Source organism: Vulpes lagopus, chromosome 18, assembly GCF_018345385.1.
Source record: "Vulpes lagopus strain Blue_001 chromosome 18, ASM1834538v1, whole genome shotgun sequence".
Classification (NCBI taxonomy): Eukaryota; Metazoa; Chordata; class Mammalia; order Carnivora; family Canidae; genus Vulpes; species Vulpes lagopus.
This window is the reverse complement of record NC_054841.1, coordinates 26,670,110-26,741,158: the sequence shown is the minus strand read 5'-3', so window position 1 is coordinate 26,741,158 and position 71,049 is coordinate 26,670,110. Positions and strand designations below refer to the sequence as shown.

Here is a 71,049-nt window from a genome sequence, read left to right as displayed (position 1 = left end):
CACCCGGGCTGCCGCAATCTGTGTTTTAATGAGCTCTCCAAGTCATTCTGATCCCACTCAGCTTTAAGAAGCCCTGCTCTGGGAGAAGGGGAGAGGATGCTAGGAAATAGCTGGCAGGCTGTGCCCCAGCTCTTCACCTCTACTGGCCTCACCTTTCTTCTTCTGTAAGAGTGTCATGGGAATTCCTTTCTTGTGTGAGGATGAAATGAGGGAGCCTTTGGGAAAAATTCTAGTCTACCCCAGTGTTTGGTGCTGGCAGGTGCCATAAGGATCTTTTCCTTCTTTCCTATCCACCAAGATAGAAAGTGCCAGTGAGGAGGTCCGACAGGCTGAGTCAGCCTCAGGGACCAATGGACCAGGGAGCAAGGTATGAGCAGTGTGGGGAGCTCCACTGCCATGCCTTCCCTGACTCGCACATCAAGGCACCTAAAATGCCTCTTGAGGGCTTTCAGCCTTTTAGTTAAGTACAGCCCTCCCTAGATTTTTAAGGAGGCCTCCCTTCCTCACCTCCTACTTCCAACCCTCTTAGGAAGCAAAAAAAAAACTACCCATCCTGGGCGCTTCCCAGTCAGTGGTAGCAAACTTAGTAATTATAGTAGTTACCATATATTAGATACTTAATATCTGTCCCACATGGTACCAGTTGCTTTACACATATCAACCCACTCAATCCCTACAGCCCTAGTAGATAGGAATTGTTTTTGATGGGGAAGGAAACAGGCTCAGAGAGATGAAGTGACTTGTTCAAGGTCACACAGCAAGGGAGGGTGGAGATAGGATTTGGATCCAGGCCAACTTTGAATCAGTGCTCCTATTCCATTGGACTTTAATAGTAAGGAAGTGGGCTCAGAAAGGGGAAGGACCTTAGCCCAATTCCCACAGTGAGTCTAAGGCAGAGCCAGGACCATAATACAGAGATCTCTGTAGTGAAGCTTTAGCAGGAAGTCTGGTGTGGGAACAGATAGGGTGGATGGGGTGGAGCTCCTTGGTGCAGGATTTCCTAACCCTGTGCCTGGAGACCCTGGCTCAGGGGGACAGGGTGGAAGACTTTCAGGGTCCTGAGCCATCCTTGTCCCCACCCCTTGCCTTCCCTGCAGTGTTCCCAAAGAAGCCCATCACCCTGACGGATGAATGGAAGGCCCAGCAGCTCCAGCGCATCCTGGATATGAAGGGTAACCCTGTGCAAGGCCTGGCCTCTCAGTGGGACTATGAGAAGAAGGAGTGGAAGAAGTGACTGGGCATCCGGGTTGCCCTCCCTGTAGCTCCACCCTGGCCTAGAGCCTGTGGGGGGAATTTTTCTCTTCTTAACCCCAATAAAGCTGGTCTGAGCTCTTCTGTCTTCAGTTTCCACCTCACTCTTCACCTGCCACAAACCCTGCATGATACCTAAAATTGAGCAGTGTGGTGAAGGAAGGGCAAAAATAAGCCATTTTCCAGGGGTCCAGAGCCCAGCCAGTCAGGGAAGGCTTTCTGGAGGAGTAGGGGCTAGGGCTTAGTCTTAACGGATTTGTGGCATTAGGAAAGGGAGGACACTCCTTTATATAGTCAATTATTTTTCCATAATTAAGATTAAAGATTTTATTTATTTATTTGACAGAGAGAGAGCACAAGCAGATGAAGTAGCAGAGGGAGAGGGAGTAGCAGGCTCCCCGCTGAGAAGGGAGCCTGATGTGGGGTTCGATCCCAGCTCAGGCACCCCATATTCAGTCAATTATTAGCAAATATTTATTGAGCACCTAATGTATGCCAGGTACTAATCCAGGCCATAAGGGTGCAGCGGTGAATAAGACAAATTCTCTGGCTGCATAGAGCAGGCATTCTTTTACAGAGGGAGACAGGAAAATGAATATGTAAGTATAATGGTAATGAGCACTGTAAAGAAACAAAACAAAGCAGGATAAAGGGACAGTTAAGGGGCACCTGGGTGGCTCAGTTGGTTAAGCATCTAACTCTTGGTTTGGGCTCAGGTCATGATCTCAGGGTCATGAGATTGAAACCTCTGTCAGGCTCCACACGGAGTGTGGAGTCTGAGATTCTTTCTTTACTTTTGCTCCTCCCCCTGCTTCTGCCCTCAACAAACAAACAAACAAACAAACAAACAACTCTTTAAAAAGGAGAGGGACAGGGGATCCCTGGGTGGCTCAGCGGTTTGGTGCCTGCCTTCGGCCCGGGACATGATCCTGGAGACCCGGGATCGAGTCCCACATCAGGCTCCCTGCATGGAGCCTGCTTCTCCCTCTGCCTGTGACTCTGCCTCTCTCTCTGTCTCTCATGAATAAAGAAATAAAACCTTTAAAAAATAAAAATAAAAAGGAGAGGGACAGTCTACAGCCATACCACCCTGAATGCCCCCTCTCCTGTGATCTCAGAAAAAGGGGAGGGACAGAGTTCAAAGGAGATTGGGAGGTGGTAGGTGAAGGCCTTTTAGAGAAAGTGGCATTCTGAGAAGAGGTCTGAATGACACGAGGGAACAGCCTTGCATCAAAGACAGAAGAGCAAGTGCAAAGACACCAAGGTGGGATCCTGGTCCATATGTGTGTGAGACTTCAGGGAGGCCAGTGTGGCTGCAGTAGAATGACTTGGAGAGTGGCAGGAAGATGTGTGCTGGGGGACAGGGTTGGGCTGGCGCAGAGAACAGATTCTCTGGGGCCTGGTGTGGTTTATTCTAAGTGTGACGGAAGCTGTGTCAGTTTGGATCCTCCGAGAAGCGAATGGCAATAAAGCATTAAACATGGAGAGTTATGGGGGTGATGTCTGTGAAGGATAGAGAGGAGAAAGATGGGGAGAAGGTGGTGAGGACCTTCAGACTGTGCTTTGGGTCTGAGCACTGTGGGAGTTGGGAGGGTTAACCCAAGGAAGTATAATGTTGGAGGGGAAGTGCCTTCCCTAAGTTGGGGTTTAGACCTCATTGGAGAAGGTGTGGTTGAAGCCCACTGCAGGGCAAGGAACTTTGCTGGGTTGCCTGGACTGGAGCTGGTCACAGTCACTGGGCAAGCAGCAAGCAACTCTTAGAGGCCCAAGGGAGCTGAGGCTGGTGAGCAGGTGGGATTGGGGCACCTTTGCAGATGTAAGGCTTGGAGGGCATGGTATCTGCATTAGGAGGGTTGCAAGAAGAGAGCTCCCAGGCCTCAGAGTTGCAAGTTGCTGATAGACTGTGAACACTAAGCTCATGGCTGTGACAGATGAGCACCAGACGTCCTCATACACTGCTGAACACACACACACACACAACATATTTGCATCCACTATGAACATTCCAGAACCAGAAAGGGAAGACACCTTTCCTCCTGAAATGTCCCCCCCACCAGGTGGCATCTCACTGTAAACGAGGCAATGCTCAGAGTCCAGTTTATTATGATAGAACAGATACTGAATGGTGAGCCTGGAGCAGAGAAGCAAGAAATGCCAGCTAGTGCAAGATCTTTGTGAAAGTCTTGGCCAGGCCACTGGGGAGCCCCAGAGCAAAAAATGCCCAGTAGGGAGTCCCGTGTTGCCCAAAATATACTCATCCCTAATAACCCCACTGTGCTCAGTCCTTAGCAGGGAGCAGTCCAGGGGGACTGTGGCCTCAGCATGAGCACTGCAGCAGATCTGCAAGAAGAGTGGCCAGAACTGGTCATACCGCTACTCTCCTTACAGCAGGTTCTCTCAAAAAGAGAGATCTGACCAGCCATCTCTATGGGCACCTTAGATGCCAGTGGAGGGATTTAGCAGGGCCGTCAGGACAACAATGTTCATTCAATCAATAAATATTTGCATCCACTATGAACCAGGCTCGGGAGATAGAGTGAATGGGACCTCATTCAAGTGTCATCAGTTCCAATCCTGTGAATCTGAAATTCTGGGATGGGGAGACAGACATTAATCAGATGGTCACCCTAATAAATTATAGTACAAATGAGTGCTAAGTAGGGGGAGTACATGGTTGAACTGACCAACAGAGTGAAACTGATCTAATCTAGAGAAGTTGGAGAGGGCTGCCCTGAGGAACTGTCTTCAGCCTTGAGATATGAAAGGTGACTGAGTATAAACTAGGTAAAAGGAGTGGTAGAACAGCATTAGAGGCAGAGAAAAGCATGTGCAAAGGCCCTGTGGTAGTGAGGACCATGGCATGATAGAGGAAATAATGAAGCCAGTTGGGCTATCACACAGAAGAGAAGGAAGATCTGAACTAGGGCAGGTGGGGAAGTAAGAGACTCACACAGGGCTGTGTGGGCTCTGCTGCCCTTACTGAAGAGACAAGTCTGGGGAAAAGCAGGGAAAGATGGATCTGAGGGAGTATGTTGGGGCCAGTTTATGAGGAGTAGTGAACATCCATTTGATTTTTTAAAAGATTTTATTTATTTATTCATGAGACACACACACACACACACACACACACACACACAGAGAGAGAGAGAGAGAGAGAGAGAGGCAGACACACAGGCAGAGGGAGAAGCAGGCTCCATGCAGGGAGCCCTGTGTGGGACTTGATCCTGGGACCCCAGGATCACATCCTGGGCCAAAGGCAGGTGCCAAACTGCTGAGCCACCAGGGATCCCCCATTTGATTTTTATCTGAAAAGCAACTGCCTTGGTCCTGGGATCTACCTGGATCGAGGGATCCATTTATTAGTCACTGCTTTAGTATGAGAGATCAGATAGGAGCTGTAACCAATAGGTCTCCCAGCCAGTTGGGCAGGAACACTATGGACAGCCAGTCGAAGGTAATTGGGGTAAAAGCTACAGAAATGTTCAGTAGTACATTTGGACCCCATTGTTCTGACCCAAACTAGCAGCAGAAGAATTTTGAGAATAGTTGAAGATGTTGGAAGATGCAGCCAGTAATATTTGTTTATATTAATAAATTACTAGGGAATCACATTGTGAATAATAAGGAAAATTGCCAAAACTGGAGAAGGGAAAAATCAGGTGTTCTACTAGTCAGTTTTTTTCTCCTACAATAATGCTGCATAACAAACAACCCCAAAACTTGGTGGCTTACAACTTTGAGCATTTATTTCTACTTTCAGGGGCCTGTGGGTTGGCTGAGGCTCTGCTGGGATTAGCTACGTTTAGTTCTGGGCTCCGGGTTAGTATCTTGTTTTTTTAGGGTTGTCTTTTGGGTTTCTAGACCCAATTATACTAAACAATTCTCCACACCAGTTGGGTATATGAAAATTCAACTCAATTCTGATACTCAATTCAGAAATAGCATCAGCTTCTATTGGTTAAGGGTTCAGTCCTAGGAGAAGCCCCATCCCCTAGTTTTAGACACCAGTCCCCAGCCCAGGTTACCTGTACTTCTGACTGACTGGCTAGAAATCAGAGGATCCCACAACCCCCTCCTTGGGTTTGATTAATTTGCTAGCATGGCTCACAGAACTCAGGAAATCCGTTTACTCACTGGATTACCAGTTTCTTATAAAAGGACAGAACTCAGGAACAGCCAGATGGAAGAGATGCAGAGGGCAAGTCATGGAGAAAGGCACGGAGCTGTCATGTGCTGTCCAGGCACTGCTCCCCCTGTCCCCCATCTCTATGAGTTCATCAACCCAGCAGCTCTCCGAAAAATCTGTCCTTTGGGGGATTTTATGGAGGCTTCCTTACATTGCCAAGATTGATTCAATCATTGACCATTGGGTGATGATTCAACCTCCAGCTCCTCCTGCTTCCTGGAGGTTGGGTGGGGGTGACAGACTAAAAGTCCAACCCTCTAATCACATGGTTTGTTCTCTGGGCAATCCTTAGCTGGCATCGAAAAGTCGCCTTGCTAACATAAGAAGAGACACCTTCCTTGCTCTCATCACTTAGGGAATTTCAAGGGTTTTAGGAGCTCTGTGCCAGAAACTGGATTAAGATTAAATATATATATTTCTTATTATAAATCACACTATCATGGGCTGCCTCAACAGAATACCACAGGCTGAGTGGCTCAAACAACAGAAATGTATTTTCTCGTGGTTTTGGAGGCTAGAAGTCCAAGATTAAGGTGTTGGCAGGATTGGTTTCTTCTGATGTCTCTGACTTTGACTTGCAAATAGGCATCTTCTTGCTATGTCCTCACATGTACCTTCGCTTGTGCATGTGCATCCTCGGTGTCTCTTTGTCCAGATTTCCTCTGCTTATAAATACGCTAGTCATATTGGGCTAAGGCCTTTCCTAAGGACCTCATTTTATTTTATTTATTATTTTTTAAAAAGATTTATTTATTTATTCATGTGAGACACAGACTGAGAGAGAGAGGCAGAGACATAGGCAGAGGGAGAAGTAGGCTCCTGGCAGGGAACCCGATTCAGTACTCGATCCTGGATACCGGGATCGTGACATGAGCCAAAGGCAGGCGCCCAACCAGGCATTCCTAAGGACCTCATTTTAACTTCATCACCTCTTTCAAGACCCTATCTCCAAATACCTCCACATTTTGAGGTACTGGAAGTTAGAACTTCAACGGATGAATTTGCAGGAGATACGACTTGGCCTTGTAACAGTTTAGTTCAAAATTATTCCACATGTCTCCTTGTTCTGGGAGCAGCGGGCACCTAGGGCATTTTCTTCTCTTGGCAGAAGTCAGAGACTGCCGAGGGGGCAGGGGGATGGTTAGCCACATGTGATACTCTTAAAGCCCAGGCTCAGAACTAGCACACACAGAATCAGTACCATATTCCACCAGTCAAAGCAAGTCCTATGGTATTTCAGTTACTTCTGCTACACTACAAATGACCCCAAAACTTAGTGGCATAAAGCAGCCATTTTATTATGCTCGCCAGTTCTGTAGATCAGGAATTCAGGCAGGGCACAGTCGTTACTGTTTGCCTCTGTTCTAGAATGTTTGAGGTCTCAGCTGGAAACACTCAAAAGGCAGTGGCCAGAATCTTCTGGAGGTGTTTTCACTCTGGTGGTTGATGCTGGCTGTCAGCTGGCTGAGCTGGACAGCTCAGTTGGAGCTGTCAACTGGACATCCTTCTTTTGTGGCATCCCCAGGTGATCTCTCTGTGTGGGCTCGTTTGCATGGTGGGTTCCAAGAGTGAGAATTCCAAGAGAAGAAGAAGAAAGTGTCCTGCATTTTTATGATCTAGCCTCAGAAGACACATAGCATCACTTCTGCTGAATCCTTTTGGTCAAGGCACTCACAAACTTCCACCTACATTCAAGAGGGAGAGACTTCCCTACTTGATGGTCACAATGTAAGGTGTAAGATGGGTGTGAGATATTGTTGTAGTCATCTTTGGAAAATATAGTCTGTCCCACAGTCAAGCCCAACATCAGTGAGAAATATCCTCCATCAGAGTACACATGATGAGCGTGCGGTGGAGGGCAAGGCAGCATTGTGAGCAAATACTACATTCTATCACTGATGGGTGTAGAAATCACCAACACAAAATTATGCTGATAGAAACTAAAATTGACCACATTAAATTGGATATTGACTAAAATTCAAACAGACAATGTTGACATTTATTTTTTTATTTTCTTTAAATTTTATTTATTCATGAGAGACACACACACATACACAGAGGCAGAGCCACAGGCAGAGGGAGAAGCAGGCTCCATGCAGGAGCCTGACATGGGACTCGATCCCAGGTCTCCAGGATCAGGCCAAGGGCCGAAGGCGGCACTAAACCGCTGAGCCACCCAGGCTGCCTCAATTTTGACATTTAGATAATCAAATTTGACCTGAAGGATTGGACCAAATGGAAATAATGGACAATAGTAGACAATGCACAGTGGCAGAAAACCAGTGAAATGAGATGTGGATAAACATGACTGGGGGAAGAATCACATCTTCGTGGTGGCATTCACTCCACGAAGCCAAGTTGATTGCAATGAAAAATAATTTTGTAAAATTAAGTTTATAATAGCAAACATTAGAAAGAATTTAACTTTGGTCATAAAATAACTGATTGAGCTATAAAATTGACTTCATGTAGCTTGCTCAAGAAAGTGCTTTCTTGGGGATCCCTGGGTGGCTCAGTGGTTTAGTGCCTGCCTTTGGCCTAGGGCATGATTCTGGAGTCCTGGGATCAAGTCCCACATCAGGCTCCCTGCATGGAGCCTGCTTCTCTCTCTCTGCCTGTGTCTCTGCCTCTCTCTGTTTCTCTGTCTCTCTCATGAATAAATAAATAAAATCTTAAAAAAAAAAAAAAGAATGCGCTTTCTTAAAAAAGATAAAGCCCTTTATTGATACAGTAGAATTAGTGTAACTCTGGGGCACCTGGCCCAGTCCGTGGAGCATATGACTCCTGATCTCAGAGTTGTAAGTTCGAGCTCCACATTAGGTGTAGAGATTACTTAAAAATAAAATACATATTTTTTAGAATTATTTATTTAGAGACAGAGAGCATGAGTGTGGGGAGGAGCAGAGGAAGAGAGACTCCCAACCAGACTCCCTGCTGAGCATGGAGCCTGAAACAAAGCTCCATCTCAATCCTGAAATCATGACCTGAGCCGGAATCAAGAGTTGGATGCTTAACCAACTGAGCCACCTAGGTACCCCTGAAAATAAAATCTTAAAAAAAAATTAGTAATTCTGATAAAAATATTTGGATCCAAAACTCACAGTCAAAATAACCTTGGGATAAACACATTCACGAGGTCAAAACATTTGGGTCAAAACATCCTATAATAGTAAAATTCTCTGTAAAAAATAAAAAATAAAAAAACAACTAACCCCAATAACCTAACAAATCATTATGAAAATGATAAATGGGGTTGCCTGGGTGGCTCAGTGGTTGAGCATCTGCCTTTGGCATAGGTCGTGATCCCGGGATCCTGGCAATGAGTCCCACATCGGGCTCCCTGCCCAGAGCCTACTTCTCCCTCTGCCTATGTCTCTGCCTCTCTCTCTGTGTCTCTCATGAATAAATAAATAAAATCTTAAAAAAATAAAAAAGAAAGAGAACAAAATAGAAAGTGTTGCAAAAGTCACAACCAGGAATATCACAGAAAAGAAAATAAGTGGTCTCCAAAGTTCTTATGGAAAATTTCAAACATGCAGAAAAGACTAATCTAACAATCTCCACTTGTCTCCCCAGCGTCTACAATTATCACAATTATCTTTTTATCTGTTCATGCCCACTCACTTCCCCATCCCAACACCTGAATTATTTATTTTAAATTTGTTTTTATAAATTTATTTTTTAAGTCTTTTTTTTTTGTTGTTGTTTTTTTTAGAGAAGGAAAGTGACAGAGAGAGAGGGAGAGAGTGAGGCAGTGGTGGGGGAGACAAGGGAGAGGGAGAATGTAAAGCAGGCTCCATGCCCAGCATGGAGCCCTATGCAGGGCTTGGTCTCAAAGTCCCGATATCATAACCTGTGCTGAAATCAAGAGAGCCATGTATAACCGATTGTCACCCAGGTACCCCCTAAGATTTTATTTTTAAGTAATCTCTACATCCAGTGTGGAGCTTGAGCGTACAACCTAGAGATCAAGAGTCACATATTCTATCAACTGATCCAGCCAGGCATCCCACCCCAGAATTATTTTCAATAACTCATGTCACATCATTTCATCTGCAAATATTTTAGCGTATGTCTCTAAACAGTAAGGACTATTTAATGTATACAACTAAAACACTATTGATGTGTATATACATACAAGTTTTTTAAAAAAGATTTTATGTATTTATTCATGAGAGACACAAAGAGGCAGAGACATAGGCAAGGTTTTGTTTTTTTTTTAAAGATTTTATGTATTTATTCATGAGAGACACAAAGAGGCAGAGACATAGGCTTCGGGACTTGATCTCTGGATCCTGGGATCATGACCTGAGCCAAAGGCAGATGTTCAACCACTGAGCACCCAGGTGCCTGATATATATGAAAGTTTTAACAATATTTCCTTAATATCAAATACCCAGTCAGTATGCAAGTTTCTCTAGTTGCTTCAGAAAAATTATATTTATTTGAATTTTTGGAATGAGGATCCACTTTTTTTTAAGGTTTTATTTTTATTTATTTATTTATTTTTCATGAGAGACACACAGAGAGGCAGAAACATAGGCAGAGGGAGAAGCAGCACCTTTTTTTGAAAGAGTGGGGGATGGGCAGAGGCAGAGGGAGAGAATCTTAAGCAGGCTCTGTGCTGGGCTCCTGGAAGGGCTTGTCCAGGCACTTGATCTCATGAACCTGAGATCATGACCTGAGCTGAAATCAAGAGTCAGATGCTTAACCGATTGAGCCATCTAGTTGCCCCTGGAATGAGGATTCACCTTAAAGCCTAAGATTGCAGTTGGTTCATTTGCAATTTTGGTTTTGATATCAAGGTAATTCCCTTCCTTTTTCTTGAAGAGATTGTGTAGAAACAGCATTAATTCTTTAAACATTTGGTAGAATTCGTTAGTGAATCACGTGGTTGGTGGCCGGGTGTTTAAATTACTAAATCAATATCTTTGACTATTACAGGGTTATTCAAATGATCTATTTTACGTTGGGTGAATTGTGGTAGCTTGAACTCTTCAAGTAGTAAGTTATATCTACTGCAAAAAATTTCCCTCTAAGCACTGCTTTTACTGTATCCCTTAAATTTTGGTATTTTGTGTTTTCATTTGTCTCTAATTTTTTTTCTAATTTCCTTTGTGATATCTTCTTTTATTTATTGGTTATTAAACAGTGTACCCTGTTTAGTTTCCACATATTTGTGAGTTCCCAGTTTTCTGTGAGTGATTTCTTCATTCAACTGTGGTTGGAAAAGATACATTAAATGATTTCAATCTTGTAAGTTTATTGAGGGGCATCTGGCTGGCTCAGTCCTAAGAGCATGTGACTCATGATTTCAGGGTCATGAGTTCAAGCTCCATGTCGGGTATAGAGCCTATTTAAAAATAAATAAATAAAATGAATTAAATAAATTGAGACTTGTTTCTTGGTTTAACATATAGCCTATCCTGCAGAACATCTCATGTGTATTAAAGAATGTGTATTCTGCTTTTTGTTGGGTGGGGTGTCTGGTAGGGCTAGCTGGTTTATAGTGATGCTTAAATTCTCAACTCCTTATTTCCTTTTCTGTATATTTTAAAGATATTTTCTTAATGGTCACCATGGGGATTACAATCAATGTCTTTTTTTAAAATATTTTATTTATTTATTCATGAGACACACAGAGAGAAAGAGAGGCAGAAACACAGGCAGAGGGAGAAGCAGGCTCCATGCACCGGGAGCCCGATGTGGGATTCGATCCCGGGTCTCCAGGATCACACCCTGGGCCAAAGGCAGGCGCTAAACCACTGAGCCACCCAGGGATCCCCCACAATCAATGTCTTAAATTTACAACAATCTTGTACTGATATCAATTTGAGTAACATAAAAAACTGCTCCTCTATTGCTCCATGCTCCCCTTTTCTATTATTTTTGTCACAAATTGTATCTTTATACATTATGTGACCATTAACACAGATTACTAGTTTTTTTATGCATTTGTATTTAAAAAAATATTTATTTAAGTAATCTCTACATCCAGTGTGGGTCTCGAACTCATGACCCTGAGATCAAAAGTTGTGTGCTCCTCCAACAGAGCCAGCCAGGCACCACCTTTTTTTATGCATTTGTGGCTAAATCCTGTAGGAAACAGTTACAACCTCAAAATACAAGAATGCTTCTTTTATATTTTTCCTTGTAGTTACCTTTATCAGAGATCTTTAATTCTTTGCATGTCTTCAAATTTCACTGATTTCTGTCTACCCTTTTCCTAATTATTTCCTCCTTCTGCTTGCTTTGAGTTTACTTTGCTCTATTTTTCTTTTTTCTTTTTTCTTTTTTTACTTTGCTCTTCTTTTTCTAGTTTCTTGAGGTGGGAGTTTAGATTATTGAATTGAGACTTTTTCTCTTTCCTGATGTGTGCAGTTATTGTACACATTTTCCTCTCAGGACTGCTCTCACTGTGTCCTGCACATTTTGATATGTTGGGTTTTCATCGCATTTAACTAAATATGCTTTTTTTTTTTTTTTTTACTTCCCTAGGGTCTTCCTCTTTGACCAATGAATTATTTAGAAATGTGTCATTTAGGGGCGCTTGGGTGGCTTAGTTGGTTAAGCATCTGCCTTTGGCTCGAGTCATGATCCTAGGGGTCATAGGATCAAGCCCTGCATTGGACTCCCTGATTGTGGGGGTCTACTTCTCCCTCTCCTTCTGCTGCTTCCCCTTCTCAAATAAATAAATAAAACCTTAAAAAGAAAAAAAATGAAAATGTGTCGTTAGTTTCCAAGCATTTGGAGATTTTCATATTATCTTTCTGTTGCTGATTTCTAGTTTGATTCCATCGAGAACACACTGTGTGATTTCAATTCTTTTAAATTTGTTGAGGTATGGGGCAGCCCTGGTGGCGCAGCGGTTTGGCGCCCCCTGCAGCCTGGGCTGTGATCCTGGAGACCCCCATTCCCTGCATGGAGCCTGCTTCTCCCTCTGCCTGCCTCTCTGCCTCTCTCTCTGTGTGTCTATGAATAAATAAATAAAAGTTTTTAAAAAAATTTTGTTGAGGTATGTTTCATAGACCAGAGCATGGTCTGTGTTGAGTTGTATCCAGTGGGTACTTGGAAGGATTGTGTATTCTGCTGCTGTTGAATGCAGCATTCTAAAAATGTCCATTGCATTCTATTGTTTGATGGTGCTATTGAGTTCTTCTGTATTATTGGTGATTTTCTGTCTAGTTGTTCCATCAGTTGTTGAGAGAAGTGTATTATTAATTGTGGTTTGTCTGTTTCTCTTTTTAGACCCATCATTTTTTGCTGCTTGTGTGATATATCTTTTTTATCCCTTCCCCCTCCATCTTCTGCTATATTTGAAGTGAGCTTCTTATAGGCAGTACATAGCTGGTTTTTAAAATTCACTCTGCCAGTATCTTTTTATTTTTATTTTTTAAGTAAGCTCTACCCTCAACATGGGGCTTGAACTCCTAACCTGGTATCAAGAGTCGCATACACTACAGACTGAGCTAGCCAGGTGGCCCTCTGCCAATATCTTTTTTTTTTTTTTTTTAAGGTTTTACTTATTTCTTCATGATAGAGAGAGGGAGAGAGAGAGGCAGAGACACAGGCAGAGGGAGAAGCAGGCTCCATGCCGGGAGCCCGACGCAGGACTCAATCCCAGGACTCCAGGATCATGCCCTGGACCCAAGGCAGGCGCTAAACCGCTGAGCCACCCAGGGATCCCCACAATATCTTTTAATTGGTCTATTTAGACCATTACACTTAATTACTGCTATGCTAAGACATATCTCCCAATTTTTTTTTCCTGTGTGTTTTCTCTGTTATTCATTTCCTTATTTTCTTTTTCTGGCTTTCTGTAGAAAAATATGAGTTATTTTTATAATTCCATTTTATTTTTTTAATTTTTAAAAAGATTTTTATTCATGAGAGACACAGAGAATGGCAGACACAGGCAGAAGGAGAAGCAGGCTCCTTGTGGGGAGCCCGATGCAGGACTCAATCCCAGGACTCCGGGATCACACCCTGAGCCAAAGGCAGATTCCATTTTATTTTTTCCATGGTGTTTTTGAGTGTCTTTTTTGCATAGCTTTTTTATTTATTTAATTTATTTATTTTAAATATTTTATTCATTTATTCATGAGAGAGAGGGAGAGGCAGAGACACAGGCAGAGGGAGAAGCAGGCTCCGTGCAAGGAGCCTGACGTGGGACTCGATCCCGGGACTCCAGGATCATGCCCTGGGCTGAGGGCAGGCACCAAACCCCTGAGCCACCCAGGGATCCCATTTTTGCATAGCTTTTTAGTGGCATTACATTATGTGCACATACCCTACCACAGTCTACTGGTGCCATCGTTTCCCAATTTGAGTGAAGTATAGAAATATTACTCTCTCTACATTCCTTTACCCACTTTCATTGTTGCCAGTTAGGGGTGGGATTGTGGGCTCCCAGTGTGGCCTCCATCAACATTGTATGAGGAGGAGGAGGCAGGAGAGTGCTCATTACTGGCCAGCAGACATGAAGGTCCTGACCTTGGCCTCATCTCACAACATCCCACGTGGGTAGGGGTGTTGGGGTACCTTGACTCATGTGGATGGATGGGAGTTGCCAAATCCCCCCTTGGCCTTTGTTGATGTGGATAGAGCCATAGTGTTTTTCAGTGGTGTTTGGCTGGAGTAGAGCTCTTACAGTCTAAAAGTTTTCTGTCCTGCTGGGTTGCTCCTTTCCTAATCCTTTGACTAGTGAAAGCAGGCCCTGGGGGCTGTGTTGTCTTTTCTGTGTCCATTGGCTTTTTTGGGTAGTCAGCTCCAGCTTCTTTGGCTCCAAGTCTGGGATCTCTGGGGCAAAAAGAAAACCCATGGAACTTGCCATCGTGTCATTCCTGGGGTCCTGAGGTCCCTGGCTGGTTTGCCTTGTCTTCACCTTCCAGAGTTATCTTGCACTTGTTTTATATAGTGCCCAGGGTTTTATAGTTTAATTAGCAGGAGAAAAAGGGAAAAGTAGGTCTGTTCTGTCTTCCTGGGAGAGTGAGTATAGAAGCAGGGTCACTTGTCCCAGGGAGTTCCCCCCGGTCTGCATCTTACTGATTACATTCCCATGTAGTTTTTATTGTACCCCTACACCCCCTGCATTTTCCATCTATAGTGGTTACATTTAGAGGCTTTGGTCACATTTAGATCTGACTTTTTGACAATAATGTTTCATGGGTGTGCTGTGTTCCTTGGGCAGGAGGTACATGATGCTTACTTAGCGTCTTCATTTGCCATTTGCAGCCTTCGTTGGTCATTGTGTGGATTCATTAACTTATCAGGGATACAGATGGCCTTTAAATTATTAAAAAATGCCAACCTCAATTAGACTTTTGCAAATGAAATTTTAAAGTATGGGATACTATTTTTTCATCAACCAGATTGACAAAGATAAAAGAGTGTTAGCATGGATGTTGGCAAGGGTGCAGGAGACATGCAGTTCCACAGGATGACAGCTTTGGCTGTCTCCATCAAAACAACAAATACATACATTCTTTTGCCTGGTGATTCTACTTCTGTGAATGTCCTGTGGGTATACATTCACGTGTGCAAAATGATGGATACACCAGGTTGTTGAGTGCAGTATTGTCTGGATTAGCAGAAGTTGAGAACTACGAAATTGTTCCTCCCTTAAGGATGGTTCCCAGCTGGTGTGCTTAGTTTCACCAGTGGTGGCAGATGTGTTGTTGCCCCAGCCATGTGCCTTCAGCCCACCCTTGGAAGTCATGTGCAACTTTGGCAGATAGTTCTCATTCAAGAGAACAGTCACCTATGTCTTTTTGGCCATAGATTTATGCTTAGCCCAAGAATGGGTTTGGCAGGAAGTGCCAAATGCTGAGGAGAAGCCCTCAGCCAAAGAGGGACAGGGGTTGGTGGAGAAATAATACCTCAAAGTTCTTTTCCCTAGAATATTCCACAGGTCTATCAACGGATCCCTTGGGAATGAGCCCCATTGTCTGAAGTGGCAATTTACTTATCATTGCACCCTGTCTTGGCTTCCTGTCCTTTCCAGCCTCACTGTCCTGGCTGTTCTGGGATCACCACTTACACCTGAATCCTTACTTTTAGACTTTGCTTTCAGAGGATATGCATACTAAGACACAGAGCTTGGGGCAGTTGGAGCCTCAAGACTAGTCCCCTCAGGGGTCTGTGGAGCAGTGGTAGCAGGTGTGGGAGTGGTCTGACAGCATAGCGTATTAGTACTTACATTTATGGTGCCGGATGCCATTTTTAAGCACTTTACAAACATAAAACCTGCATTAAATCTGCATAAACACCTATTACTATCATCTCCATTTTACAGGTGAAGAAACTCTGGCACAGAGAGGTCGAGACACTTGTTCAAGGGCACCCAGCTATCCCAGGAAGTATGGTTTCAGAGCCCTGCTCCTAACCACTACACAGCTGTCCCTCCGCTGGCCCTCATTGCTTCACCAGGATGAGTTGAACATGGCCAAGGTTGGGCTCTTCCTTGACATCTACTGCAGGGGTCAACCACAGAGCATGAGGCCACCAATCTTCCAGGATGAGCCTCCACAAAGTCTGCGAAGCCACTGGAGAAATTTGTTTTCCAGGTGCCCAAGGAGCTTGGCATGAAGCCCAGGTGAGATTGATGTTCCTAAAAGGGATGGCCAACCAGCTGCGGAGTATTGTCCCACCACAAAAATTGTTTGCAAACAAGGGCTTTATTGTTCTTTTCATTTATTCCTGTTATTTTTACAAGGTCATAGGACAGGGAACATTTTTTTGTTTGTTTGTTTGTTTTGTCTTTCAGGGGTAAGGGACACTGTTTTTTACATCAGTGCAATTTGAGCCAAGCCTTTCTCACTTGGGGACTGGTCATTTCCCCACTCAGCAACAAATTTACAAACTATCTTGTTGGCTAACCACTAGGGTGTTTATATTCCTTTTTATGTAAGTACTCTACACCCAAAGTAGGGCTCAAATTCACAACCCCAAGATCAATAATCCCATGCTCTACTGAATGAGCCAGCCAGGCACCCCTTGGTATCTCAGTGTTTTAAGAGCACCCAGTTGTCAGTAGAGCACGCAACTCTTGATCTCAGGGTCAGGAGTTCAAACACTGCACTGGGTGTGGAGCTTACTTAAAAAAAGGACTTCCTCAAATTTTAAGATCGACAAATATGATCTCAATAAATTTGTCTTATCTGATTTTTAAATAAATGTCCATGCACTCATGTTAGAATTCTGGTCATATGAAGTATTAATTCCCTTCTAAATTATTTAAACCACCCCATTGCAGTAGGTTCACACATGAATCATTAGCTTGAATAATTTCATGTAAAAGACCTTGTGAATTCTTATGAAATTTAAGTGGTCTTACTACAAAGTCTGTCCCTTTCTTTCCTTCTTGTTCTTTCTCTCCTTCCTTTTCTCTCTCTCAGTGTGCTATTTGGCCTTGCCCAGGTTTAATAAGTTATAATTTTCTAAAAAAAGAAGAAAAGAAGAAGGAGAAGAAGGAGAAGGAGAAGGAGAAGGAGAAGGAGAAGGAGAAGAGAAGAAGAAGAAGAAGAAGAAGAAGAAGAAGAAGAAGAAGAAGAAGAAAGGACTCGAAAGCTTTATATCATTTCCTGTATTCTGGAACTTAATTTAGAATACCTGAAATGAAAAAGTTCATTTGGACTTGAAATCCACTTGAATACATTATATTTGTCAATTAAATAAAGGGAAGAACTTTTGGAACATTTAAATATAATTTCAATTGTAAGCTTTGGGATGGTTAAAATTTTTATCACCTACTTGTGACTATGAAGTCTCTTGTTGATGCTGACCACCAAAATTTGAAGAAATAATCATTAATAAGCCTTGATGGGGGATAAGCTTACTATATAAAAGCTTATATAAAATATGCATTGTTTCAAAGTTAATACTTCATTATGAAGTATGTTGTATTTCATTTTTCTCATCGTAAAAATAGTATATTGAAATGGAATGGATTTTCCCCCAGTACTCATGTAGGCAGTCTGAAAGCCCTTCCAAAAACTTTCCTTCAGTGTGCAATTCCAATATTTTATGCATGTGCATGTGTTAAGGTTGGAAATCACTGAGTTAAGAGTCTGGTTAGAATACTACACAGCTAGAAAAAATAATGAAGCTGCCATGAGTGTTGGTAACTGTTGAAGGTACCCGATGACTACACAGAGATTCATGTATGAGTAGGAAAAGTTCTAGAAGATACATTATTTAGGGGGAAAAGGCAAGGCAGAGTGGTGGTTACCATTTGTTTAAGAAAAGGCAGGGGGAGGCCACGAGGATCAAAATATACTTATATCTGTGTATTTGCCCGTATGTGAAAAGATGTTTCCAGAAGGATCAAAAATCTGAAGAGTGGCTCAAGTGGCTAAGGTTAAAGGGCAAGGGCAAGGGCAGCATCGTGGGGCTCGGGTGGAGGGAAAGGCTGGAGACTTTGGTGTTGAACTAAGAAGAATGATGACCCTAGTCCCAGGAGAGCAGAGGCAAGCTCTGAATCCACTACCCAAGGATTGGAAGTGTGGAGGTCCCTCTGGTGAGCCGGGCCAGACACCGGACTGGCCTGCGGGAGAGGCCAGCGACAGTGGCGTCGCTTCAGGTTCTCCCCTCCAGCCACCAGGGGGCAGTCAAGCCCGCTCTTAAAGGCGGGCAGGGCAGAGTGTCCGAGGCAGCCTCCCGCCTCCAGCCCCGCCTCTGAAATCCTCGCTCGCTTCCCCAGACCCCTCCCAGTCCTCTGGCTGCTCCAAGCGGGAATCTGTGGGGAGCCCCTCCTTCCACCTCCGGGGGAACCAGCCCGATGGTGCGGTCATTGCCGCCGTGCCTCCCCATCCAGCCCTCCCCCAAGCTCTGTTGGGTTATTTCATTCAATCTTGACCACAATCGCGTGAGATGGGCGCTGCCATCAATCCCATTTATAGGGGAAAGTTGGAGCTTAGAGGATAGGTAACTTGCCCAGTCACATGCCCAGGAATGGTGACCCACAAGAGACACCTGGCCTGCCCACCCTGAGAACCAGAGCCTTAACCAAACCATGATTTCTTCACTGGTCTTCAGGTTTCCACTTTGCTTCCCTCCAGAACTTTCTCCACACAGGGTGTTTTGTTTTGACGGCTCTCAGGGGGGCATAAAACTCCCTTACAACTTTTCTTTGGCTCTCAGTGCCCTCAGGATCAAGTTCAGTCCCCTCTCCCCACCTCTCTGACATTGTCTTGACCCAGGAGACCCTTCTCAACTCCACACACCAACTTTCCTTCTGTCTGAGGAAAATTCTTACTCATCCTGTGCACTTGCTTCTTGACCAGAACCACTCTTCTTGCCTCCCCCATTCTTTTAGCTAACTCATATGTTCTTCTGGCCATAGCTCTCATGATCACTTCTCAGGAGCCTAGACAATCTCAGGTCCCATATTAAATACTGTTGGGCACTTAACTATGAGCCTCTTGAGCTGCACTGGCCTCAGACATGTGCTTTTTACTTTTGTAATTATAATGGTGACACCATTCCAAAAACTCCAATCACCCTTGATTCCTTTTTTTTTTTTTTTAAGATTTTATTTATTTATTTATTCATGAGAGATATAGAGGCAGAGACATAGGCAGAAGGAGAAGCAGGCTCCTCGCAGGGAGCCCAGTGTGGGACTCAATCCTCAGACCCCAGAATCACACCCTGAGCCAAAGGCAGATGCTCAACCATTGAGCCACCCAGGAGTCCCTCCTCTTTCTTGAACTATCTCTAATCCATCAGTAAATCTTGCGGGATTCTACTTTTAAAATGTTACTTCAACTCTGGAGGCCTCTGGGTGGCACAATCAGTTGAGAGGTGACTTTTGGTTTCAACTCAGGTAATGATCTCAGAGTCATTAGACTGAGGCCTGCATCAGGGTCCCCACTTAGTGTGGAGTCTGCTTAAGATTCTTTCTCCTTCTCCCTCTGCCCCTCCTGCTCACGCTGTCTATAATCAATCAATCTTAAAAAAAAAAAAAAAAGTCTGACTCCTCCCTATCTCCTTCCCCACTAGGTCCTTCATAAATCTTGTCCTTCTTCCTTATAGTCCTTTAGCTTCTACCTTTGCCCTCCAACAGCCAGACTGTCTCATCCTTATATTTTGTCTGTCTCCCAAGAATGCGAGTTCCATAAAGGAAGGGCTTTGTTCACTGTAGAATCCCCAGTGCCTAGGAGTGTGCCTGGGCAGAGCAGGACTCAGTAAACACTTGCCAAGTGGCTGTTTGTTCTCCTAGAATGTCAGTTCCTGAGGGCAGAGACTGTGTCCATCCATCCATCCTGCTCACACATACCCATTGCTTAGCACACAGCAGGTGTTCAATAAAACCCCCATCAAAGAATAGGTGGAGAAATTCAGGCCCAGGTGGAAGAAGGGACTTGTCCAAGGCCCTCTCCTGAGGGCAGCAGAGCCAGCAGTGATGCGCAGCTCCCCTGCAGCCCTGTTCCCAACCGCACAGCCCTTCCTTCCCCAGCCCGGGGCACACAAGAGCCCAGGCCCTTTGCTCACTGAGTCAACACAGTTTATTACTGAACTGCACTTTCACCTTCACACAGACTATTTCAAAGAGCTGGAACAAGTGTGGGGGTGGGGTGGGGGTGGGGACAGGTGCCCCTTAGGAGCCAGGACCCCCAGCTGGCTTCCCCAGACCAGGGCAGGGGAGGGAGCATCAGGCCGTTCAGTCTCCGGGCACCAGCTCTCCACGTGCACACGCACAGCAAGCCAGCAGCTCCTCACACATAAATACAGACACGCTTAACAAAAATAGTATATCATCTTCACAAGGAATAAAAACTAGTCTCAAATATGTACAGCAGAGAGCCCGGGATGGCCAGGGATAGGCCGGGACCCCCAGGGATGAGACAGGCCATGGGTGGAGTAGAGGAGAGGGAGGCCTGAAGGACTCCTGGCCAGGCCACTCTGACCTTGGCAGCCTGGCACCCTAGGCTGAATGGGAGTGGGGCACATATTTGTTTGGCCAGGTAGGTCTGGCCCCTTTTGCCACCCCCACCTCCACCCTGTGCATCAGGGTCTCCTTCCTGCCCTTCCTGCCTGAGGTAGGGAAGACTCTAGGGCTCCCACAGCTGCTCCCTGTAGCTCCCCTTCACCTCTGGGCCAAGGCCCCCAAATCCCTAGGCTCCATGGGCAAGTAGCTCCAGGCAAAGATGCCACAGGCTGATCTTCTTGCAGGAAAGTCAGGCAGCTGAAGCTATCAACAGCTCTGGGGCACCTGCCTTGAGCCCAGTTGGTCCCTTAGTCATGGTCATGGGAGCCAAGGGAGGGGAAGGGGAAAGGAACTGGGGTGGTGCTAAACTGCAAGGGCCACCCCAGCTTTGGCACGGGGTGCTTCCTGCAGCTACAGCCCTCTTCCTCCTGGGTGGGGCTGGCCTCTATCCAGGGGCCTTTGGAGGACACTGGGATTGGGGTCAAGGACTTTGGCCAGGCCAGAGGTGGGGAGGAGGTCCTGGTCCTTGTTTCTTTATCCCAAGCAGCTTGAATCCCTAATTAGTCAGAAGTGGCCCCTAAGTGGCTCTTGAAAGGGATGAAAGGAAGGGGAGCCTAGGTTCTGGAAGGGATAGGAAATGATTAATTTTGAGGCCACAAACATCAAAACGAAGGCAATCTAGTCTCTCCTTCTGGGGAAAAAGGTCAGAAACTTTCCAGCTACCTGGCAGGAAAGCATTCTTGGGGAGGCTAAGGGGTTGGGGGTTCCACCAATTAGGCAGGGCCTCCAGCCCCCAGCCACAAACACCCCCACACCTGCCAGCTTCCATGGGGCAGATTTTGGGGAAACCTTGTGGGTTCTGAGGCCAGAGAACTGAGGTGTGGGGAAGGCGGCTCTCACAGAAGCGTGGTAGATTCTAAAAAACTAATTGCGGGAGACCTGGTCTATGCCCAACCCTGTGATGGGAAGGTGGCTGTAGGCTGCCTGTAGTGGTTCTCCTGGTGGCAATGGTGGCTGGACAAAGGGGCGTGGTAGGGGCAGGACAGGGGTGGGAGGGTAAGTGGGTGGTCAGTGTCTGGTCATTTCCGACTGAAGAGCGAGCCCAGCAGAACCACGCCAGCCACAGTCATGCCTGTCAGGAACCAGCGGTTGAAGCGCTCCTGGCCCTTCCGGCTCTCGGCTGCTGCATTGTTCCCGTAGAGTTCCACAAAAGTATCCTGCAGGAATAGAGAAGACAAAAGACGGTGTTGTTTGAGTTCTATGACAGTAATATGGGTGGGTGGGTGGGAGAAGGGGCCACCTGCATGCAATAGTGATTTGAAAAACTATAGCCATCCATGCCCACTCTGGGCCAAGTAAAGGGTTCATGGCCCTCCTTCTTGCCACCCAGCTGGGGATGACCAATACACTTTATAGCTGACATAAGGGTGCAAAGCTGGGAAGAGCTTTGTTCAAGGTGAACTGGCTAAAAAGTCATACTGGAGAACCTGCATCAGGAAAGAGATCAGCAGGGGCAGGGAAGTAACAGGAGGCTAGGTGGCTGGAGTGCAGGGCTGGAGAGAAAGGGATGGGGAGACACCGTGAGCCACAGCTGGCCCATGAGTGGTCTAGAAGCTGAGGAGGAGGGTGGAGTCTGTGCATAGTGCACACCCACTAGGCCTTAGCCTTCCTGCTGATGCACCAATGCAACTAAGAGAGGGAGGGAGGGAGAGGGGACAGGGCTAAATTCCCAGCGATTCAGGGGAAGGCCAGGTACTATTGGCCTGAGGCTCCTTCTCCCTCTGGAGAAGGGAGGGGAGGCTGGTGGGTAGACACTGAGGGCAGAGTAGAGGGATACCTTCTACATGCCGGCCTAGGATGGGATCTGTGAAGCCCTGTCGCTGTCCCCCACCCCCTGGTGTGTGTGTGTGTGTGTGTGAGAGAGAGAAAGAGAGAGAGAGAGAGAGAGAGAGAGAGAGAGAGAGAGAGAGAGAGAGACACTCTGGGCCCAGAAGGAGGTGAGCAACAGCCCTTAGCAGTCAGGAGGGAAGCACATGATATGGGGAAGGTGGGGCTGTGGGTTAAATTACCCACCCCAGGGCGGAGCCAGCGTGTGGGGCACCCTTTAATGAGTAAGCTTTGCACCCCATTTGTCCTGTAATGATGCTCAGTGATGCTGCAGTGCAGGCCCTCTCTCCCCATTTACAGACTGGAGCCTCTGGGCCTAGGGAGTATGCGTGTTTAGTGTGAATGGATTACCGATGAATGAACAGAGCCCATGATTTTCCTCTCCACTAAGAGCTCACAGCCTGGGCCCTCATTTCCACCTGGTCCCAACTGGCAGTGGTGGCTGCTCCCTCAGACAACACCTGCCATCTCCAGCTGGTTCGAAGTTCCACCAGGCCAGTTTGCTCACTGTGAGTGAGACCTGCCTGGCCTTACTTCTGGTCTTGATAACCTTGCTCAGGCCATGCTCCATATGGAGGATTTTTAAAAACATAGATCAGATCATGGCACTTAAAGTCCTCCAACAGCTTTCTCTTGAACTTAGAACGCTGGTGTCATTTCTGTTCACATCCCTGGTACCTAGCAGAGTGCCATGAGCATTGAACTGCCAAGATGACTCATATACTTCTCAATATTTATTAAGCCATTAAGGAGGTAGCAGTGACACATAAGCTAGAGCCCTTACCAGAATGTTTACCATGTAAAGGTGGAAAAAAACACTAGAAAAAGTCCCTCCATTCAGACCATGTCACTCCTTCCCATCTCATCCCAAGGTCTCAGCCTTCGCAAGGCTTCCCATTACACCTAGAATAAAGTCCCCATTCCTTACCATGGCCAGTGAGGTCTAGCGGGACCTGCCCTCTCCCCATTGCACACTCCCCTCATCACACCGGCCTCCTTGCCTTTCCTTGAACATCTGCTCAAGAGCTTGCAGTTTTCGCTGCCTGGAGCACTTGACCCCAGATCACCACCTGCCTCACTCCCTCCCTCATTTCACTCCTGAATCTGCTCAAATGTCATCTCCCCAGGGAGGCCTGTCTTGGTCACCTCTTCTAAAATGGCACCCATCCTCATCTCTATCTTGCTCTATTTTTCTTCCTAGCACTTTTCATAACCAGATTTGACACTTTGTTTTTGTTTTGTCTCCTGCACTAGGTGTGGCTTGACAAGGACAGAGATCCTGTCTTGTCTCTATATACTCTGTATCCGGAACAGCGTCTAGCACATGTTGGTGCTCAACAAATACATGAGTGGAATAAAGGTACTACAAGTCTGCTAAGTGTCAGGCAGTTACCCATTTCACCTTCTTCAGGTATATTTGAGCCCTGTTTCACACTGGATAGAAAAGACCTCTTCTGGGTCACTCAGTTAATAGGTGGCATAGCTAGGATCAGAACCAGGGTTCCTCAGCTCCAAAGAAGTAAAGCTATAGTGGGATACCTTCCTATGTGGGGGGCTGGGATGATCTGTCAGTAGTACTAAAATGGATTCTAAGAAAAGGGATGTGGGGGAGTCTTGGGTCTGGGGAGAGAAGGGCAGAGGTGTGGCATCAGCCAGCCCCCCTTTGGCTTTGCACCACTGGCGTGGATATGCTTCCCCATCTCTCCCCCTTCATCCTAGGTGTTGGCGGATAAGAAAATTCTTACAAGGGGATCCCTGGGTGGCTCAGCGGTTTAGCACCTGCCTTCGGCCCAGGGCATGATTCTGGGGTCCTGGGATCCAGTCCCATGTCAAGCTCCCTGCATGGGGCCTGCTTCTCCCTCTGCCTGTGTCTCTGCCTCTCTTTCATGAATAAATAAATAAAAATTTTTTTTAAAAAGAGAAAATTCTTACAAGAGTTATGATTTTTCTGGTCCCAAGCAAAGTAGGCCCAAGTGGAGTCACAAAAAAGATTGATCCAAGGGGTGCCTGGGTGGCTCAATGGTTGAACATCTGCCTTCAGCTGGGGTTGTGATCCTGGGGTCCTGGGATCAAGTCCCGCATTGAGCTGGGAACCTGCTTATCCCTCTGCCTACTACAGTCTCTGCCTCTCTCTGTGTTTCTAATGAATAAATTAAGAAAATTAAAAAAAAAGAAAAAAAAAAAAGATTGATCTGTGATGTGGGGAGAGCCTTGGACTGTAGGGAGCATGGGAGAAGTGAGACCAAGGCCAGAAGGATCTAGCTATCCCAAGGGGCCCGATGTCTCACAAGAAACCAGGGACACTGGGGTTGAAGCCAAAGTGGGAGAGGCCTGGCTCCCTCGATGGGAACTTTCCTAAAGTAGAGGGCTGGCAGCCACAGGAAACTTTCCTCTCTGGGGCTGAGTTGGAGTAAACAGGCCCTGTCCCTGCAAGGGCACAAAGCACTCACTGTCCAGGAACAGTCATTCCAGGGTAGAGGGAACATTATCATTTCACTGTTATAGAGAACAAGAAGACTCTGACCTGCCCAGCCCCCCGACTCATGTATTCCTGGCCAGGACAACCTTCATCTCCTTTTCAGGAACTCTTTCTCCTGAGGAAGGGGGAGGAGGATTTCCAGGGACTGTGGATTCTGGGGACTGCTTTTGCAGACAGAGCATGAGCAAAATGGGGTGTGCTATTCCGGGGCGGGTGCTGGGGAGGCAATGGTGTGGGTATATTTAGCTCAAGGTTCACACGACACACTTGGAAACAAACACAGCCATTTTCTCAGTGGGCGGTTGCCCTGGATAAATAAACAGCATTGCAGAGCAGCCTGGTTCTGGAAAAGCAGAGATAAGCCCCAGTGCTCCTCAGTGGGTCCCACTAGTTTCAGCTAGAGCTGGCATGGTGGCCATGGGGGTGGGGTGGGGAGGATGGGGGAGTGATGGTGGTGGTGAGACATAAGGGTGAGTTGGAAGTAAGTCTCTGATGTCACAGAAGCTTTCTGGAGACCCAGGCCTGAGGCTATCTGCATCCTCAGCTTGGGGGAGAGCAAAGTGGGGGAAGTTTCTCTTTGCAGCTGTGACCACTGACACGGGATCCATGCAGAGGTTTTCAGGGCCACTGGGGACAGGCAATGGCTGGCTAATGACCTCCACAGGAGGGTCATGGACTCTAAGCCAGGCAGACACCTTAAGTTAGGAAGGCCAACTCACCTGCCCATTCTATAGTTTCACAAAGCTGGCTTGTGGTAGAGCTTGGACTAGGAATTGGTGTCTTCTGACTTGGCCCCTCAGAGCGGTGAGCCAAGAACCAGGGTCCCCAGGAGAAGCCAAGACTAGGACCACTTTTAAGGTCTTGCCTGTGCCACAGCCCTGGAATGGCCCCACCTGACATACTCCAGAGGGTGTCTCACCCCTGTGTGTCCTCTAACTGGTCACTCTCCCCACATCATTTTCCTGTTAGCCAACTTCTACTCAGCTTATTAGACTCCATGAGTGTCTCTGTTGTGCTTCCAAGGTTTTGGACTCTCATTCACACCATAAATATTTCTTGAGTGCAAACCATGCTCCAAGCCCAGCACTAAAGACAGAGTAGTGAACAAGACAAACAAGATCTGCTTTTATGGAGCTTATGTTCTAGTCTCCACACACTCAACGGGAGGGCAATCACCTCCAATGGGACAAAGGAAAAAATTCTTGGATAGTGCAGTGGTTTGTGGTTTTCCACAAGGCCATAGCACATAAAGAGATACAGAGTACAGCTGTGGTATTCAAATATCCTGGGAAGGCAATTAGGACAGGAATGTATAAAAAGATGCCTTAAGGGGGTGGCGATAAGGAAAAAAGGTTGAAAAACACTGTTCCAGTGGGAAGTAGAGAGGATAATAAGAAACAAGACAATTTCAGAGATGACGGGGTTTTGAAGACAGCAAGTCATGGGGAGGTAATAAAGAGTACCTGATAGAGGTAGAATGCTTAGAGAAGGGCTCTCTGGGGAAGTGAGGTTTGAGCTGAGTGTTGAAAGACAAGGTGGCAGTGGTCAAGGGAGGATAAAAAATCTTGGGGTAAAAAAGAGCATGTTTCAGCGGTAGCAACAAGTACCTGGACCTGATGCGAGAATGTGAGGCAGGGTGTCCCTAATTCGAGGCCCGTTTGTGTGTCAGTCTCCTTGCCTCAGTCTGGGGTCTAAGTGTAGGCAGGGACCAAGTCTGACCCATGTCTGAAGCCAGGCCCATCCAGACAGGCACAGACTGACTACAGCTAGATCTCTGCCGAGAAGCCAACTGAACACTGTAGGCCAACCTGTGGCCATCTGCAACCCTGGTGAAGTCAGGAAAAAGGCAGGCACAACAATGTCCCAAAAGTAGCAGCCCATCCACCCTGCCAGGGTGTGAAGCACAGCGCCTGCTTAAGTCTGATCAATCCTCCTATGCCATTTCTCTCACCTCCCAGTTTCCATGCTTCTTCCTAGTGGTGTGACCTTGACTAGTCCAGTGTCCTCACTTGTTAAATAACAATAAGATAATTACAACTGTTATGGCAGCTGATCTTTATTATACATTTGAATGTTTTAGTTGTGCCAAGCACTGAGCTAAAGCACTTTACTATGACTAGGTCATATTCCCTGATTCCATGTACAATCACAATCATTTGAGTGATTGTTTTTTGTCCTGTCTCCCCCACTAGACTGTGTCTGGTTTTGTCCCTTTTATCTCCAGAACCTGATGCTGTACTTGGAGCACAGCAGGTGCCATTCTTAATGAATCTATTTTATAGTTTTTTTTTTTTAAAGACTTTATTTTTGGAGGCCTGGGTGGCTCAGTCTGCCTTCAGCTCAGGTCATGATCCAAGAACTTGCTTCTCTCTCCCTAGTGAACAGGGACCCTGATGTGGGGCTTGATCCCAGGACCCCGGGGTCATGACCTAAGCTAAAGGCAGATGCTGGGCTGACTGAGCCACCCAGGTGCCCCTAAGTTTTTTTTTTAAAGATTCATTTACTTGAGGGATCCCTGGGTGGCGCAGCGGTTTGGCGCCTGCCTTTGGCCCAGGGCGCGATCCTGGAGACCCGGGATCGAATCCCACGTCGGGCTCCCAGTGCATGGAACCTGCTTCTCCCTCTGCCTGTGTCTCTGCCTCTCTCTCTCTCTCTCTCTCTGTGTGACTATCATAAATAAATTTAAAAAAAAATTTAAAGATTCATTTACTTGAGAGAGAGCGTGCGCACGCACGCACACACACACGTACGTTATGAGGGCAAGTGGGGGGCAGAGGGAGAGAATCTCTAGCAGACCCCCTGATGAGTATGTAGCCCGATGCAGGGCTCGATCTCACAACCCATGAGATCATGACTCGAACTGAAATCAAAAGTTGGATGCTCAACCAATTGAGTCACCAGGAGGCCATAAATGAATCTATTTTAGATGGACAAATGAAGGACTACTCATTTAATCCTTGTATTTGTCAATGGCTTCATTCTACAGATGTGAAAACGGAGGCTTCAGAGTTCATCTACCCTCTTATCTAGGAAGTGGTGGGACTGGGATTTGTCTGAGTTCTGGCCTCTTGCACATTCTGATTGATGTCTGATCCTGCCATCTCAGTCCCTGCTGTCCCTACCCACAGAGAATCTAACCTACACAGTGGCAGTGACAGTAGATGCTTCCTGAGCACTTACCCTGCAAAGAAAGCCCTCTCCTTAATCCTGGTGGATTCGTTCACTGAACTGTCTCCATAATGTCAGGCAGTGGGTACTGTTAACTCATCATACAGCTGATGGACCTGCAGCCCTCAGATGATCTGTGACTTGCCCAAGGTCACACAGTGGCTGGGTTGCCTGCACCAATAGTCTGGCTCCAGTGTCTCTGCTCCCAATCTCCATATGGGACTGTGTTCACTTTCAAAAGGACAATACTTACCCCGCCCCCCTCCAAAAAAAAGGACAAAACTTTTCAAGGCCCCATCATGCGTCAGGTGAATATACTTCTAAAACTGAAGGATGACCTTATCTACACCCAGGTAAACTGAGGGTCAGAGATACCAAGAGACCTGGCCAAAGAGGGTATGTATGGAAGTCAGTTGCAAGGTCCAGTACATGCAGCAACGAACCTCATATTCCAGGCCAGGGCTATAGTCCTGAGTCCCTCTAGGAGGGGGAAGGTTGCCCGAGGCCACCAGCTGAATGAATGAGCTCTGGCCCCCAGCCAACTGAGGGGAACTGGGTGCCACAGGAAAAGGATGTGACGAAAACCAGGAGGGAAAGTGAAACCCTTCCGTCCTGGCTTCGGCAGGGGAACAAGTGCTTGTGCCAGACGGGCCCTTCCTTCCTCTAGGGTGACTCTGGATGGCTAAGCCCCACCACTTCCTTCCTGCTCGGTTATTTTGGGAAAGAGGTAGGTGGAGAAGAGGAAGGGGCTCCTAGCAGCTCAGAGAAAGTGCCAGAGACATCAGCACCATACCTTTCCTTGGCCTCATCACAGACCTGCATGGGCAGGCCATGAGTCACTTTCAGAGTCATTTTCTGCTGCTAGCCTCAGTTTCCCTAAGGGAGAGACTGATGCATGCCTGCTGCATAGATAAATGAGGCCTTGTTGGGAGATCCCTGGGAGATGACAGGAAGCGGGGGGGAATGGGGCAAGTGGAGGGGCCTTATCACTCTCTTGGTGGGGAGGTGCAGGCGGAGACTAGGAAGAAGTGAGGTTTGTGGTTGGAATCCACTTCCCTTAGCTTTCCCAGGGGACCTATTGGCCTCAGCAATGTGAAAGGAACACAGCCTCTTTCCTCTACTGGGACTGGGGTTGGATTTGGATGTAGGCAATTCAGAGAGCCAGCTCAGTCAGGGTAGAAGCAGAGATGGGTGACCACACTGTACTAGGGTAACACCAGTCTAGCCAACCCAGCTGTGGGCACTACACAGCAAGCTTCTCTACTTTGGAGCCTCTTTTTCTCCTACTTTGACCTCCTAAGACAGACAGTGGTGGTAAGATCAGAGGATGAAAGCACTTAGTAAAGCAAGGTGACCTCAGTGTTACTGGCTAAAGAGGGTGTCTTGTGGGGCTCAAGCCAACTGGGCTTTAGGGAATATTTGGATATCCTCACAGCAAACTTCATGTTAATCTTTATCCAACTCTGCCCCTGTCAGCTGCCAGCTTCTCCTCCCCTGCCTCCTCCCTCACCATTAGTTCTCAGAAGCTAAGCCTGACAGATGTGCTCATTTCTCAGAAAAGGAAGTGGTTGTGCCGGGAGGAGATAACACCTCCGCTGGGGAATTGAGAAAGCTATCAGGCTCAGCAGTGCGAGTGTGGGCGCTTCATCTTCTCAGCTCAGAACCAGGGTGCTAGTCTTAGAGGCTGAGAGAGACAATTCAGAAAGCATTTATTGGGGGGCACAGATGTTCATTTAGGGGCTCACAACCTCCTTCCTTGGGAGGGATGACTGATATTTACTGAGCACTTAACCATGTACCAGGCATGGTGCTAAGAGCTTAGTTCTGTATACGAATTCACTTAACCCTTGCAATAACCCCACAAAGTGCTATTGTTACTTTCCATGTTACAGATGAGTTAACAGGGACAGAAAGTTCGAGGGACAATCCCAAGGTCAATAAAGTTCATAAATGGGCAGCCCCGGTGGCTCAGCAGTTTAGCGCAGCCTTCAGCCCGGGCATGATCCTGGGTACCTGGGATCGAGTCCCACGTCAGACTCCCTGCATGGAGCCTGCTCCTCCCTCAGCCTGTGTCTGCGCCCCCCCCCCCCCCGTGTCTCTCATGAATAAATAAATAAAATCTTAAAAAATAAATAAAGTTCATAAATGGCAGAGATAGGATTTGTACACAGAAGTCTAGCTCTAGAGCCCAACACTTACTTAATGGCTCCTGGGAGGCTGCTTCATGCTCCTATGCATTCATTCTCTGGAATTCCGAGCCCTCCCTCATCTCAACTCTCTCATCCCATCCCTAGTGATTCTCTATTTTCTCAAGAATAGATGACGACAGCCATTCATTTTTCTCCCAGTGTCCTGGGTGAGAAGGACCAAGGCTCACCCTTGAAAAAAGTCAGAGACTCAAAAGTGATCTTATAACTATCCAATCTCCCACGTGATGTACAAAGCTTTTCCCTACATCCTCATTTTCCAGATGGGGTTCAGAAAGGTGGAGTGCCAAGGTCACATAGTAGGTCTAGTTCACTCCAGATGGTCCATACTCATGGGAATTCTCTATGGCATCTCATCTCTATGGCATTTCTGCTTACACTCTTGTGGGGTGCTTCACTTTTGAACAGCTTTCTTGGAAAACACTTGCCTCTTTCCCTCTACCTCCTCCCACTGGCTGGCATCAAGTTTGGTCCTTTTTCCTCCAACTCTGTCCCTAGGACTGCCCAAGAAGTCACTGAAGGCTGGCAGAGGAAGCTTTGCTGGCCTAGCTGTGGGCTGTGGACCAGGTTGTGCTTCTCTCTGAGTAGTTTCTTCATTGGTGGCCTGGCAGTGCTATTTGGATGAGGCCAAAGCTGGTGACAAATTACCTTCTATTTCTGTTTACCAAGCTGGGCTGCCAGAGTAAAGCAGGCAGGTACCCAGTAAGTCTTTCAACTAGACCTAAGATGTTTTGGCTTCAGATATCATCTATAATATGGAGATTAAGGATGTGCTTATTTCACAAGAACATGATGAGGATTCAGTAATACATGTAAGGCTCTTAGAACTATGCATGGCACAGAGCAGACTTTGAGTAAATGCCCGCTATTATTACTGTTCTTATTATTAGACTAGGGTTCAACTTGTGTCTTAGAGCTTTCTCTGGAGTCTGTAAGACGCTGCAGGATTTCCTTAGCTTTGTCTAGGTCCAAGCTGCTTCATTCCTCACATACCATGTTCTCTTCAACCTCAGGACCTTTGCCCATGCTAATCCCTCTGCCAAGGTCTCTCCTACTTAGCTTTTAAATCTTCACTTCCAGGTCACTTCTTCAAGGAGGACTCCTGCTTTCTGCCTCCAAGTCTTTTTCAGTTCTCTTGCCAGTTTGATGAGCTGTTCATTTTTTTAAAAGTTTTTATTTAAATACCAGTTAACATATAGTATAATATTAGTTTCAGGTGTACAATATAGTGCTTTAGGACTTCCATCACCCTGCGCTTCTCACGACAAGTGCACTCCTTAACGTACTTCGTTTCACCCATCTCCCCAACAACCTTCAGTTCTCTATAGTTGAGGTTCTGTTTCTTGATTTGCCTCTTTTTTCCTCCCAATGACTGTTTCTTAAATTCCATATATGAATAAAATCATATGGTATTTGTCTTTCTCTGACTTATTTTGCTTTAAACTGTTCATTTTTGACCATGAGCTCTGTCTCTCAGGCCTAGTCTAGGGCTGGGCCCAGAGAAGATATTGATTGATGAGTATGGCTGACTGGTGGACAGTGAGGAGGGTAGGGAAGAAAGGCCAGTTTTCTCTCTCCATTCCCATCCTCCCTGCCTGGCAAAACTAGGAGGAGGCCAGGCCCCAAGACACCAGGTGATTGGGCAAGGTGACTAGGACTCCCCAGATACCAAGTTCTTTCAGGCTCAGGAAGAGGGACAGGAAGTTTATGGGAAGGTTCTGGAAAAGGCATTTTCTGCATTGTGCTGAAACCTGGGGTTAGCAGCCTACAAAGAATAGGGAGTTGGTGTCTGGTGCTAACCCTCTCCCTAAAACTCTGCTTCTTTCTGGAGTCTATGTCTCCAAGTACTCCATGGTCCAAAGCAGCTGTTCCCTTCTCTTTTCTTCCCAAAGCTATCCTCATCACCTCATCTGGTGCTGATCAATGCTGCATGCTGTGAAGAAGAGAATACCAGGCAGAGACTGAGGAGATGTGGGTTTTGTGTCCCAGGTCTATCACTGGCTTGCTTAAGTTGAATCTATTCTCCTATTTGGGATACTGGGAAAGTCTGGGACTTTCCTTATTTGTAAAATGAAGGGGATCATCAGAAGGACTCCTACTAGTGCTGTAGTATGAAGAAGATGAAAGTAGCTCACACATGGATAGATGAGTGATTACCTGCGTTCTGTCTCTGAAGGGTATTCAGAAGACCCAGTAATTAGTGTGGAAGGTAAGAGGCAACATTCTGGAGTAGAAGGACTCATAGCGCTGAGTCTGCTCCTCTTCTACCTAGAAGCCTGCTGGGTCTTACCCTTAAATCTGTAGGATTCTATAGGGGAAAAGGGCAATGGGTACATCTGTGACCCAGGGCAAGTTCCTCAGAGAGGCCAGATCTTGCTGGGCTCTGCCCCTATGGCCTCAACCTCTTCACCCCAGCACCACTTCCAACTAGTCCAAACAAGTCCCGGGTATTTTCAGCCACCTTTATCTGATCGGAAATGTTTGGAATTCCACAGCAGAAGGCAACAGCTCTGGAGGATTTGAGTATGGGAGCAAATCCCTGCAACACTCTTCCCTCCCCCCCATACATATGAATGCTCACACATATACCCCTTGTAACCAAAAACTCATAGCTGAAGGCTCCTGCTGGGTTGCATTTCCTACATTCTGGTTCCTTCTAGTCTTCTCAATTCCCCACCCTAGTCCATCAGTTGCCTCAAGGTACAGAAAAGCAAGATGCCCCAGATGGTGCTCTTGGAGAGCTGGACTACTGCCTGCAGCAGGGTGATGCAGGGGGTGGGAGCCACCAGGAAGTTTGCTGTTCACAGGCAACACCCAGAGCACTAATACACCACAGAAGATCACTACCGCCAGGAGGCCCCAAAGCAACTTGTTGTCTGCCCACCTTGTCTCCATGTGACATGTGGATCACTCAAGAATTCATGTGTCATTATCCTGCATTCAGAGATGTTCAGTTCAACTCCCTCCCTAAACAGATGAGAAACTGAGACCCAGCGGAGGTAAAGGGACTCCTCTGCAAGACCTCTGGACTCCTGGAGTAGGACAATGTAGGTTTTAGCTTCAGCTCTGTGACTGTCTACTTAAGGGACCTTGGGCAAGGCCCTTCACCTTCCCAAGCCAGGGTTCCTGCTTATAAAGTGAGAGCACTGTGAGGCACCTGGGTGGCTCAGTCAGTTGAGCGTTGGACTCTTGATTTCAGATCTGGTGATCTCAGGGTGGTAAGATGGAGCCTGCATTGGGCTCTGTACTCAGCAGAGACTCTGCTTGAGATTCTCTCTCTCCCTCTGCTTTTGTACCCCTGCCCCCCAACATGTGCACACACACTCTCTAAATAAATAAATAAATAAATAAATAAATAAATAAATAAATATAAGTTCTTGAAGAAAAAAACGTGAGAGCACTGTGCTTTTATCACAGGCTTGGTAGCAAGAAGTAAATGGTCCACAGAATTCAATAAATGTTAGCTATTGCTATTTTTTTATAGCTAAAAAAGAGTGGCCTCATTTGTGCTTCTGATGGTGCATCTCATTTTTCAGAGCTACAAACACATAAAAATAGCTAATATTTACCGAGCTCCTGCTTGAATTCTCAAAATCTTGCAAGTAAATGTTGTTCCCATTTTACTTACGAGGAAGCTAAGACTCAGAGAGGTGATGAGACCTTTCCCTGAGATTACTGGCTACTAAGTGAGGGGGTCTGACTCCAGAGCATATTAAATTTGCCAGTGCAATAGAACAGATGCAGAGGGATGTTCCTAAGCTCTTCCTTCCTTCCCCCTTTCACCCATGCACCTGCCCACTATTTCATGAGGATCTGCTATTTTTGGGCCCTGGAAGTCTGAGATGACTTTGAGGGCACAGAAGAGAAAAGGCAGCATGCTCCCTGGTTCCCTGGGTGTTTTGTGTGTTACACAGCCTTACACAGCCCATCCCCAACCCAGCCTCTGCAAGGCCAGTCCTTCCCTTTATCTGCCATTATCTTGGAAATAGAAGTGATACTAAGTAGCTCTGGTGGAGTTCTTATCTGAGTTTTCTAAGACAGATCATGATCCCTTTGTGGGTTGAGCTGTGAGGTTGCAGAAAGAACCAGACAAGTTGCCCTGCTAGCTCTGGACCCTCATTCATCCTAGCAATCTTTATTAAGTACCCAGTAAATGCCAGGCACAATGCTAAGTACTGGGGATAAATCAGTGACTAAATCGGATGAAAATTCCTACCTGCATGAATTCACAATTTTATGGGAAGAGACAGGCAATAAATAAATGTGTCACATGGTGATAAGTGCTAAGAAGAAAAATAAATGAGAGAAAAGGGTTAGACAGAAATACAGAAGACAGGAGGATCCGAACTCGTAGTCAGGGGAAATTTCTTGAGGAGGTGACATTTGATCAGAGCCCTGAATGAACTGAGGGTACAGGCATCACAAGGATCTGAGGAAAGCAGTGAGAAGAGCAAGTGTAAAAGCCCCAAGGCAGGAACATACTTGGGCACTCCCGGAATGCCAGTGTGACTAAAGTGAAGTGAATGATGGGAGAATGGTAGTGATGGGGTCTGGCAGGAGCCAAGGGCCAGACTATGCAGGGCCTTGAATGCCATTTAAGAAATTGGTCTTGTCCTTTGGTGACATGAGAACACTGTGAGGACATGATCTAACTTTGTTTTAACAGGGTCCCTCTGGCTGCTGGGTAGAGACCTCCAGGATCAAGGGTGGAAGCAAGAAGTCTGGTGAGAAGGTGAGGTAGTCATCCAAGAGAAATATGACAGTGATTTAGCCAGGAAAGGGGCAGGGAAGCTGGTGAGAAGCAGTCAGATTCAGAATTTATTTTTAAAAGTAGAGGGGCAACTAGGTGGCTCAGTCAGTTAAGCGTCTGCCTTTGGCTCAGGTCATGATCTCAGAGTCCTGAGATCAAACCTTGTGTTGGGCTCCCTCTCAGTGGGGTGGTCTGCTTCTCTCTCTCCCTCTGCCTCTCCCTCATCCTCCCTCACTGCCCCCCCCCTTTTGCCCGCTCACGTGCATGCAAATAAATAAATAAATAAATCTTAAAAAAAAAATAGTAGGGACACCTGGGTGGCTCAGTGGTTGAGCATCTGAGGTTCAGCTCTGGGAGTGATACTGGAGTCCTGGGATCAAGTCCCACATCAGGCTGTCTGCATGGAGCCTACTTCACCCTCTGCCTGTGTCTCTGCCTATTTCTCTGTGTCTCTCATGAATAAATAAAATCTTAAAAAAAAAAAAGTAGAAAGGAGGTTGGTAGAGCATACTTTTTTTTTTAAGATTATATTTATTTATTCATGAGAGACAGAGAGAGAGAGAGAGAGAGGCAGAGGGAGAAGCAGGCTCCATGCAGGGAGCCTGAGGTGGAACTCGATCCGGGGTCCCCAGGATCATGCCCTGGGCTAAAGGCGGTGTTAAACCGCTGAGCCACCTGGGCTTCCCATTGTTTTTTTTTTTTTTTTTAAAGATTGTATTTATTTATTTATGAGAGACACAGAGAGAGAGGCAGAGACATAAGCAGAGAGAAAAGTAGGCTCCCAATGAGGAGCTTGATAAGGGACTCCATCTCAGGATCTGGGATCACGACCTGAGCCAAAGGCAGACGCTCAATCACTGAGCCACCCAGGTGCCCCACGGAGCATACAGTTCTTTTTTTTTTTTTTTTTAAATTTTTATTTATTTATGATAGTCACAGAGAGAGAGAGAGAGACAGAGAGAGAGACAGAGAGACAGAGACACAGGCAGAGGTAGAAGCAGGCTCCATGCACCGGGAGCCCGACGTGGGATTTGATCCCGGGTCTCCAGGATCACGCCCTGGGCTAAAGGCAGGCGCTAAACCCCTGCGCCACCAAGGGATCCCTGAGCATACAGTTCTTGATCTCAAGGTCATGAGTTCAAGCCCCAGGATAGGTATACTTTAAAAAAAAAAAAGTAGAGCAGAAAGGATTTACAGATGGATTGGTTGTGGGCTAGGGGAGTTGCTAGTCTCTCTGGCCTTATTTTTCACCTACAAAAAGCAAGGGAAGAGGCCTTTGGGGATTTTTTTCCCCAGCTTGATAACTATGGAAACTATATGGGATGTAGAAAGAGACAAAATCATTTCTCTCTGGGAAGCAAAGCCATTTATTTGCTCTCCAGGCTTCAAGGGTGGATGGCAATGAGAGGAGGAAGGCAGGGGCTGGACAGAGACAAAGAAAGGGCAGGGCCTGCCTACACTGTGGCCGCCCACTTTCAACAGACACATGACTCAACCACTAGGGACCTGCAGGACCACAGAGTAGCCAGGCCCGGATGGGGGTGGAGCTGAAGATCTTGCTTTATATTAGGAGAGCAGGGGCATCAGAACTGTGCCCCGTCCAGGGCCTACTAAGCAGAAGATGCCCAGTGGGTGAGTGAGTGAATGAGGCAGTGCCTGCGAGCCAGGATGTATGCAAGAGCTTCCCAAGTCGTTCCAAGGGGTAAGCCTGACCCAAGGTATTCATCTCCTGTCATCCCTTCTGCATTGATTACATTCTAGTCTGAGTCTCAAGTTCCCATTCTTCATGAATTCTGCAAGGGCTGAAATCACCAAAGCAGCCTTTTAGAGTTGAAGGAAAGCACAGACACATCTGGCCCACACTATCCACATTTTCAGCCATTGCTATTTGGCCTTATCCATGGATCATTGCTGTCATTAACATTTTTCTATCAATTGATTCACTTAAAAATTTTTTTAAGATGGGACGCCTGGGTGGCTCAGTGGTTGAGCGTCTGCCTTTACCTCAGGGCGTGATGCTGGAGTCCTGGGATCGAGTCCCACATCGGGTTCCCTGCATGGAGCCTGCTTCTCCCTCTGCCTGTGTCTCTGCTTCTCTCTCTCTCTCTCTCTCTGTCTACCACGAATAAATAAATAAAATCTTTAAAAAAAAAATTTTTTTTAAGATTTATTCATGAGAGACACAGAGAAAGAGACATGCACACACACCCACACACACCTACACACAGAGGGAGAAGCAGGCTCCATGCAGGGAGCTTGATGTGGGACTTGATCCCGGGTCTCCAGGATCACACCCTGGGCTAAAGGCGGTGCTAAACCGCTGAGCCACCTGGGCTACCCCACTTAAAAAATTTTAAATAAATGTATTAAAAATTCTCAATCCCTTGTCTCCATTCCCCAAGAAGAACCCTATTCTTTCTGCAATCTTTTCCCTTTTTATTATTTATTTTTAAAAAAATATTTTATTTTAAAAGTAATCTCTACATTTGATGTGGGGCTCAAACTCACAACCCTGAGATCAAGAGCTACATGCTCCACCGTCTGAGCCAGAAAGGTGTCCCTGCAATCTTTCCCCTTCTTAGTAATGATCGTAGTTTTATCCTTCCAGGTGCTGAAGCCTGGAACACTTGGAGTCATCCCCATCCCTAGTTCTGATCTGTCAGCAAATTCCTTTGAACTTATCCAGACTCCCGCCACTTCTCACCACCTCCACCGCTGTCATTTGGTTCAAGCCAACACCATTTTCTGCCTACATTGTTGTAACAACCTCCTTATTGTCCTCCCAGCTTCTTACCGCCCTCTAGGGTCCTTCACCAGAGAAGCCACAATTTATCTAGTCAAAACACTCCACTGCCTTCCCATTTCATCTAGAGGAGGAGCCAGTATCCCACCTTGGCTCACATAAATCTTCACCTTCTATCACTTTCTCCTCTGCTCACTCTGTTCTAGCCACACTCACCTCCTCTGCTCTTCCTCAAACATGCCAAGCATATCCTTCTCAACTTGGGGCCTCTGTACTTGTTCCCTTTGTCTGGAATGTTCTTACCACAGATTGGTACATGATTTTATTCCCTCAGATCATGCAAATCTCTGTGTATGTGCATGATCTTAGAAAAGCCTTTCCCTTGGGACGCCTGGGTGGTTCAGCGGTTGAGCATCTGCCTTCGGCTCAGGGTGTAATCGTGGAGTCCCGGGATTGAGTTCCACATCGGGCTCCCTACATGGAGCCTGCTTCTCCCTCTGCCTGTGTCTCTGCCTCTCTCTCTCTCTCTCTCTGTCTCTCATGAATAAATAAATAAAATCTTGAAAAAAAAAAAGAAAAAGTTTTATTTTTAAAGAAAAGGCTTTCCCAATCACTCTTAAAATGAGAAACAAATCTCCCCCCTCCACAAAAAACAACTTCCCCTAATGCTGCCTAGCCACCCTCCATTCCTCCTAATCACTCTATCTTTTTAGAATATAAACTTCACAAAGGCAGATTATTTCTAATAGCTAGAATGGTGCTTGGCACGGAGTAAGATACTTAGTATTTGTTAAATGAATAAATGAAATGAAAAAGCAACTTACGTTATTGTTACTATAACTAAAAGGCCAATAACATTTGCCATATATGGAAATCAATATAAAATAAACACTATTTTTTTAAAAAGTCCATTTGCATATCACCTGTAAATTACCTTGAAGGTCAATGGTACATGTATTGATCTTGGTCCCACACCTTTACAAAAGAGACGTGTGAGGTCCAGAACAGGAGAAAACTAAGGATAGAAGCAGCCAGCCAGTTGGAGGTCAGCCCAGAGCAGACACACAAATAACCCCTCAGTGCTCTAAAACCACACACACACACACACACACACCCCTGCCCCAAACCTCGAGTATACACAAAGCGACCAACCCTTGGGAAGGGATACAGCTAGGTTGAACCAACAAAGTGTATCTGAGGGGCCAGAAAAGCTCTCCTATGAGCCAGACACAGAACTGGAGGCTCTGCTGGAAAGAACAAAGGCCAAAGAAGAGTGTGCCAGGCTGGAGGAGTCTCATGGGACTGCACTGCAGGGGATGGGCACGCACAAACCTGTAGGTGAGGTCCATGGAGACTAGACAGCTGAGAGCAGAAATGAAAACAGGCTGGGTCCCAAAGGGTAGCAGCTTCAATCCCGTAAACACCAGACTGGCATGGGGGTTCAGGTGCAGACCTGGGGCCCAGCTGAACTCAAGGGGTTGGATGGGACCTTCCCAGCCTCCTCTGTCAGTGATGATGACTCTAAGCTGAGTAGAGCAGAGGTACTGCCAATTGTGCCACTAGGCATAGCAGACAGCAGACGTTCAGGGGGAATGAGACAGAGAGCCACCCTCTTAGTCCCCACATTCCAGATGGTCTTCTCCAGCACCCTCCTGAGTCCCAGCCAGCTCCACCCACATGGGCCCTTGAGGAATCAGTCCCTGTTTGGAGAGGAATATCCTTTCCTCATCCTCATGAGGCTCAGCAAACACGGCTGCAGGTGCAGAGGGTAAAGCTATTGCTGTTGTAACTGCCAGGCCAGCAATGCCTGACCTACATCTCCATGGTTGGTTGCATGCAAAGAAAAATACCAGGGATTTCCGTTGGTGTTCACCAGATGCAGCTGCCAAGGGAAGGTGGTCCTTCTGAAGGCCTGTTGTGAGTAGGCCAGGGCAAATGGTGAACTGGCTGGGATAGATGAGAGGGCTGGCCTCTAAATTATTTCCTGGCGTTGAGGACCTCCCTAGATTTCAGAGATTATCAAATGTTTATCTTTTTTCTACTTCTACTGAAGCTTTTTCCCTCTCCTCTTCTAATGTATTGCCCTAAGAATTGAGAAAAAGAGAGAGAAAGAAAGAGAATGAGACTCTATTTGGGAAAAAAAAAAAAAACTCCTAAAACTAAACAGTTGTTCCTATTGTAAATTATTGGCACTGGAATGAGCTTTTTAGATCTGCACAGAAAATTAGCAATTTGGAAGTTTTGCATGGTAGCGTAAAAAGATCCTGGGACTTTAGAGTCAGAACATGTGGATTTACTCCTGCTCTGTGGTAGTTCCATCTGGCTGCAGACATGTCAACTGAGGACTCTGGGCCTCACTTTCATCATCTGTCAAGTGTGGACAATGGACTAGATGATCTCTCTAGCTCCAAAGTACTGTGATCCTATCCCTAGGCCTTTCCCTTCAGCCTTCTCAAGGGTGTAGTGTTGTGTAAGGAAAAAGTCTCTTAGGAGACAAGAGACTTGAGTTCTAATCCCAAGGTTGCCTTTTATTAACTCACTGTGTGATCTTGGGCAAATCACTTCACTTTCTTCATATGTAAACCAAAGACTGGAAAGTGAATTGAAAAAAAAAGCACTACAGGAACTTTAGTGTTATTATGTCTCCCTTATGTCATTCATCCCTTACCATATGCTTGCCTCCCAAAGGGCTTTTTCTGTACCCAGAATCACCCTAGTTTGCAAACCTTAAGATTCTAGAGACACAAAATGGAGGTGGTTCAAACCCAGGTCTATCTGATTGCAAAGACTGTGTTGTCCCACTATAGAAATGTGGAGGGGGCATGGATGCTGGAAAGGACTTGGGATTTCAAGTCAGAAGACCCCAGTTCCCTCCATGGTAGGACCTTCTCTGCTTCCTAGCATAGTCGGAGGCTCAATGAGATAATGTATGGACACAAAGAAACACTAGATGAACCTATATGATCCTGTGCTATTACTTTATGACCCTGGCCTGGGTTTCCCCACATTCAGAAGGAGAGCTTAAAGGTGTAAGCCATAATATCTTAGGAATATTACAGCTCCACCTTTCAGCCTTTCGGCCTACATCTTGACCTCCCTTCTTGTCCATATGAGGCCCATCCTTCCAGACGTCCTTTACTGGGAGCTCCCAAGCCACCCAGCACAGAACCCTCACTCTAACACCTATTTGCTATACAACTCTGGACTTCATACTCAAACTCTTGAGTCTCAGGGTCTATGTTTATAAAATGGTCATGGAACCCTACTGTGTTCCATGACTGTTTGCTACTATTATGTTATACTTCTCTTCTCCTATGAACTCTTCTGATCCTTTTAGTCTTCCATTTACTTTGTTATTTGTGGTCTTATAATCTAAATTATTGAAAGCTAGGTCTATAGTTTATATTCCTTTCCCACTGGAGCAACAAGCACAGATCAGGTATTCAAAGAACACTTGTTACACAATTGGGAGATGAGTCTTTTCTGAGGCAGTATTAGTGGGGGCCATTGCCAACCCTCCAGTGTCACATGGCAGCCTGCTCTTTGGCTACCCTGTGCTAAGCACTAGGAGTAGGGGTGGGGGATATGGGGTAAATGGAAGCTAAAGGGCCCTTTCCTCTAAAGCATTCAGCATGAGCTGGAGAAGCCAGACTCACCCTCCAGAGAAAGCACCAAACAATATGGACAAGTGGAAGAGGCAGAGAGAGCCAAGGGAAATACATGGACACCAGAGTGAGTGAGTGAGGGCTTCTAAGTCTAATAGATTGGATTTGGATTCTGTTGTTATTTGCATTTGACCTCAGGACTTTTTTTTAAGATTTCATTTATTTATTCATGAGAAACAGAGAGAGAGAGAAAGGCAGAGACACAGTCAGAGGGAGAAGCAGGCTCCATGCAGGGAGCCTGATGTGGGACTTGATCCCGGGTCTCTAGGATCACGCCCTGGGCTGAAGGTGGCGCTAAACCGCTCAGCCATCCAGGCTGCTGACCTCAGGACTATTATTTAACTTGTTTTATTCTCAGGTTTTTTTTTTTTTTTCATTTAAAAAGAGATTTTATTTATTCATTTGACACAGAGAGAGAGCGTGAGAGAACAAGTAGGGGGAGCAGCAGGCAGAGGGAGAGGGAAAAGCAGACTCCCCACTGAGTAGGGAACTCCCCACTGAGTAGAGAGCCTGATGTAGGACTCAATCTCAGGATCCTGGGATCATGACTTGACCCAAAGACAGACGCTTAACTGACTGAGCCACCCAGGCACCCCTATTCTCAGTTTTCTAATCTGGACAATGGGAAAAATAATGTTTCCCTGGCCTTTTGTATAGCATCTTACATGTGGTAGGTACTCAATAAATAGCCTACCAATGGGAACTGGTTAAATAAAGTAGAGGACAGTACCAGATATGGAATACTATGCAGCTTTTTGATGCCCTGCCCTGCATATCTTTTTAAAAAAAGATTTTATTTATTTATTCATGAGAGACACACAGAGCGAGGCAGAGACATAGGCAGAGGGAGAAGCAGGCTCCCGGAAGGGGAGCCATCATGATGCGGGACTCAATTCCAGGACCCCGGGATCACCACTGAACCAAAGGCTCAACCACTGAGCCACTCAGGCGTCTAAATATAAGGAATATTAGAGAGAAAAGAATCATAACCATAATACCATTATTATATTAATATATTATTATATTTAAAATATGAAAAATTTAAAAAAATCTTAGAAGGGCTTTAAATGTGATCAAAACTCTTTCCCAAAGAGGGCACCTTTGTTCAGTATGAAATTTTAATGCAGTGTACATAATAAGCTCTAGCTACAACTCAAGGTATAAATAATTCAGATTTGTAGATGTTTAAAACCTACTGAAGGGCAGCCCCGGTGGCTCAGTGGTTTAGCGCCTGCCCTCAGCCCCAGGGCATGATCCTGGAGACCTGGGATCGAGTCCCACATCAGGCTCCCTGCATGGAGCCTGCTTCTCCCTCTGCCTGTGTCTCTCATGAATAAATAAATAAAATCTTAAAAAAAAAAAAAAAAGAAACCTACTGAAATAAAAGTATCCCACCAACAAAAATATTAAGGTGACATGAGAGTCCATTCCAGATCTATTAAGGACTTAAATGTGAAAAGTAAAACCTTAAAACTTTTTGAAGAAAAAATACGAAAATGTCTTTAGGACCAAATGTTCAGGAAAGATTTCTTCAACAAAATGTAAAAGGTATAAATCATGGAAGAAAACACTAAATCAGATTAAATTAATAATTTCTAATTAAGACACATATAGAAGGTGAAAAGACAATCTACAAACTGAGAGCCTATATTTATAACACATGTAGACAAAAGACTAATATTCAGAATATATAAAGAATTTCTACAAATCCCTAAGAAAAAGCCAATCAAAAGAAATAGAGCAAAGACTTGCACAAGTATTTACAAAAGAGGAAACATGAATGGTCAATAGAAGGAAAGATTCTCTACCCCACTTGTAATATGAGAAATGCAAATTAAAACCACAAGATACCATCTCACACCTACTAGCTCTATAAAAATTTTAAGGTCCGACCGTATCAAACATTTGAGATGTAAAGCAATGGAAACTCATATGCTGCTGGTGGCAGTGTAAACTCTTACAAACACATAGGAAAGCAATCCAGACATTACTTTCCATCAAGCTATTCTATTCCTGGGTGTACACCCTAGAGCAATGATTCTCATGGGGTGCCTGGCTGGCTCAATCGAGAGAGCATGAGACTCTTATCTAGGGGTTGTAAATTCGAGCCTCATGTTGGTGTAGAGATTACTTAAAAATATACACAAAACAAAACACACCAAAAAACAAACCCTTCTGGTGATTCTGATGGGCAAACTAGTCTCTGAACTGCTGTGAAGGAGAACATGTGCATGTGGGGAGACATACATAGAATGTTCAAAACTGCATTTGAAATAGGAAAAACAAGGGACTAACCCAAATAACTACTGACAGTAGAATGGATACATAAATTGTGAGACATAATCATACAAGGGGATATGAAAATGAACAAACTACAGCTATACACTTAACACTGATGGATCTTGCAATGTTGCAATGTTGAATAAAAAAAAAAGCAAATTGCATATGAATATACACACAGTATAATATTGAAATAAACCTGGAAAGCATGCAGAATACATATGGTAAAAAAAAAAAATATATATATATATATATATTTTTTTAAAGATTTTATTTATTTATTCATGAGAGAGAGAGAGAGAGGCAGAGACACAGGCAGAGGGAGAAGCAGGCTCCATGCAGGGAGCCCGATGTGGGACTCAAAACCGGGTCTCCAGGATCATGCCCTGGGCCGAAGGCAGCGCTAAACTGCTGAGCCACCCGGGCTGCCCTATATATTTTTTTGAAAGGCAAGAGAGGGACGCCTGGATGGTTCAGACTGTTGAGTGTCCAACTCTTGATTTTGGCTCAGGTCATGATCTTGGGGTTGCGGGATGGAGCCCTGTGTGGAGGGGGAGAGGGGAAGTCTGCTTGGGATTCTCTCTCTAAACAAATAAATAAAATCTTTAAAAACAAACAAATAAATAAATAAATACAAAAACAAAACAAAACAAAATAAAATAAAATGCAAGGGAACAATAAACCCAAATCTCAGTGAGAATGGGTAGGGGATGGCTAGAGACAGGCACACAGAAGTTCAAAGGTGTTCATAAATGTTTGATTTCTTAAATTGCATAAGTTTACAGGTGATCATTTTTCCCATTCTTGAAACTTTATATATATATGTATTACATATTCTGTTGTATTTCTGATAACTTTCATAAAGAAAAATGGTGTGCTGGAATAGTGCAAAACTCAGAGTCAGAACTGCAACCACTAACTGGCTACATGTGTGGTATCCAAAGGGTTAAGCCTGTTTCTCCGCCTGTGGGTGGGAGGGCAGGCAGCAGCTGGGGCACAATGGGAGTCCTCAGCTCCAGCTGGCTCCAGCCTGGATCCGCCTGGATCAAGCACCACGCCCAGGAACTGGCACCTGGGGGTGGGGGTGGGGCTCTGGACAGGTGGCACCTGAAGCCCTTGGTGACCTGATAAATGTGAGGGACTCGGCTCAGGCGGATAGATGGCAGCTTCCTCCTACTGGTAAGCCTCTCCATCTGGTAAGGAAGTGTGCTGGTGACAGTTGGAGCTGGTGAGAAGGGGAAGAGGGTCTGGGACTCACGGTGGGGGTGGAAAAGGAACTGGGTGGGCTGGGCTCAGATACCAAGGGAGGCTGTTAGGATTAGCACCTGCTGAGAATGAGATTAAGTTTCTTGGGAAGGGCTCATCTATCTAATGCTCCCTGAAAGCTGTCTCCCTGTGGCTTTTCTCTGCTGGACAGATGGTGTCTGAGCTGCCTCTTGGAGAGTGGGCTCCTTGAGGGGGTGGTGTAGGTGGGGTGGGACCTGCTGCCTGCTTGGTCATGGGACTCCCTGCCCTCCACAAGCTAACTCTTACTGAGGACTCGTTAGATGCCATGCAGTATCTGAAGCTCTTCAGAAAAATTACCCCCATTTAGTTTTCACAGCACCTAAATGGCCCAGACAGGAGGTTTACATTTGAGGAAACTGAGGCTTGGTGAAATCAAACACTTGCCAAAAGTCAAACAGCAAGCAAACTAAGACTTGAATGCAGGCAGTCTGACTCCACAGTCCTTTCAGGAAACTACTTACTATTGGCCATGACATCTTCCCCTTCTCATTAAGTGGTAGCAATCTCCTTCCAGTTGCTCAAGCCAAAAACTTGGACTCCTGTCTCACACCTCTTATCCAATCATCTGCAAATCCAATTGGCCCGACCTTTAAATTCTATCAAAGCTCTGACCACTTCTCACCACTTCTGCTACACCTCCACCCTGGTACAAACCACCACTGCCACCCACCTGGCTTCTTACTGGTCTCTTGCTCCTGCTCCTGCTCACTCGTCCAGTTTTTTATTAGTTTCCTGCTTCTGCTCTCACTTATACAGTGAAAACAGGGGCTTTCGTTTGTTCACATTGTAGTCCCAACCTATAGCTCAACGCCTAATGCATGACAGGCACTCAATAAATATTTGTTAATGAACAAATGAATGAATGACCAATATCTCTCAGGAAATGACTCAGATACAGAGGAAGGCCTTCCTGAGTGCCCTTAGCTTTCTCAGCCCTGATGACTTTCAAGAGCCCCGAGGCAGTGGTCAATGTCCTTCCTTACTGTGAAATGTCTTGGGTGCAGAGCATCATCATTGTGTCATCCACTTGTGCCTGCACACACGCACGCACACACACACACACACAGGGTCAAGGGACCAGGGCTGCTTCTGAGAAGGAATACGCCTAGGGCACTTCTTCCTAAGGAACTGTCCTCTATCAGCTCTGTATACACTTTGGCTTTTATTCTCGTGAGTGACAAGTCATCGCAGGGTCTTGTACTGAAGAACAAAGGATCTGACTTCTATTTTTATTTATTTATTCATTCATGAGAGAGAGAGAGAGAGAGAGAGAGAGAGAGAGAGAGGCAGAGACAGAGGGAGAAGCAGGCTCCATGCAGGGAGCCTAACGTGGGACTCGATCCTGGGTCTCCAGGATCACGCCCTGGGCCAAAGGCGGCACTAAACCGCTGAGCCACCTGGGCTGCCCCTGACTTCTATTTTTAAAAGATCACTGGTTGCTATATGGATAACAGATTAGAGGGAGGCAAGGGCAGACGCAGAGACAGCCGACCAAGTCACCCAGATGAGAGTAGGAATGAACAACAGCTAGGCCTTCCCACATCCTATTTCCAGTCTTTACTTAGGGTAGTTCCCCGGCCAAATAAGAAATAGCAATAGCACATAATGGAGAGGGACTCTATTCAGTGGTTTTCATTATTAATATAGCACCTCATTAATCCCCTCAGTAGCCCTATGAAGTGGGTTCTAGCAGGACCCACATTTTACAGAGAAAACCAAGGCTCTGGGAAGTAAAGTCAATTGTCAAAGATTACACAGCAGACTATCAGCATCTATCCAGTATATCCAAGCTCCAAGCCCACCTTTTCCAGGAAGCCCTCCCTGACCTTACTCAAGGTCTACCATTTATTGAATACTCCCCAGGAGCTGGATGCACTGCTGAATGCTTTACATGTGTTATGTAATATTCTAATGACCCAAGGAGCCACCACCCTGGTGAAATCTGTTTTACACATGAAAACAGTAGAAGCTGAGGGAAGCAAAGTCACAAAGCAAATAAGCCATCTGTTGTCCTATTCACCTGGCACTGAACCATCTTTTTATAACTTTCTTCTGATTTTTTTCTTTTTTAAATGTATTTCACTTATTTTTTTCCTTTATGGTCACTGGTCAAGGGGTGGAGGCTGGTATCCAATAGAGTATAGTGTGGTGGCTGCTCTGCATTGGAATCTAAGTTTTCTGTCCTCTTGACCAGACTCTAAATGCTATAGGGCCAAGTCCACAAATAACATTTTTTTGTTTACCCATCCTATCCTGCTAGGCCTATGCAAAAGAGATCAGCAGGGTCAGGAGTTCTTGCAGAGGTCACAGGGCTGAATGAAGGTGGAAGGGAGGCACCTGGACTCTCCTATGAATCCCTTTATCCCTCAAGGACACACTGATCCTTTAGCTTGAGAAGCCTTCGGGACAGCTTTCTCCAAGTAAATGAACGTTCTAACTCTCTATTTCTTTTTTTAAGATTATATTCATCTATTTCATGAGAGACACAAACAGAAGCAGAGACAGGCAGAGGGAGAACCAGGCTCCCTGCAGGAAACCCGATGTGGGACTCGATCCCAGGACCCTGGGATCACACCCTGAGCTGCAGGTAGATGCTAAACCACTGTGCGTCCCTCCAACTGTCTAACAGTGGAAAGCACTGTTCCAGCCAAACCCCTGTGGACAGGTGGAATACCTGTACTCCAGGCTCGTTCTGAGGAAACTTGCAGAGCAGAAAGGAAGGGGCAATGATTTTCAGTTCCTGTTAATGTGTCTAGAAGAGGCAGCTGATTCAGCTAGATGATGTCACCTTCCCAAACCTCCTGACCAGCAGCTGAGATGGTAAAAGCAGGAAACTGGGGGATACTCAGCTGGTTAAGTCCGAACATGCCTCTGGCAAAGGCCAACAGTAACCCAAGGCTTTGGGGCATCCTCCTGAAGATAAGCAAAAAGAATCCTCTCAGTTGGCAAGGATAGTCGGTATCTTTCAAGACCCTTATCCCAAGATGATTACCCAACTCCCCTTTTGCTAAGTGGCTTTCTGTACATTCTGAACTAACAATGCTTCATTTATTCCAAAGGTGGGGCAATGGAAAGAATTCTGGTTTTAGAGCCAGACCAATCTGGATGTGAATCCAGGTTCTCCTGTATAAGCTGCAGGATCCCGTGCATGGAACTTCACTACTCCAAACTTGTTTTCTCACTGGAAAAGAAACCAGGGCCAACAGACCACTTACTTACCACACAGGCTGGGTGGGAGAATGAAATGAGAAATTGCATAGCATACCTAACATTGGCTATGTGCTCCAGTAAATGGCAGTTACCATTATCCCCCCGCCTTTTTAAAGATTTTATTTATTTGACAGAGAACAAGCAAGGGGAGCATTAGGCAGAAGGAGAGGGAGATGAGCAGGAGCCCGAGTGAGGCTCAATCCAAGAAACCAGGGATCATTACCTGAGCCAGAGGCAAATGCTTAACTGACTGAGCCACGCAGGCACCCTCCATTATTTCATTTGGATCTCTGTGAGGGAGATGTAAAGATCATCTTCATCTCTAACATTTCCAAGGGAAACAAAGGCCCAGACTGGCATGCCAGTGTCAGAGCTCAGAATCTGCATTGGCCCAAAGCTTGGAAAAGCCAAGTTCAACCCTGCCTTGCATTTCTGTTTGCAAAATCTTTGCTTCAAATCTTCCCAGCCTGGCTTTTTCTCCTAAACTACTCTCAGGTCAAATGTCACCTCCTTGGAGATGCTTTCCTTGAGCTCCCTGTATAAAAAGTTGCTTCCCTAGGTAATCCATTACTCAGTTTCATTTTCTTTCTTTCTTTTTTTTTTGTTTAAAGATTTTATTTATTTATTCATGAGAAACAGAGAGAGAGGCAGAGACACAGACAGAAGGAGAAGCTGGCTCCATGCAGGGAGCCCAACGTGGGACTTGATCCCGGGTCCCCAGGATCACGCCCTGGGCTAAAGACCGCTGAGCCACCTGGGCTGCCCCCCGCCCCCTTTTTAAAAGATTTTATTTATTTATTCAGTTTCATTTTCTTTACATTGTTTAACCTTCTTTTTAAAATCATCTTAATTGTTTTTCAGGCTAGCTATCTCCCCCACTAATAGAAGAGTTCTGTGACAGCAGCATCCTGGACTGTCTTGTTCATCACAGCACCCTCAGTACTTAGCACAAGGACTGGCATGTAAATGGTGCCCAATAAACATTTGCTGAATCACTAAAATGAATGAATGCACTTAGGATGGCCAAAGTCTGCACTGACTAATGCCCCACATTTACTCTTAGGCTCACTGTCAGTTCAAGGTCCTGGCTCCCATTTCATATGCTGGCACTGCTACCTGGGGACCAATAGGCAGCCAGGATGGGCCTCTATGCTTGGCAATGACTCATCTATTAGGATACCAAGGCTGCCGAGGAGGGCCTCAGAATCTTTCCTTGGCACCCAAGGCTCCCACAAATTTGGCTTCAGCTGACCTTTTTGGCTTTATCACCTAAGAAGGGACTTTCTAAAAAAACAAATAAACAAACAAAAGGGCCTTTCTACACACACACACACACACACACACACACACACACACACAGTCCAAACTGGACTACTACTGCTAATGGGTCTCTTTTTGAGAGTCCATCCCAGCTGGTATATCTTAGCTAACATGGACCCCCTGCTGGGATCACTAGCCCTCCTTTTTCCTGACTACACTAAGTCCCAGCTCTAACAGTCCCTTTGCTGTGATGTGCTTCTCTTACTTGGCATTTAGCATTTATTGGTGGGTTTCACAAGATCTCTTTTCATGCACATTATGTTGTCCCTCTCTAATTCAGGTCAAAGTGTCTTGAGAGAAGAACTGGGTCTTCAATGGCAATATCTCAGTTAATAAATCTTCTGGGGAAAAGGTTCCCTTTGAAACAAAGTTGGCTGGGTCCGTCACCAAGGGGTTGAGGCAAGAGCCAGGCTCCTCCCTACTAGACTGGCTCTTTTGGTAAATGAGAAAGAAGAGATCATGCTGCTTCAGTCTAGGAGCCTAGCTGATGAGGTGGTGAGGGACCCAACAAATTCTGGACTATTCTATGCAATCTGGGACAATCCCAAGGTCGTGTGTGTGCTTGAATTTTATTTTATTATTATTATTAAGTAGGCTACATCCCCAAAGTGGGGCTCCAACTCATGACCCCGAGATCAAGAGTCATGTGCTCCACCAACTGAACCATCTGGGAGTCCTATGGTTGGATTAAAAGAAAAACAATAAAACATTTCAAGAATCTGGGCATAATTTAGTCATTAATCTTAATAACAGGAGAAAAACTTCCTCAGTTCAAAGGGACTCATGTATCCATATCTGTGGACTTATTTTAGTTCTGGCTCTTGTTTTCTTACCCGTAATTTTCTTTCACCTGACACCCCTAGCTAAATCCTAGTTACGTGAGTTTTCCTAAGTTGCCTCCAACTCTTTGTAGAATAGAATGAGGTTCTTTTTTTTTTTTTTTTTTAATATTTTATTTACTTATTCATGAGAATACACAGAGAGGAGAGAGAGAGAGGTAGAGACACAGGCAGAGGGAGAAGCAGGCCTCATGCAGGGAGCCTGATGTGGGACTCGATCCAGGGTCTCCAGGATCACACCCTGGGCAAAAGACAGGCGCTAAACCCCTGAACCACCAGGGCTGCCCTAGAATGAGGTTCTAATAAAAAATAAGAGTTGGTCTATTTTTCTTTTAAATGCTACAATGGTATACCAAAAAATGGTGTCCCAAACAACTCATTATAACAATAAAGAAAAGTGACGAAAATAATGCATGTAAATCACTAAATACAGTGCTTGGTTGGCACTTACTTAGTAACCATTCAAAAAGTTGAAACAACACTTTCAATTCTTAATGGCTTCACTTCTCTGGGCCTCAGTTTTTTCATGTGTAAAATGAAAACAGTATCTCAGGTTTATTCATTTGTTCAATCATTAATTCCAAAAATCATTCGCTGAATATTCACTACCAGCAAGAAACAGTTTTAGGAACTACAGATAAAATGATGAACAAACCAAAGCCCTTATAATCATGAGGCTTGTATTCCAGTGGAAGAGACAGACAAAAACCAAGTAAACACACAAAAGGAAAACATCAGATAGAGGTCTGCGCTATGACAAACAATACAAGCAGGTAAAAGACTACAGAATGATTTAAAAGTAGCTCAGCTACTTACCAAAGGTCAAAGAGAACTCTCAGAGGAGGTGACCTGGGAGCTGAGTTAAGGGAAAGAACCAGCAAGGCACACACCAGGGCAGAGCATTCTAGGTAGTAAGAACAGCAACTACAAAGGCCCTCAGGCAGGGACAAATGTGACAGGACCAGGAACAGCAGAAACCCCTCTGGCCAGAGTATAGAAAGGGAGTGGCAGAATGGATGGAGGATGGAGAGGCAGCCAGGACCAGATCATGCAGGCCTTAGAGGATTTGGTAAGGACTCTGGGTTTTATTCCAAGTGGGTGGAGGGTTGTAAGCAAGAATTTGGTAAGATCTGAACCAGGTTTTTATTTTATTAATTAATTAATTAATTTTTTGAACCAGGTTTTTAAAAGATCACTCTGGCGGAAGTGCTAAGGCAGTAGTGACTTAAGGTCCCTTCCCAGCTCCAAACTTCTGATTCTTTCCCTGTCATTGCAGGCTCCCACAAACTGGTTGCAAGCACAAGAAAGATGCACCCTCCTCACTGGAGAGGGCACAAAGAGGAGTGGTTTCTGCCTAGGGCGGAGTAGGGAATCAGTGCCATCAGGTTCTGCAGGAGATGGAGGGAGTGGCCCAGTCAGGGAGGGGTGGGAATCCCAGCTTGGAAAACATCCCCAAGCCACCTGTATTGTTTTTGCCTCCTGTGTGGAAGTTTCTGCCAATGACACAGAGCTCTGGAATGCTCCCCCCCCACCCCACCCCCCATAAAACCATACACACACCCAATCTTCCGTTTAGAGAGGCACAGTTGTACTTTGCATTCCTCCCAGGATTTAGCTCAAATCTGCCCTACAGGAAATGGTCGATAAAGAGCTACTGATTGATTAATGAAGACAGGGAATATTCTCAGCCATTAAGCAAATATTAATGAGTATTATGAGTACTATGAGTACTATGTTGGTCTTTGGGGATGCAAGGTGATTAAGATGGGTTTCTTGCCTTCACTGAGCTCAGAATTCGATAGACCAAAACCACAGACAGCTACAATGTTGGATACAAAAGTAACAGCAACAACATTAACTGGGCCCTCCTTATGCAACAGCAGAACATGGGGGCTTTGGGAAATGCAGGCCTGGGTTCAAATCATGATTTCACCACTTACAGCTGTGCATCTATGAGCAAATTCTTTAAACTTCCCTATGCCTCACTTTTCTCTATGAGAATAATGAGTACCTACCTCAATAGTACTGTTTTGGGAATTCAAAGAATACACATGAAACACTTAAGTTAATTGCACAAGAAATGTTAGCTATTGTTGAAGTTCTCTAACATCTGTGCTGAACCTCACATATAAGAGAAAACCCTATGAAGCACGTATTACTGTCTCCATTTTCCAGAGGCTCAGAGAAGGGGAAGAAGGTGCCAAGATTGAACAGCTGGTCCGTGATGGAGCCCAGATTCAAACTCAGCTCTGTCTGACTCCATAGGCCACAATTCTAATAACAAAAGATCTCATATTCTTAAAAAGCCCCCACCATAGTGCTCAACCCACAGCAGGGGCCCCATAAAGGGAGCTTTGACTATTATTCCATTGTCCCTGGAAATTTTCTAGTAGGACTGCTGTGGAGCCCAGAGTTAAGGGTTTCTTTCAACCCGAAGGGGCCGGCTAAGGGTTCAAAGGTACTGACCTGGGTGCCAACTGCAGGCTTTGCTCTGGAGTTCCATGGGTTTCCCTCACTGAGGCTTGGGGTACTAATTCGGAATGTCAACTTCCACCACTAAATCAGACCAGAAACTGCCTCCAGGTGCCCAGACACCTGCATGGACAGGCAGGCAGTTTCCTCTGGGTTGACTTCGTGTCTGGCTCTATACATATATGAAACTGAGAGTAGTTTCGTCACTTAGCCACCAGCCTGGGGCCTCATGCTTGCACCTGCTCCTTGGCCCAGTCCCAGAAGACCCTGAGCCTTAGACTTGGGCTCCCTCCCTTGACCCTGCCCCAAAGGGCCATTTCTGATGACTCCCTGAAGATTTCTTTGATACGGTAACCCCTAGGGTTCCATATGAATGTGGGTGCTGTCAGTAAAGGGAAATTTTTCTAGCTGAGTAGCAGACGGAGAGTGGGTAGAACAAGGGATGGATGTTCTTGTTCTGAATCAGAGGTGAGCATGGGGTGAGGCCCACTGTACCTCACAGTTTTATGTTTAAACAGTACTGATCCTAGGGATCCCTGGGTGGTGCAGCGGTTTAGCGCCTGCCTTTGGCCCAGGGCGCGATCCTGGAGACCCGGGATCGAATCCCACGTCGGGATCCCGGTACATGAAGTCTGCTTCTCCCTCTGCCTATGTCTCTGCCTCTCTCTCTCTCTCTCTGTGACTATCATAAATAAATAAAAATAAAAAAATAAAAAAATAATAAACAGTACTGATCCTGGCTGGGTCAGAGTTCCTACTCAGCAGTCCAGCCTAGGTGGGTGAGAACATCCTGAGATTAGGAGTTAATACTCATTTCTACTTCCCATTTGAATCACACTCAGAATTCTGGCCTTATCTGGTAATTTGACTACAGAAGGCAACCAATGGTTCAGCCATCAAGTGCTAGGCCTAATGAGACAGTTTTCAGCCTCAATAAGCTCAGAGAACCTTAGTCTTTCTCCCAACAATCCTATGAAAAGAGTATTATTTCCATTTGACAGATGTTCAGATTTAAAAAACTAATGTAACTTGTCCAAATTCATGAAGCCAGATAAGTGGGAGAGCTACCTATTGCTTCCACTCAAAAAATGCTGTGAGTTGAACAAACGAACAAATAAATGAATGAATGACACAGCAATGGCTGTGACCTCAATCAAGGAGAAGCAACAAGACCAAATATTTATAGTTCTCAAAGTGCTTTTTCATCTATCATCTCCCTGGGTCTCACAGCTAGCCCATGAGGGAGGCAAAGCGGGTGTTATCTTTCTACAACAGATGAGGCAACAGGCAGAGCTTGGGCAAGAGGCTTAAGGCCACAAAGCAAACAAGGAGTGGAGCCATCCTCACAATACCTTGTTTAATCATTCAAACACATGTTACACACCTACTATGTGCTAGGTGTGCTCCTATGTACTTTATTTTTTAAAAGAGCTTATTTATTTTAGAGAGAGAGAGAGAGAGAGACTGAGCAGGGGGAGAAAGAATCTCAAGCACACTCCGTGCTGAGCTCATAGCCTCATGTGGGGCTCGATCTCACAACCCCGAGATCACGACCTGAGTTGAAACCAAGAGTCAAACACTTAACTGACTGAGCCACCCAGGCACCCCCAAAGATTTTATTTTTACGTAATCTCGATATCCTACATGGGGCTCGAACTTAACAACCCTGAGCATCAAGAATCACATGCTCTACTGACTGAGCTAGCAAGGCACCCTAAGTCCTGTGTACTTTAAATATTCAACTCACTGATATGCCTGGGTGGCTCAGCAGTTGAGCGGCTGCCTTCAGTTCAGGGCGTGATCCTAGAGTCCTGGGATCGAGACCCCCCATGAGGACTCCCTGCATGGAGCCTTGCTTCTCTCTCTCTGCCTGTGTCTCTGCCTCTCTCTCTCTCTGTGTCTCCGTGAATAAATAAAATCTTTAAAAAAAAGTTCAATTCACTAAGCCTTCCACTCAGTTGACAAATAATGGCCATGTTCCTTCTATGCTCCAGGTTCTGTAGCAGGTTCTAGGGACAAAACAGTAAACAAGGCAGAGGAGGAGGTCCCTGCCTTCTTGGAAGCCCTTGGCAAAGATTGAAGAAAATATACCCTATTGTCAAATGCCAGGTTAGCAACACTTACTGTGTACAAAGCATGACTTGGGGCACTTGTGGAGGAGGGGGAGGACAAGGTTATGGGCCACAGTCCTCAGCTTCAGGAATCTTAAAATCTCCAAGCTCTTGGTTCAAAGGATAACCATATACTCACTCTCTCAACCCAAAAGTTTGCTCTTGGAGAGTAGCTCCAAAAGTAATCATAGCAACTTGGTCACCTGTAAAGAAACTCTGATAATAATAGCAGTAATAGTAGCTGTCATACTGAGTAATTACTATATGCCAGGCTCCATGCTAAGTGTTCCCTATTTCTTACCAGCTATTTTCATGCTCCCAAGAGTCTTTCAAGAAAAGCACTATATGTTATTATCTCCTTTTTATAGATGAGGAAACTAAGGCTGGGGGAGACTAAGTAATTTGTCCAAGGATAACTATAGAGTAAGTAGGATTCAGTAATTGCCAAATTTTGTACCTAATTCTTAACAGTGATAGAATTTGTCCCACGGAGGCTATGGAGAGGCAGACACCAGGAATACCAGGAGTAGCTACTGCCTGGGAGGGCTGGAGCCTCCAGAGCTCCCAAAAGATTCTTTTTCACTCCCTTCCATCAAATCTGAACATCATGAAGATGAGAAGGTAAGGAGGAAATGGGTAGGAATGCTCAAAATATCTCTAGGGAGGGCAATAGGAGTCTCTCCCTCGGGATGCCTGGGTAGCTCAGTGGTTGAGCATCTGCCTTTGGCTCAGGGCATGATCCTGGAGTCCTGGGATCTAGTCCCACATCGGGCTCCCTGCATGGAGCCTGCTTCTCCCTCTGCCTATGTCTCTGCCTCTCTATGTGTGTCTCTCGTGAATAAATGAATAAAATCTTTAAAAGAAAATAAAACAAAACAAAAGGAGTCTCTTCCTCTCTGCTAAACCTCCAGGGAAGAAGTTTGTGACCTCTATTTGCCATCCACCACCCCCTAGAGAGAGAGACCGAAGTAGGTAGGAGTGGGAGCAGGGCAGTCTTTTCTCCTTGGGGTGGGGTGCACATCAGGGAAGGGAGAAACCTGATTGGACAAGAAGTTTGTACATATGATATGGTGCCTGTCCTTCACAAGGAACCCCCTTGGAGGAATGCCAGCACACCTTTTGGACCCAAGAACCGGTACAGCCCTAACCTGGAAGCTAAGCTAACAATTTCTAAGCATTGTAACTAGGTCATCAGGTTCCTAGAGAAGCCAGCTGTGGTTGGGGGATGGGGAGGGAAATTCTGTAGTCTACCAAGATCCCTACTTCCCTTCAGGCCCCGCCCTCCCTGAAATCTGCACCTGCTCCCAAACTGACCCCTTCCCCCAGCTGGGCCCAGATGTCAACGGCTCCCAAAGCCCTGCCCCTGCTTTCTATGGGCTAGAACCACATCTTATTGCCACCTGAGCCCTTCAGAAAGGGAGCTGTAGGACAGGAAAGGAGTGGCCTCTCTTGGTAGGTGTGTCTTGCTCCATGAGGGCAGCAAGAAAGTTGGGCCCCTTTGGGCCTGCCTAGGGTACCTTCCTGGCATTGTTGCCACAGGTGGCAGGAGACAGGTGATGTTTACCCTGCTGAGACAAGAGTTGCCAAAAGGCTTCAATCAAACCTTTGAATCTGCACCTGGCCCAGAGGCCCAAAATAACAACCAGGGCAGCCTACCTGATCCACAGGTGCCCCAGGCTTTTATATCCCTACAGTTCTGCCTGCTATATCCCAGCTGGCAAGGGATTCTCTTTCCCAGGGGTGAGGGGAGACCTGGCTGCATCCCTCCAGTGTTGGGCCTCTCCTCATTGGTCCCACCTGTACTGTCAACTATTCCTATCTCTCTGCTCAGAAGCCTCCACCATCAGTCATTGCTCCCTCTTCCCTGACCAGCTTTACTGACCCTTCTCAACCAGTTTGCCTTCTCACTGCCTCCCAAACGCATCATATACTTTCTACCCTCTAGGTCTGCCCGGGTGGATCTTACCTAATGAGGCTGCCCTTGTCACATTCTTTCCACCTAATTTAAGGCTTCAAATGGTCCACATCTTTCTAATAGATAATAATGATGCCTAACATTCAGCATACTATGTCAGGCACTGTGCTAGCTGGGCTACAGGGTCACTCATTCAACAAATATTTGCTGAGTGTCTCTTATGTGCCAAGCACTCTGCTAGATGTTGGGGATGAAGGAAAAAATGAGACAAAATCCCTACACTCTGGGGGCTTAAATTTTATTGGAGGAGACAGACAGCAAACATGGGTAGCCTCTTGAGAGGTGATATTCAAGTTGAAAGCTAAATGGTAGGATGACAGCCCTGATCATATCTAGGGGAATAGTGATCCAGGCTGAAGAAATATAGCATGCCTGAGAAAGAGATTGTTACTATTATGTTCATTAAGGGATGAGTATATCTTCATTTTACAGATGGGGAAACTGAGGACTCAGTATGAATTGCGCAAAACTACACTGCTGAGAAAGCTATTATTTAAGCCTTTAGTGATCTTTCCCCTTTCTAACACTTTCCATTATTGGCACAGAAGAGGGTCTGGGTTGGTAATGCAGTTGGCAAGGGAGAAGGTGCATATTGATGATGCAGCCTGAGACTGGAAGCCTCTGGACCAAGTCATCAACTGAATAGCTGATGGTGGAAGTGGGCTGGTTTGGCAGAGGTCCAGGGCACCTGTGGGTCTGTCCTCTTCTGCTTCTGGAAACTATACCATAGACTTGGCACAGTTTGCCTTGAACCATTCACCAAGTGCTTCAGGTCTATTCCTCCTGCTGCAAATTAGTTTGCTTCCTTAGGGACAGGGACATTTTTGTCACCTAACCTGCATCTAATAATAACCCTTCATGTTCATTGAGCAGATGCTGGCTGAGCCCTTACCAAACCTCAGGCCTGGTGCCAGGAACTCAGGGTAAAATAAGCTGGTCTGGACCTGCTAAGAAGCAATGACACAGAGGCTTGAGGGTAGGCTTTGGCATCAGATACATCTGAGTGCAAGACTCAGATCTGCCTCTTAAAAGGTATGTTAGTGTGGACACGTTATAGAGCCTCTAGAAGTTCTGGATTCTGTCTTGACACAGTTGTGAGGACCAAACAAGATGATTACGTCAAGGGCATAAACACAGCACTTGGCAGGGCAAACACTCAACACACAGTATCTGTTATTATTATTAAAAAATACTTTTGCATTTCTGTAATGAACACTGAGAAAGACTGATGAATCAATGACCTTGACCTCAAACTAATAATACATTATATGTTAATTAACTGAATTCAAATTAAAAAATACTTTTGCACCTCACTTTCTTGCTCAAGCCTTGATTACTCTGATGGGTTGGTATTATTCTCTCAGATTTAAGGGTATTTTAAGCTGATATGCCTCGTACTACACCACAAGCAATATATCAAGCTAAACTTCATATCTGAGTCCAGAGTTTTATTTGTGGGTATGTTTTTTGTTTTTTTTTTAAGATTTTATTTATTTGAGATAGAGCAAGACAGAACATAAGCAGTGTTGGGGAGGTGCACAGATGGAGAGGGATAAGCAGACTCCTTGCTGAGCAGGGAGCTGATGCGGAGCTAAATCCCAGGACCCTGGTATCATGACCTGAGCCAAAGGCAGATGCTTAACCACCTGAGCCACCTAGGCGCCCCTTATCTGTGGGTGTGTGGAAGATGATCAATACATACCAACTATAACAAACCCTGCCTGGTGTGTCTAGCAACAGAGGGGGTGGGTGGGTGATATACATAGACTGATTCAGATGGCAGAAGGATACCAGCAAGGTCAAAGGTATGGGGCATGGAAACAGACCACTGAGGGATGGGTCCCAGATCCACTCACCACAGTATCTACAGTATCACCGGCACTTAGCACATATAAAGCATTCATCAGTATTTGCTGATTTAACATACGAAACAAAACTCTGAGGGCAGCACCAAGTAATGAACAGCCTTAGGAAAGGCAGGCTTGGTCAATAACACTGGGTTAAAAGTCAGAACATTAAAAAAAAAAAAAAAAAAAAAAAAGTCAGAACATGGATTTTCTGATTCTGCCATTAACTGTGGGACAAGCCTCTTGCCTTAGTTTCCTCCCTGTAATGGAACTGAACATACCCACCTCATCTACCTCACTGTGAAATGAAGTATACAAAAGAGTCTGGTAAATTAAAAAGCATTTGCACGCACATAAAAGCTATTATCATCATGCTACAGAACTACTAAGGCAGTAAAGTGTTCAAAGTGTCACCTCGAGTCTGAATCCCAGATTGCCCTAGTATTTATTAGCTTATGAGCCTCTGAGCACATGTCACTTTTCTTTGAGCCTCAGTTTTCTCAATTGTAGAATGACAATAACCTTGTAAGGTTTTAAAGGAGGGTAAAGATAAAAAACAAAGGCTTTGGAGTAAGGCAGTCTTGGTTTCAAATCCTGATGGTTCCTCCTCTAACTAAGCCCTCCAAATTACAGTGTTCTGTAATGATCAAGTTATTGGGAGAGTAACACAGAGATGATGTTGGTAAAAGGCCAGTCACATAAGTGGCACTGGATAAACACCAACCATCATCTAGCTGGTACGGTGAGGGGCAGGGGCAAGGTGCAGTATTTAAAAGTGGGAGTTTGGAAGAGGCTATGCCACTTACTAACCATGCTACGCTGCATAAGTTGCTTAACTCTACCTCAGTTTCCTTATTTGTAAAATAGGGATAATAATAGTACCAACTTCAAAGTGCTGCTAGGCGAATAGAATAATAAATACATGTAAAGCACTGTGAACAATGCCTGGCATAGAGTAAGCACTCAATAAATGTTAAATGCTATTAATAGTAAAGTTAACAATAATATTAATCACCAGTGGAATAAGAGGGAGGGATTGTTTAATCCTGGGATATGGGCATCCCATGGAATAATTCCAGGGAAGTCCCTGGACAGTTGTTTGTAGAGAAGTTTTCAGCCTCTGAAAGACTCTTCCATGGAAAGGACAAGAGGCGGGGTGGGGGGGGGGAGGGAGATATGTTCCTGAGCATTTTAAAATCCCAGTCCTGCTGACCAGGAGGCCAGCCTCTAGGGAGGCAAGTCAGGCTCCTTGGAAGGGACACTGTGTTCCTGGCTCCGCCTGACCAGGGGAACAAAGGCACGTGTGTGGCCAGGGAGGAGGGAGGGGAATGTTTCCCTTTCAAGAGCGGAACAAAGGATCTGAGGCATAGTTGAGCGTGTTCCAATCCCCTCCCAAGCTAGCTCCCATTCCTCAGATGATTGTCCAACAAGGTTTTCAACCTTTCTAGCTTCCTCCTGAAAGGTGAAGGGGGGAGGGGCTGGCTCCACTTCACTCTATCCTCTGTCATCAATCTCCAAGAGGCAGGATTTATACACACCAAACCTCTAAGATCTCTCTTAGGAGTCTCCATCCTGTGCGGGGGTGGGGTGGAGACCTTTGTGGGAACTCAAGGTTAATGGATGACACAAGGCACTGCAAGTGACAGGCTTAATGTCCCTCTAGGGGGAGTCCCAGACTGGAACTGCTACTGAGTGATGGAGCCACGGAGAGAGCCCAAAGAGTTCTGACCAGCCCCCCAGCACGGGATTGGGGGAAAGCCTGACAGAACTAAGTGGAAATGCATTTTCAAATCTTAAAGGGCTGATCAAGGGCTAGAGAGAGAAGCTAGGTAAAGGGTAAAGGGGGGAGCAAAGAAAGTAACTGACAAGAGGAAAGGGAGGGACATGTCAAAATAAAAAAGTAGTTTGTGGGGAGGGGAGCCTTTAGGGACATTACTTTCCAGTTTCTATACTCTCGCCAGCAGGAATCCAGCAGGAATCGACTGCAGGGCTGGGACAGGAAGCAGTCCATGGAAGTCATTGCAATGGCATTTCCTGAAGAGCCAGAGAAAACCTCTAGTTCCGAGGGGAGCTCTGGAGCTTGTCTAAAAAGCCCTGTAGCTTGGAGCTAGCTATAAGACTCCAGCTTGGACTGAGAGTCTCATCAGGGATGAAACCAAGTACCAGAAGGTCCCAAAAGCAGTTTCTTTCTGCAAAAACACTATTTGCAAAAATCAATATGTAATAAACGAGAAGCCAGAAGGAGGCCTGGGATGCAGCTCCTGTTTGTGGCTGATACACACAGTCACAGCTCTGAGAGCCTTAAGACATGGATTAACTCACTGAGCCTTCAGAACAAGGCACTATTATGACCATTTACAAGTTAAAAGACTTGCCCAAGTGGTCAAATGCAGATCCTAAAATCCAAATCCTGTCTTCCTCCTGATGTCTGATGTGTGACCTCGGTAAGCCATTTCACCTTTCTGAGCCTGACTTCCCTCCTGCTCTTTCCTGGGTGGCAATCAGCATCAAAAAGGCAAGATGGATATGAAAGTGCTTTCTGAGCTGTAAAGTGCTATAGAAATATGGCTTATTATTATTGTGGGGTCAGTAAGAAACTACCCCACATTGACACTGAGATTAATTTTTGTATTTAAAAATTGTATTGTAGCTGTTGGTAAAAAAAAAAGAGCCATCCTCAAAGGTAACTAATGTGAAATAGGGCCTTAATCAAATTGGCCAGTGACAACCAGGATTCCTAGACTGTCCACTTCAACTTTCCATCTTACAGATATGGCAGAAACTACAGCCTGGGGGTGAAGCAAGCTGGCTAAGGCAAGACAGTGAGTCAGAGCAGACCGACAGCAAAACAGGGATCCTGACTCTAAGTAAGACCAGTGCTTCTACCACCATGGCACAGGAGCACCAAGAGCCCTGCCATGACAGAACACTGCTAGGACCTGCCTGCCCTAAGGATGTGTTGGGAGGGCAAAACGGAGAATGCAGTCCAAAAACGGAGAATGGATGGTGAATGAGTTTCTGACTCGAGTTCTATGGTGAGGATGGTAAGAATTTTGATACCAACATGTGCCAGGCGCTACACATCTCAGACATGCCTCATTAGGTCTTTACCATGACCTAATGCAGCAGATATTATTTGCCCCAAGTTTCAGAGAATTCAGGGAGCTTGCCCAAGGTCACACAGCTAGATGTGGGTGAGCTGGGACGTACGCCCAGACAAACTTCAGTTATTCAGACTGAAATATTGCTAGAATGGAGAAGGACCATTAAGGACACCACATTTGGAGAGAGCTATTCCTAAAGACATCTAGCTTATTTAGCCTTGATTTCATGACCTCCAAGTGGTTAAAAAAATGTGGCTTCCATCAATACACCATGTGCAAACATGGCTATATTCTCTAGTCCCTTCTCACTACTTCTACCTCCACCTCCTGATCCAGACTAGGATCTTTGTTTTCATGTGGCAGTTGCACCAGTCTCGTCACCAGTTCCTGGCTTGCTGCTCTTGCAAGGGCAGAATTCAGATCACTTCCCCCCTGCTCCAAACTTTCTCCTGGCCTCTCTCTCATTCAACCACAGCCAAGTCTTCATCATGGCCTTAGTAATGCCCTATACGATGTGACCTTTGGCCACCTCTTCCCTCTCAATCCCAACCACTTTCCCTCTTGCTATTTCTTCTTTAGTCACATTCTTCAGGTCTTGGCTCAAACTCTACCTTTTGGTGATGCCTTCCCTAACCACTTTTTTTTTTTTTTTTTAAGATTTTATTTATTTGAGAGAGAACAAGAGTAAAAGCACGGACAAGCAGAGGGGAGGGGCAGAGGAAAGGGAGAAGCAGATTCCCCACTGAGCAGGGAGCCTGACTTGGGACTCAATCCCAGGAGCCTAGGATCATGACCTGAACTGAAGGCAGAACACTTAACTGACTGAGCCACGCAGGCACCCTTCCCTAACCACTCTTGAAACTGCAGGCCCACCTCCCTTGCAAGGCATGCCCTATACCTTGATCGGCTTTATTTTCTTTGTAGCGCTTATTATCACGTGCTGTGTTATATGTATGTAATTAAATGTTTATTATCTGTTTCTCCCCAACCAGATTGTGAGCTTCCACAAGAAGAGAAACTTAATTTTATTTAAGACAGTCTCCCTAGTACCTAGGACAGCCTGGACACAGGAGCTCAATAAATACTCTTTGAATCAATGACTGAATGATCAGATCAGTGAAAATTCCCATTACTATTATTCTGTTATGGTAACCGTTTGTTTCTTCAGAAATTTGGTGGACCATCTCTTTCCACTGAGTACCTGCTATGCCCAAGACCTGCTCAGTACTGAGGAAAAGTGTGGACAAGATGTGGACTCCACCTTCAGGAAACTCCTAAATCTGGTAGAGAGACAACAGTGTGAGAAATGTCTTTACACTAATTTCATGCTACCAGTTATTATCCTTTCATTTATCCAAGTTCTGTTAGGTACTCTACCAATAAAAATGGTGTAACCCCTCTTCCTCCAGGCATTTGACACTGGTGATAAATTTTCTTGAGTCTTCTCTTCCCCAGGTTAAACAAAATGACCCAGTGGAACTGTCTACTGTCTAACTCAGGTCTGTCAACTGGGAAAGGGGAAGACAGACTGTCGGCTGGAAGGAAGAAAAGAAGCTGCTCCAGGAACAGAGTGACTCCTTCAAAGAAAAGAGAGGAAGTCCCTAGGGAGAACTCTGTGGACTTAGGGTCGGGGTAGGGACAAGGCCCTGCTAATGGAGGTAGTAGAAGATTATACTTCGGTCGAAGAGAAGCTCACTAGGAATTACCCCTAAATCTATCCCTGCCAAACCCAGACAAGATCATGGTTCTGAAAGTGAGCCCCGTGATAGAAGGCTGAGGATGTTGGAAAATGATGACTTCAGGACAGATACCTGCTGGGGAAAGGACAGCTAACAACTAACTGCTGCTTCCTGCAGCCCAGACAAATCTGGTGACTGCCCACACACAAGTCAAGAAAACCTTCTGGGTTCTGTTGGGACCCCTTGAAAAAACACCTGGGTAATTTTCTTCCAGAAGTTGAAGGGCTCTACAGGGCCACTGGGGAAATTAGTCTCAGGAAGTCTGGAAAATCCTGTGATAGTGACAGAGTTTCAAGAGCAACCTCAAATGTACATCCAGAAGAACTGGGTGTTTTGAGGTGGAGTCCCTGAGACATTTCTACCTCACTTTGGGACCTGAATGAGATTACTAAAAATTTCCACGTTTGGGGTTTCTAATGGGGTTTCCCCAAGAAAACCACAGAATTGCCAACAGCTGCTGAGATCTGTAAAGGTCACTGAGGTGCTTCAGATAGCATATAGCCATGGCATATAGCCATGCCAAAGAATAGGCAAGAAACCTACAGAAACTACAAGACCACAGAGCCATGCAGCCTGGGAAAGGCCAAATTATTTTTCCTCTCTCCACACACTGTTCATCGCTCTTGACAATGGTTTTCAATCGAGCTAAGGGGTTTCCCAGGGACAGCAATTCCAAAATGGCCTAGCCCACCTGGGTCCTCACCTTAAAACTGTCCATATTCCCATTGGAAAGCTTCCAAAACGCTCTGTCCCTATATAGGTCACATCAGGTTCCATTCTAGATGAGTATCTTAGGAGTTGGCTTTGTTTCTGGAGAAACTATGGGGCCAAAGTTCAGTTTTCTGAGGCAGATGACCTACTCACTAAATGAGGTGCTTCCACCCTACAATTATGGCCCAGGAAGGGCTTTTGTTCTAGATTCTTTACTAGAGTCAAGCTATGGCAGGTGGCTGTCATTATTCTATTTTACATGTAGAAGAGATGGATGGACAAGAGAGACAAACAGGTTCAGCATCTTGCCAGGTGACTTCAAGCAGGCAGTGGTGTGGCTACGTGTGGAATTCCAGTCCTTGGAGCTCACCCATAATTAAGTAGATATATCTGAAGCAGGCCACCTTCTCTCCACATGCACATGATTCTTATCTATTGGCAGAGCCTGAGAGGGTTTAACAATTAAGAATTAACAAGAAGGCCACTCTGACTAGGCAAAACCCTGATGCCTACTCGAGTTTTACCAATGTCAGAATCTGAGGCTATACACATTCCTTTGGGAATATGCTCCTGCCAACAAAGGCACCGTTCTACCTGCAGCTACCTGAATCATGTCAGGATCACAGACCAGAGTGAGCACCTTCACAAGCATGTTTTGTTTGGCCCAATAGCATTTCTGCCTTTTTGTGCCAGGATATCCGGGTCAATTTATTACTCCTAGAACAACCTGATACGGATGGAAAAGACTTCAGAGTCAGGCTGACTGACCTAGGCGAAAATTCTCACTCAGTCACTTAACTGGCTGAAGGATACCCGGAGCCAGTCATTGAGCTATCAGGGGCTTCACATGTAAACTGGGAATAAACCTACCTACCTTGAAAAGTTATTGTGTGAGATATGTGAAATAGCATGTCATTTCCATGAGGGAAGGTATCATGTGCAGCTAACTGCCAGCATCCAGCACAGCGCCTGCCTCATAGTAGATGATCAGTACGTTCTGGCTGCATAAGTAAAAGACTCAAGACAATGCCTCATACATAGGATGTACTTCATAAAGGCTCATTTCCTTCCACTTTTCTGTAGGGATGCTAAATTTAGAGCATATCCCAGCGTGGTAATGGCCCATAAGTCGTACCCTCATGGATTCACCACAGCCTCCAGGAAGGTTTTGAGATGGCTACTGCAGTAGCCAGCCTGTGCAGCTCCAACAGGATGGTACGAGAAAGGGAAGTGAGTGGGTAGCTTCCATCCAAAGGATCTCTACTTAAATGTTCTTTACCTCCTGGCCTCAGGGAGCATGAGTGCCCAGAAATGGTGCTGACATAACTGGCTCTTCTGCACACATCCCCTGTTCACCAAGAGGAAGTACATATGGTATGTTGCCTAACGGGCTCTGAAAATTCTTGAGCAGAGACAGAAGATGGAATTTCAATCCAGGGGTGATCTAATGAACTTTCCCTGTGCTGCTGTCTAAAACCTCTTTCCATATATACAGTACTGGGTGACCGGCAATTCTCTGATCCAGGTAGTCCTCTGCAGAGGCTGGTCGATAGAACAGGCACCTCTCCCAGACTGCCTCTTGTTAATAGCTGGCAACAACCCACCTGGTATTAGCACCCCTGGCCAAAGACAATAGTCAGGCAAGGTGGGCACAAGGCCCAAGCCTCTACTAGGAGATGCCTCAGAGGCTTTGTCTGAAGTGCTGGAATCCTGTCTCTCCTGTAATCAGCTGAACAAATATTTGCCCCCAAAGAGAATCAAAGCAGGAGGGAACAGGCCAGGTCATCACACAAACCAACAGGAACTATTTAATCATTTATCCCCCCAGGGAGTTCACTTACAGAATGGCTTTCAAGTCTGGTCAGCCTTAGCTCTAGAGCTCTCCACCTTTACCTCCCCCAACCCCACCCCAGTCATCTGACCTCTATTGACTTGACCCCTTTGTGTTTTACAAGAACTGGCAGCAGGAAGAGTTAATGAAGTTGCAAAGAAATGGGAAATAAGACAGGGGGAAGGGCAAACTAGGCGGTCTCTGGCTCAGAGGTAAACTGAAGTGCCACGCCCTAGGCCCAGCCTATGGATAATTTGCATTCTTGACATTCCTGAATCTGTGGTACTTGGGCCCTTCCACCTCAGCTCCTTCAATAGATGACTTATTTTCCACAGCCTGCTCAATTTTCTGGGTGTTCTGAGGGGACCGAATACCCCTTACAAGCCCTGCATCTCCCCTAGGCAAGGAGATAAGCAAGGAAATGAGGATTGAGTTCACTGTAGGGCAAAAATTGCCTACAATGAGCACTCCTAAAGAACTTCTCACCACTATCTGCTCCTAAGTTGGTGTTGGGCAAGAGAATTCTCCATTGGGGGGAGAGGAATGAGGGCATGACTCCTAGGCCCACAAAGTGTGTCTGGAACCAATAACTACTACAGAAACTTGCTGGTGCCAGTCACTGCTCTCATTAGCTCCAGGATTTACAACACTCTGCAAGGCAAAGAGGGCTTGCCCCATTTTTTTTTTAGTGTAAGAAACTGAGAGGCTCAAGGTAAAGTGGCCTGTCCAAGGTGGCACAGCTGGGTGAGTGACAGGGCTGACACTCAAACCTATGTCAGTTTGTTTCTGAAGTCTGTCACTGAATCTCAATATCCCAAAGAGCCCCCACAGACCAGGTTCTTGCTTTGCCAGCCAACAGTGCTCCGTGAAGAGGCCCTAGGGCCCTGGCCGGAAAGCAACAGGCAGAACAGCTAGAGCTCTCCAACCGACCCCAGGCAGTGAGGTGCAAAGTCCCCAGGCTTACTGTGTGACACAGCAAGAGCTCCAAAAACAGGCCAACCATACAGAAAGTTTGCACACTTTAGAGCAAATGAACAGAGGAGTGCAGCACAAACACAACCAGCCCACTGGCACAGCTTACCACTGCCCTAAAATCTGACAATCCTCAGCCATCCAAGCCACTATAGGAACTTCTGCCTGGCCATGCCCCATTCTGAGAGGAGACGAATGTGTATGCATCTGAGATGCATCTGAGACAAGAGGAACATGTATGTAAACTCTGAAATAAACGGAACTTAATTTGTGGGAGGGAAGGAAGCCCAGGATAAGATTGACATCCCTGGGGGAGTAAGAATGAAGGGGCTCAGAGGTATTACACTCATCAGCCCTTTTTGTGGTGAGCCATTTTGTCAGGCTGTGGGGGAACACTAGAATAACCTCCCACTCGCAAAGATTTGGGGCCAAATAAACACACAGGCTATGTTTTCCTCTGCTGAGAAACTGAACACAATTATGAAAGAGTGGGGTCATGAGAGTGACCAGGATGAAAGTCAAGACTAGGTTACCCGTATTTGAGAACAGTTAACCTCTTGTGGTGCAGGGAGGTCACCTCTCCTTAACAAGCAGTCTCCATAACCACCCAGCACAACAGAAAGAGATATGGATGAGAAGGCTATTGGAGATCTCTTCGATCAGAGGCTGAGAGAAAGGTAGTATACACAAGGGGCGTGGTCCTTACCCAGCCGCCGTTCTCCTGGATCCAAGGCTCTAGGTGGTCATTCAGGTAAGTGGCCATCCAAGCTGCGATCCGACTCACCAATACCTGCATCTCCTTGTCTACGCTCTCCACGCACAGTGCCCCACCGAAGGAGAAAAAGGCCACAATGCGACCCCAGTTCACCCCATCCCGGAAGAGTTCGTTCACTACCTGCTCAAAGCTCTGATATGCTGTCCCTGGGGTGATGTGAAGCTGGGATGTCAGGTCACTGAATGCCCGCCGGTACCTCAGTTCAAACTCATCCCCAGCCTCCCTCAGCGCTTGTTTCACCGCTGCCATGGGGATCACCTCCCGGGCATCCAAGCTGCTGCTGTGGCCAGTGGCTCCATTCACCGCAGGGCTGTCTGCCAAGTGCCAGGATGGGTTGCCATTGATGGCACTGGGGGTCTCCATCTCTGATTCAGTCCCTTCTGGGGCCTCAGTTCTGTTCTCTTCCACATCACTAAACTGACTCCAGCTGTATCCTTTCTGGGAAAGCTTGTAGGAGAGAAAGTCAACCACCAGCTCCCGGTTGCTCTGAGACATTTTTATAATAGGGATGGGCTCGACCAGTCCATTGTCCAAAACACCTGCTCACTCACTGAGTCTGGTCTCTGCTTAGTGGTTCTCTTCTGAGGTCCAAAGCCAAGATAAGGTTCTGATGGGAGAGAAAGAGCTTCAGGAAAAAAAAAAAATTAATATGCATGCCATTTAACCTACAATATTCCATTCCCCTTCCAGGTACCAGAACTGGTTTCTTTGTGGTTCTTAGGAAGGTCTGGGTCTAGCGTCCAAAAGACTTCAATGAAGTCAAATTGAAAGCACCCGTGGGCTCTTTCTGAATCACCACACCGGCTTTTTTTTTTTTTTTTGGTACCTCAGCCACCCCCTTTTCTCTGAAACGCCTTCCTCAGAAAGTCACCCCCACGGACAGTCTGCCCCCACCCCCACCTCCGCACCACCTACATTTAAATCCGTCTCAGGCAACCGCAGGCAGGTGCAACCCCCGGAAGATCTTTTGTAACATAGGTCGGGAGAAGAGGTGGCAGCCGGGATGCCGGCAACTCAGCCGGCCTCACGGCGGCTGGCAAAAAAAGGAGCTCCGGCTGGAGGGATCATGCGACCCGACAGGCTGAGAGCCCAGAAGGCGACACAGGAATTACGAAGCTCAGGAACCGGCCCCCTCGCTTGCTTCCTCCTCCATCGCCCGGATCGAGGGCGGCCACTCGGCAGCGGCCTCCTGCCACCCGGGAGCCCAGCCCCCTCGCTCTTGCACGCCCCTTGGCTCTCCGCCTCCTACTGGGAGCCAGGAGAACTCTCCCGGAGGTGGCTGGTGTGGGCTTTAGGTTTTTTGTTGTTGTTGTTTCTATTTAAGTGCCAGCTCGGGGTAAGGCTTCCGAAACCCTGAAGGGACTTCTCAATGGGGCTCAAGGTTTCGAGAAGGGGCAGCGGGAGGGGGAAGCTGCCTCGGATCTGCGGTCTGACTTCGGAAAGGCCATCCTCGGGCCTTTCCGGGAGGCTGACGGCCGGGGACCCCCCAGAAACACCGCTGATTTTCTTTGAATTCCCCAAAGGCCCTGGACGCGGAGGCGGTGGGGGGGGATTGCCGGGTCCTCCATTCCCCGCACGGACACAATGGCCGCCGGCGCCCTGCACAAAGACGGGGTGAGGGTGAGGCGCCAGGCCTCTCCTCGGGTCAGGGAGAGGGACTGAGGCCTGCTCGCGGCCCCCCTACAGCTGAGACCACGTTTTCCTTTGGACAGGCCCAAGGCAGCTTCCTGGCGCCCCCGGGAGGGCTGGGGGGCCGGAGGCTGCACGTCTCCGGAGCCCGGGGCGGGTGGGCTGCGGCCTGGCGGCTTCTCCCGCGCGCTAGGCCGGGTACCCGCCGGGCCACCGCCCCGTTGCCAGGCAACTGCTCTCCCTCAGGGGCGCCCCCTAGCCCTTTCAGGGAGGAGGGGTCTCGCCCCCGGCGGCCCGCCCCGGCGCAGCCAATCAGCGAGCCCAGTCGGCACACAAGCGGGACGGCGAGGGCTCCCATTGGGCGCCGCGCCTGCCACGCACAGGGGAGGCGGCGCTCTCACCTGCGAGCCCCGAGAGCCGTGGGGGGCCACATTCCCCCTTCGTCGGCCAGGTCGTTTCCAGACGCTAGGGCTCTTCGTGGCCAAGTTCCGCGCCGCGGACCCGGGCCGGCCTACCTGGCTGACGGCTCGCGCTGTCTCTTCCGATCGAGCCGGCCTCAGTTTCCCCTGAAGAGACCGGGGGAACTTGCAAGCTCAGTCACTTCCGGTGCCGCGGCAGCGCGCGCGAGCCCGAGACGCAAAGGGAGTGCGCGCCTTGAGGACTGGCGTCAAGACCTGGGAGAGGGCGCCCCCTTGCGGCAGATCTGGGGAATCTGGAGACGCAAAAAAAAAAAAAAAGAAAAGAAAAAAGGCAACGTTTATATTCACATTTCCAGGAGTTCGTTCGTTTAATCAGTCAATTTCATCCGTGAGTTTATTTATCTAAAAAGCATCGCGTTGTAGCTAAGAACCTGCGCCTGGGATTCCAGCTCTGTCAGTTGTGGATGTTACTCAATTTCCTTAACTGTAAAATAAGTAAAAAAAAAAAAAAACACAAAGAAAACCACCTATCTCCCTCATTAAAGTTATTGCGAGGATTGAAAGAGTTGTTATTTGTAAAATCTGTAGCAGCACAGTGTGTGGTCCATAGTGTACGTTGCATAAATTTATTCAACAAATGTTTGTTATTTGGGTTTCTGAAGAAACAAGACAAGACAGGGCCCCTGGTTTCATGGAGACAAACCCTTGAGCAAGAAAGAAACAGTAAATAACTTTGAAAATACACAAACAAGGTAATTTCAAATAGTGACTAGTGCTATGAAAGAAGTAAATCAGGGTATTGTCATAAAGGAAGTGAGGGGAGGGTACTGCTTTAGACTGGGTGGCCAGGGATGGCCTCTTTGAAGAGAGGACATGAAACCCAAGACTTGAAATATAAGAATTTGCTGACCCATGATAAGAACCTAGAGAGCAGCAACCTAGGCAGAAGGAACAACTTATGCAGGATGTCCTGAGGCAGGAAGATCTTGGCATGTTCCAGAAACTGAAGGAGAAGCAAGTTGATTGGAAGGTAGGGGAAATGTGGCGTGGGAGGAGGTTGGAAAGTTAACCATGGAAGTGAGTTAGACTTGATTTTAAATCTGAGAGGTGTTTTACGTTGATCGGTTAAAAACAGGTATATAGGAACACCGGATATTAAAAATATGAAAAGAGCATAGGATGAAAAAGTTAAGTCCTCCCTGCTTTCCAATCCACAGTTCCCCCCACAGCGATCATCATTCTCTTCTGAGGTCTCTCAGAGGTGGT

General features: G+C 46.2%; 2 protein-coding genes and 1 long non-coding RNA gene across 7 annotated transcripts in view; 2 read left to right on the top strand and 1 right to left on the bottom strand.

Moving 5' to 3' along the window:
• The window catches only part of LOC121477740, a 6,292-nt gene extending 4,960 nt beyond the window's left edge, over nt 1–1,332 (top strand). The window contains exon 5 of the mRNA XM_041732255.1: nt 1,098–1,332. Within this exon, the coding sequence (XP_041588189.1) occupies nt 1,098–1,234 (137 nt within the window). The 3' untranslated portion in view covers nt 1,235–1,332. The remainder of the gene's footprint in view (nt 1–1,097) is intronic.
• Nucleotides 1,333–19,925: 18,593 nt separating this feature from the next.
• Nucleotides 19,926–70,061, bottom strand: BCL2L1 (BCL2 like 1). 5 transcript variants are annotated; one of them, XM_041732793.1, is made up of 3 exons: nt 69,766–70,061; nt 67,667–68,360; nt 19,926–21,580 (listed from the first exon to the last, which is right to left on the bottom strand). In XM_041732793.1, the coding sequence occupies exons 2-3, from the start codon at nt 68,228–68,230 to the stop codon at nt 21,443–21,445; spliced, it is 702 nt and encodes a 233-aa protein (XP_041588727.1). In that variant the 5' UTR covers nt 68,231–68,360; nt 69,766–70,061; the 3' UTR covers nt 19,926–21,442. The 5 variants fall into 5 exon arrangements, with proteins under 5 accessions (XP_041588727.1, XP_041588729.1, XP_041588730.1 ...); XM_041732795.1 differs by having other exon boundaries at nt 69,880–70,036; XM_041732796.1 differs by having other exon boundaries at nt 67,667–68,342; nt 69,766–70,012.
• On the top strand, nt 28,336–49,558 carry LOC121478043. The gene is made up of 3 exons (XR_005984405.1): nt 28,336–28,624; nt 34,771–34,836; nt 48,901–49,558. It is a non-coding gene; the product is annotated as an uncharacterized LOC121478043 (long non-coding RNA).
• Nucleotides 70,062–71,049: the final 988 nt, after the last annotated feature.

What these genes read in the sequence shown, in the direction of transcription:
- BCL2L1 (XM_041732793.1), bottom strand. Translation starts at nt 68,230, where the DNA reads ATGTCTCAGAGCAACCGGGAGCTGGTGGTTGACTTTCTCTCCTACAAG. An exon ending in TCCAGGAGAACGGCGGCTGG is followed by an intron (nt 21,581 to 67,666) that starts GTAAGGACCACG and finishes CTATTCCTGCAG; the next exon opens with GATACTTTTGTGGAACTCTA.